Source organism: Pan troglodytes, chromosome 1, assembly GCF_028858775.2.
Source record: "Pan troglodytes isolate AG18354 chromosome 1, NHGRI_mPanTro3-v2.0_pri, whole genome shotgun sequence".
NCBI lineage: Eukaryota > Metazoa > Chordata > Mammalia > Primates > Hominidae > Pan > Pan troglodytes.
In genome coordinates, this window is record NC_072398.2 from 150,245,322 (window position 1) to 150,317,410 (window position 72,089).

The window sequence follows — 72,089 nt, forward strand, 5'->3', positions numbered from 1 at the left end:
TCTTGATATTTATTTCTATTTTTATTGTGCTGTTATCCAGGAGAGAGTGTGGTCAATATGGTTTTGATTTTGAATTGTTTTATGGTTGATTGTGTGTTCAATTTTAGAAAATGCACCACGTAGCAATGAGAATAATGTATATTCTGCTGTTTTGGGCCATAGAGTTCTGTGGATATTTGTTAGGTCCATTTGGTCAAGTATTGAGTTCAGTTCCTGAATATCTTTGTTAGTTTTCAGCTTTAATCATTTGTCTAACACTGTCACTGGGGTGTTGAAGTCTCCCACTATAATTGTATGGTTATCTAAGTCTCTTTGTTGGTCTCTAAAATCTTGTTTTATAAATCTGGGTGCTCCTATTCTCCTGGGTGCATATATATTTAGGATAGTTAAATCTTGTTGAATTGAACCCTTTACTATTATGTAATGCCTTTCTTTGTCTTTTTTGATCATTGCTGGTTTAATGTCTGTTTTACCTAAAATTAGAATAGCAACCCCTGCTTTTTTTGTTTTCTGTCTGCCTGGTAGAGTTTTCTACATTTCTTTATTTTGAGACTCTGGGTGTCATTGCATGTGAGATGGGTCACTTGAAGACAGCATAGAGTCGGCTCCTATTTCTCAAACCAGCTTTCCACTTTGTTTCTTTTAATTGGGGCATTTAGCCTGTTTACATTCACAGTTAATATTGATCCTGTCATTGTGTTGTTAACTGGTTATTATGCAGACTTGATTGTATGGTTACTTTATAGTGTCAATAGTTTATGCGCCTAATTATTATTATTATTTTTTTTTGTGGTGGCCAGTAACAATCTTTCATTTCCATATTCAACACTCCATTAAGAACCTCTCGTAAAGCAGGTCTGGTGGTAATGAATTTCCTTAGTACTTGTTTGTCTGAAAAGGATCTTATTTCTCCTTCACTTATTAAGCTTAGTTTGGGTGGATATAAAATGCTTTGTTGGTATTTTATTTATGAATACTAAATATAGGCCTGCAAACTCTTCTGTATTGTACCGTTTCTGCTGAAACGTCTGCTGTTGCCTGGTGGGGTTTCCTTTGTAGGTGACCTGCCCCTTCTCTCTAGCTGTCTTTAACATTTTTTCTTTCAGGTTAACCTTGGAGAATCTGATGACTATGTGTCTTGGGGATGGTCATCTTGTACAGTATCTTGCAGGGGTTTGCTTCATTTCCTGGGTTTGAATGTTGGCCTCTGGAAAAAGGTTGGGGAAATTTTCATAAATGATATCCTCAGATCTGTTTTACAAGTTGCTCATTTTCTCTCCCTGTCTTCCAAGGATACCAGTGAGTCTTAGATTTGGGCTCTTTATATAATCCCATATTTCTCAGAGGTTTTGTTTATTCTTTTATTTTATTTTTTGTCTGACTGATTTAGTTTGGCAAACCAGTCTTTAAGCTCTGAGATTCTTTCCTCAGCTTGGTCAATTTTGCTGTTAATACTTGTGATTGCACTATGAAATTCTTACACTGAGTTTTTCAACTATATCAGATGAGCTTGGATTTTTCTTGAAGTGGCTATTTCATCTTTCAGCTCCTATATCATTTTATTTTAGTCCTTAGATTCCTTGAATTGGGTTTCAACTTTCTTCAGACTCTCAATGACCTTCATTCCTTTTCATATTTTGAATTCTATGTTTGTCATTCCAGCCATTTCAGCCTGGTTAAGAACCATTGTTGGGGAACTAGTTCACTTGTTTGGAAAAAAGAAGATATTCTGGTTTTCTGAGTTGCCAGAGATTTTGCTGATTCTTTCTCATCTATGTGGGCTGATGTTCCTTTAACTGTGGTGTGTTTTGAGTATAGTCAGCTGATTTCATTTCTGGATGTTTTCAGCAGGCTGAGGCTTTGTGCAGGGTCTCTATTTGTGGCTGAATTATTACCCTTGGTTTCACTCGTGGGGTATATTAGCAAAGTATTTTTGGTGTTGATATTTGGGCTGTGATTCAGTAGATGCTTCTTAGGTGTAATGGCCAGTAAGTAGACTCTTGTTCAGCCATGTGGTTCTTCAGTATTTCCTCATAATTGCAGCCATGCTTCCTCTCAGTTGTCTGATGGTGTGGGCTCCTCTCCCATTGGAGTTCTTACTACAGATCTCAGCTTGGCACTCCTGGTCTACACACAACACCCCTGGGGGGAACTCAGGCTTTTTGTTTCCTCTCCACTTTGGGGGCTGCAGGGGCCGTGACCTTGGCAGTGGCAATGGCAGAGGGCCTTTCACTTGTTTCTTGGGGCTCCACCCCATAGAAACACAGAGCCACTACCAATCAGAATGATCAGCCTGTACTGGGGTGACTGCATTGTGGGCTCAAGCTGAGATGGCCTGCTTGGTGATAAGTAGGGGAGTCGGGGGCTCACAGGGAAAAAAGGCTGGCCTCTTCTACTTAGGGTGACTTCAGTGTGATGGTGTTCTGAGTAAAGCACTCAGGGTCTTTGTTCCTTACCCAGTCCGGGGGCAGTAAGGGCAGTCTCAGTGCAGTGGCAATGACAAGGGGCTTTCGGTTGCCTTTGGGAGCTCCACCCCAGAGAAATGCAGAGCTGCTACCAGGGGGAAAGTTCCACCAGGGGGTGTGGTGGTTGCTCTGCAGGCCTGAGCCAGGGGCCCTCCTTGGTGAAGAGCAGGGAGTCAAAGGCTCACAGGGAGGAGAGACTGGACTCCTTTCCATATGCAACTGTGGTGTGCTGGAGGCCTGAGTGGAACCCTCGGGCTCTTTTTTTCCTACTCCAGTTCAAGGATAGCAAGGGAAGAACTGCTGAAGTGGCGGTGGGTAGAGGGTTTGTTGGTTGCCTCTGGAAACTCCACCCCAGGGAAGCATGGAGCTACTACCAGTGGGAATACTCAGATGGGGGTGGGGCAGCTGTTCTGTGGTCCTGAGCCAGGAGCCCTACCTGGTGAAGAGTAAGGGAATGGAGTCTCACAGGGAAGAGAGACTGGCCTCCTCTCTGTATTGTTGCTGTGGTGTGTTGGAGGTGCCAGTGACACAACCAGGCCATTTGTTCCTTTCCCAGCACATGGGCAGTAAGAGTGGTTCCACTGCAACTGCAATGGGAGAGTGGCTGTAGGTTTTCTCTGGCATTTCCTTTGCAGAGAAATGCAGAGCCTCTACCAAATGAAGTGTTTAGGTAGTGGCACGATGGTTGTGCTGGGGGCCCAGGTCAAGAGGACCTGCCCAGTGAAGTTAACAGGGACAGGGATATACATGGAATACTGTCTGGCTGCCTTTCTGTAAGGTAGCTATGTTTGCTGAGGGCCCACTTCAGTTCTTAATCACTTTTCTCCCTCCCAAGACTCAGGGCAGTAGGGGACAAAGCTGCAGAGTAGCAAAAATGGCTGTCCTGCCTACCACCACTGGGAGCTCAGTCCCAGGGAAGTGCAGAGCTGCTGCCGGCCAGATAGCCCAGGTAGCAATGGGTGGCTGGGGTGTCAGGTCGGGAGGCCTTGTTTAGTGAGAAGTGGCGGGAACGTGAACCTGTGTGGAAAACAGTCTGGCTGCTTTCTCGTAAGGCAGCTGCTCTGTGCTAGGGACCCATGTTAGTCATTAATCGTTTTGCTCCCTCCCGAGCCTGAGAGCAATAGGGGTGGGAGCTGCAAAGCAGCAAAACTGGCAAGCCTGTCTCCTCCCTTTGGGAGCTCCATCCCAAGGAAGTGCAGGGCTGCTATGGTGGAGAGCTCAGGAAGGCCTGGGATGGCCAGGCTAGGGTCCCAGGCCAGTGGGCCTTGTCTGGTGAGGTGCAGTGTAGGTGAGGCCTGCCTGTAGTCCATCTGCTCCTCAGCCCCGTGGATTCAACCTCTATCCTGGGGGTGTGTGAAAGACCCTGGCCTCATGTATTGCCGGAGCTGCAGCCATTGGTGCCAGGATGCCCAGGGGTCCAAGGACCCCCAGATTCAGTGTGTGCCTGACAGTAGCTCTGCCCAGACTTTTTGTAGCTCTCTTCGTCAGTCTGGAAGCAACCAGGATACTACAGGGGATCTCCTGAGGCCAGGGTTGCAAAGGTTCTTGGCAGAGTGCCAGAGTATGGGTTCCTGGGGGCTTTCAGTCACTCATCATTTCCCTGCAGTGGGAAGACCCCTGACCCACACCAGTCCCGGGTAGGTGGTTGTTCTGTCTCATTCTACTCTGTTTTCCATGGTTCACGTTGCTACCTTGATGAATCCCAATGTGTCAAGTTGGAAGATCCAGTTGAAGAGCTGATGTTTACTCACGACTCTTTCTCCTCTCCACGACAGCGGCACATACTAGTGGCTTCTAGTCAGACATCTTGGTCCCCTCTTTCTCTTTTGTTCATTAATGAAGTTGGTGAGTATTTAGAGGGCATCCTCACCAAGTTTGTAACTGACACATGTATTAAAATGATGTCAAATCCAAGATCCGAAAATAAATCACAGCAGGTTGTATATATAGTTTTTACAAATCACAACTTTTTATTATTAGGTTTAAGTAACACAAAATTATATATTGAATTAGATGTCATATGAATGCCAAATTATCACAAAAGACTCTAAATACTTGCTCTCAATGTCTTTATTTATCTTATTGTGGTCAAGTTACACATGGTCCATGGACCAACTTTGTTTTAGGAGATAGCATTCCTATTTATAGTTTGTATCATAATATAGCACACTTTTGGTCTTAGTTGGCTATTAGTTCTTGATTACTTTATATGGTACCAAGTCCTTTTGCTTTTTTCAGTCCGTGTTTTTTAAGGGGAAATTTAACAGTAGTGAATCAAATACTCTGCAAATGGACCCTAAAGCCAATCATACAAGTAAAGGATTAAAAAAAATCACAGTAACTTGTGTAAAAAATAGGTAAGGGTTTAGTTTATTAAAAGGTCAATATAAATCAGTGTGAATCAGTAGGAATAAATAATCAAATAGAAGTGGGAAGTAGATGAATATTTCATTTTGTTTTTTTTTTTCAGTAATATTCACTGTAGTATCATGCTTGGTTCTGTATACTTTAAGAAGAAAGAAAGGTGCAGAGCAGAGGAGAAACTTGGCCATTGCAGAACTGAACAGGGTTTAAAAATTTTGTAGCATAAAACTCATGGATGGGCCTAGGGGAAAATAGAAACCAGATCAGAATGACATGATTAGTATTTTCTTTTTTTAAAAGTATTTTAGAACAATGACTCTTGGAGCCATGGGCAACAGCCTTGCAAGCAGTCTGCAGTCTGAGACAGATGATGGAGCAAGTTACAGTGGAGAAGGAGAAGTAGAGACAAATCTGAGAGTAATAAAAAAGGAAAATCTGCAGGACTTGACTAATTATATGCCAAGTGAGAGTTATACTTAATTTTCCCCTTTCCCCAGGAAGAAAAATAGGAAAAAGTTGTTAATAGGCAACTCCAAGAAGAGTAAACACACATAGCTATTAATTAAATTCAGTCATTATGTTTAAGCTTAATTTTAATAATAATAAGTGCAAATTAAAACAAGATACCAATTTTTCCAGCTGTGAGAGTTCAGCAAGTACTGGAATCTGGTCAAATCTCAACTTGCAGATGACAATATAAAGGTAAGAAACAGGAAATGCCTGGGCTGATCAGTAAACATGACCTCTTTAATTACCTATAAAAGATAGATAACAACACCACTATACCTACTGCCAAACATTTGTTAAGTTCACGCTGAGTTTGAGATTAACTGCAGTGCAGAGTCTAGACAAGCTGCATCAGCTAGAGACAAATTGGACTAAAAATATAAATGCCATTGAAGAGAAGAGATCTCTGGCTCATCTGGAGCATCTGGGGGGAATTTCCAACTTATTATTTTCTAATGGTCTTCAGACAGTTTGAGACCTGGTCACATGATGTATTACTCCCAGGGACAGACAACTTTTAGTGGTAGAGTATTCCTGGCCTCAGTCTCGGAAAACCTTTATAAATGCTGACTCCTTGACTCCATTTCCTAAAAATGATAATAATCCATGCTAGACAGCTGTGGGGATATAAGCATTCATGTACACTGATGAAGGAAGTAAACATTCAAACCAACTTTCTGCAAAGCAGTGGTTTAATATATGGAAGATACTTAACAATAATGTTCATTCCCTTAGTCACAGTAATTCCTCTTCTGGAAATCTATCTTGTGGTAATAAGCAGGAATGCAGTGATAAATGTTCAAAGATGCTCATTGGAGTTTTATTTATAATTATAGCTAAATATATAAAATATTATAAATAACCTACCATAGAGGAATGGTTAAAATCTCAATACAATTCTATGCAGCTAAAGTATAATATTATAAAAAGCAGGTTGGAAAACAATATATGTACATAAATGTGTGTGTGTAAATTTTTCAAGACCAATATAATACATTAAAATATTAACAACGTTTATCTCTGTTATAACTTTTTATGTTTTGTATTCACTACACTGAGAATGCATTGCTTATATAATCAAGAAAAAATATTTTAAAATTCCTTTACATCAAGCTTTATTATCTTAGTCTGTAATTCTCTATTTAACAAAATATTGTTAATCCATTTCAATTCTAAAACTTGTTTTTAAATAGAGAAGACAGAAACCAAAGGATGTGGTAAGTTTAGCCTTGAATTTGTTGTTGGTTAATACTTCAGAATCTGTCCAAAATAAGTCCTCTCTTGTAGCAGCTGCAGTGGTGGCTTGTAAGAAAGAAAAAAAAAATGATCCTGACTTGTATCATTTGCTGATTTTTCATGTTGTAAATGGTCTCACTGTGGTGGAAATGAAACCCCCAACATTTTAACACTCATCTTTCCAAATTATCTGATGTTTAACAATTGGCCCTCCCAGGCAGTGCAAGCCAGCTCCAGCGGTTTCCTCAGTCACATTTGATGTTCTGTCAGGTCTGTTGAGCTAAATGAGGATTATTTTGGTTGCTTTCTTTCTATATCAAAAGCTTTTTTCCTGGTAGACTTAACTTTCCTCATACTATTGTACAATTTTGTGTCATTTATGTCATTTTAAAAATTTGTCTTTGGTTACGTGTCCTCTCCTTCAATATCTATTTACCTACAATTTAAAGTACATTCTGTCTATTTCAGTATTAATTAGTTATATTTAAAATGACTTATTTTTAATTTTGTCTTATTTCAAACTCTTGAGTGCCCACTTTCTCCAGGTTATTTATTTGTCATCAAACAGTTCTTTCCTTTTGGTCAGTTACACACCAGAGAAAAATCTACTTGACCTGTCAATTATTCACCTCCCTTTTAAAAGTTCTTTACTGCATATTACTTATCCCTCCTAATCATTGGTGTCTATTAACTTCTTCATGATTATTTAAAAGACGGTAGTTCATTAATTATGCTCAACATTCTTCAGTGTTCATGGATTCAAGTACAGTAAGTCTGCTCACTTATAAATGATTTTCGAAATTTCTCATACCTGCTCAGCAAGGAAAAGGGCTGGGACTTTTTTTTGTTTTTGTTTTTGTTTTTTTGCATTCTTCATTGCCTCTTGACTGTTTACATTTCTTTTCTCCATTTTTTTTCTGTTGAAGTCTGATAAAGGGAAAGAATCAATATCTCAAGTGTGTTACAGCATCATTAATCTTATTTCTCTACTTATTATAGAATTTATTTTCTCTTTGTTTTTTGCTTTTTGTTCTATATATTCGTGAAAATCATTCAATTTTAATTAACTTCAACTTTAATTATCTCATTTATCTTATCGATTTTTGGTTATGTTTTAACTGTGGAGATTAAGTTAAAAAGTATTGGTTTTGATTTTCTCTTTATTTTAAAATATAATATTTTTGCTATTAGTTTTAAAGGCAATATCTCTAGCTATTTTGAAGTTGTTTTAAAAGTGATTATTTTAAAAAAGAATAATCAAAAGGAAATCAGCCCACAATATCTGTGCCAAAAGTTATATGCAAAATGTTTGTTTATTTTTTATCTGTGTAAAGAAGCAGAGGATAAAAAGGGGATGCGAAGAGTTGGGCTTGCTTAGAATTTCAGGTTACTTCTCATCTTTAGAACAAGTTTATTTAATGCTTCTTTTCTCTGAAAGGATATATAAACACTCTGAACTTATTTTTAGAAAGATTGTCAATCCCTTATTACAATCACATTTTAACTCCTCAGGTTTATTTAAATAAGCTCTATATCTAATGAATAATAGTGATATTTCCCTTGGGGAAGTCTTCCAAAGTCTTCTACATCATTGAGAGATAATTATCCATGGGTATCTCCTGTTTCTGCATATCTGGCGAGTAGAGGCATTTATGGTCCTTTATTCTGAACTATCTTTTCAAGAATGTTTGTACAAATTAAATCCTTAGATGACAGAGACAGTATCTTCCTATGGTGCAAAAGGAGGTTAGGAATTCTTACTGCTCATTATAAAACATCTGGGTTCCCTATGCTTAGTATTCTTCTCCTGTAATAAGATCTACTGTATGTGCAGGTAAACATCTGTCCATCTTTACACCCTCCCCGTGAGAACTGGGGCTCCGGGAACCAACACAAAAATGCTGTTAACCTTATTACTGCTATTGATGTAATAAATTGCATGTTTTATCTCTGCCCTAGGAATCTTGTTTTTTTGACCAGTATCCATGAAACTATGGCAGCTCAACTTTGTAACATGCAATTTGGGTTAAAATCTGAGACCTTTTGCCATGTTTGACACAAATAATAGACCCCCATTGGCTATGAAATAAAATGATTTCTTGTAACAAAATTTCCAAACTTCCTAAATCACCTCATTACCTTCTTATCACTCCACTCCTGCTCTGTGATTAACCCAGATTTTATTTCATCCATAAAGAGTGAGATACTAAAAACTAACTGCAGTCAGTTGCTGCTATACAAGAGCAGGTGATCAGGTAAGTGTTGGATTGAGAACTACAAAACTAAATGATTTAAGAGGAAACTAAAGTCTCAGCTGTGTGCTAGTAAATAAAAATAGTACATGGAAACCCATGGTAATTTATAAATCAGAGATAGGGCAACTTCTTTGACTTAAGATGCAGAAATGTTTACCAGGTTAAGAAACATTGCTATAATCAACGCTGCAATTGGGAAGGACAGCTGGTGATCAGGACTGAGATAATATGGAACCTTTGTGTGAATTAGAACTCTACCTACCTAGGCAGATGCAGCTTACCAGTTTGAATTGCTGAAGGTGCCTTTGTGCAGGCACACAGTGCTGCTCCAGGGCTCAGAGTGTGATAACTGTGTAAGCAAATCTTGGTGATTTCAGCCTTCACTCAGTTTCTCAGCTGAGAAACTGAGCATCATAGGGAAGATCACAGAAACCACACAGTCTCAAGCAGGAGCCATGTAATTTTCACTTTCTGTGTCCCTGTGACTTATTAATAGCTATAATTTATTTAGCATACGCTATGTGCCAAGCACTATTTAATTTTATCCTCAAAACAACTGTATAAAAGAAGTATTGCTATTAACTTTATTTTACAAATGAAGAAAATGAGATTTTCAGTGACCACTAAAACTATAAGTAGCAAAGGCACCGCCCAAACTCAGGTCTGTCTGACTCCAAAGTTCTTGTGAATAACCATCACACTCTACTGCCTTTAGTATCTTCACCATCCAACCTGAAATAAAAAGCTTTTTTTGATTGCAGCTTTTTTATGAACTTTTTTTCTCCCCTTTCTCTTGCTCTCGAGTCTCTCTTTAATTAATACACATAAAGTAGTCTTTATTGCTTTTTATTATCAATATGATGATGGTAGAATCCAACCGGCAGAGTTTAATTGTACTGCTAATCCCTTTGTTTTGTGCTGTTTGCTTCGTTATGCCTTTTTTTTCTGCTAGAATAAAAAATGTTTGGCTGTGACTAAAATTTAACATGTTTAAAATTTTTTATACTTCCATTTGATATAACCACGTAGTATTTTGAAAATGACAAAATTCTTTACATAAATACTAATATTCTTAATTTTATGCTATTCTTTGTCATTCTTTTTCTGTGCTTAGCATTTCTGACTTTTAATAATAAAACCAAATTGTCTCAATTAATTCTTTTGATATTCTATTCTCATGTCTGGAAAAAACATATCTTTTTGAATTCTCTGCTTCCCAGAATTCAGTAAAATCTCATTAAGTTTTGGTCTCTTGAATAAAGAATTAATAGTAACTTGAAATTAAATAGGCTCAAATGATCTATATTTTAAAGTTAGGGCATGTGTCATGGGTGCAACTTGATTCTCCTAAATCCGCTGAGTGTTTTCTTATCCTCTCTATTTACATCCACTTGCTTCTGTGAAAAAGAATGAGGACGTCTTTTGAGGGAGTTTGTCCAATGTAGCTCTTTCTGCAACTAAAGGAAATTCTGCTACTACTGAGGAACAAACCAAGCACAGACAGACATAAGGAATGAAACGCTACTACAGGGGTCCCAACGGACATGTCCTTTTATGTTTATCAATAATCAGTCTTGCCTTCTTTCCTTTGTAGAAAGAATCAGCTTTTCTTTTGACATTATATTTTTACAACTTCAAAAGAAAAACTCTGTGTGTCTTTCTCCATCTCTCTCGCTCCCTCTCTGTGTATATGTGTGTGTGTGTGTGTGTGTGTGTGTATGTATGTATGTATAAAATGATTATTAGGATATTATGATTAATAAAGTTACTTTCACTTAAAAATGTATTTGAAAAGACTTTAGAGTAATGAGCTGCTAACATTTTTATCTCTAGTGGCTAGATTCATATTCCAAATAATACATTTTTTATTCCTCTAATTAGTTTTTGGATCATCGTTAATAATGGACTATGGGAAAATTCAGAAATGAAATGCTAAGGGAACGTTTTTAATCAAACAACAAAAGTCAAACATTATTTTTTGATCTCATAACATTAGATTTAATAGTAAAATAAGCCATAATTTTTATTATTTACATTTACGTTTTTGTTATTGAATGTCTAAGTTTCACTCACAGTGATTACTTTCTGTACTCTTTTATCAATATCTGAGTATTGTCTCATTAGATGCAATTGGGATGAAATTTATAAAAATGGGGCATTACTGGAATACTTAAAAATATGATGTTCTAATAATAGTAGTATAATTAAGCCATCACACTCCAGATATTTACTGCTGCATCAAATTCTGTTAGCTTGATATATTAATAACATTACTCTGCTTTGTGAGAAGGATATATATAAAATAAGCCTCAAAAGATTTTCACGTGAAAAGAATTTGATTCGCATTTATTAACTTTATGAGGCATAATAACCTCTAATGGTACAAGAAACCAAAAATATGCAGTATTGCCATGGAGTTAAAGAATCTTCTAGTTGTGACAGCAACCAACTTAACGAGCCGATTCTAGCAATAATTGAGTTTCTGTGCTTTTCTTTTAATTTCACTACCTGATGATACCTGAGAGCAGTAGACTTTATTTCAGAATCCCATTAGGTACCATTATGAGATCCTATTTCCTGGGGTTTTTAAATCTAATTGTCAGTCAATGTGTTACAGTAAGCCTAGCTTTCATTTGATTCTCATAGCTCTACACAGTGGGAAAAAAACAAAAGAAGTATGTTCCATCATCCTGTCAAGGAGGTTTCTTAACAAATTACCTTTCCCCTCAAAAGAAAACACAGAGAGACTTTTTTGTTGCTTTAACAATTCTCATAGTTCGTATCTTCCTTTCTAAGCTATTAAAGGGAACAAAAACTGAAAACCCATAGACTAGCACAGACATTCTGACAGCTGATGTCCTTAAGATTTATGAAGAAATTTAAGTATTCAATAACTGTATGAGTCTAAGCTGTGCTTCTTAAAAATATTTTAGATCTATTCGTAAACCTAAGCTTCATCTAAAAAAAAATCCAACATATTTTATTTGACCTGGAAGAACATTTGATTTAAAGTTTGAAAATAATTATTTCCTTTTCATTTAGATATTTTGTGATGAAAGATGTCTTCTATATCTTTTTTGGGGGATAGTTTATCACTATTTTCTAGTTCTAGCACATTGCTGGATTTTGAAATTCACACATTTCGAGTGCAGTCCAATTAATGTTGGATTTCCACAAGTCTCACCGTTGCTACAAATCCAGAGTAAGCGTCTCAAAGCTAGGGAAAGATTAAGTTATATATTAAATTAGCTGGATATTTTTGTAAACCCTGAGTAGATATATTTATGCTACAATTATTTCACGTAAAAATAATTTTTATGAAGATAAAAATTCGTCTGTGGGCTGGTATAATTCATAGATTTCTTACTGCGTTTTCATTGCATGTGGAAGCATTCCTTCAATGGTTTTAAACAAAAGCCCTTCAAAGATTGCAGAAAGAACAAACTACTGCTTAAACATTATGACAGCAATTGCTTATTTATCACATTCCCCATAGGACTAAGAAATAAGGAATGAAGGCATGCCTGTCTTCCTTCAGAATCTTAAAGATCTTGGTCATTTGCTTTTAGCTTGATGGGGAGAATTGTTTTATAAGAGGCCTCAAATTGATCTGTCAAAACATACTGAAGAGGCCCGGGGTCCTGGTGGAGGAGTCAGCACAGCATGTGTGTTTGTTTGTCATGTATGCAGCTGTCCTGCTGTGATTTTTCCAGGTTTTGTTGAATGCATTAAGTTAAATAAGTATGAGCTCAGCACTCAGTTCCCTCAGACAGTCTGTCATAGACTATCCTGATCTATAGTTATAGTTCCCTTCAGCAGCAGTAGGAACAGCAGCACACAAAAGCAAGATATGATGTGCACTCTGGGCAGGAGCTAGCCTTAACACAGGACTTTCAGTTCCACCCTTGCTGCATTTCCCATTTATCCACACAGATTTCTTAAGCCATTAAAGAGTTCAGACCAGTGAATTTTTTCCCAATGAATATACAAATAGAAGCAAAAAAACCCCCAAACTTATAGCACCAACAGAGCAACAGCCCTTTGGAAATGCAAAATCCGGAGTGAAAGCAGTAACAGAGAAACTCCTAAAATAAACCTTCAGGCTTCCAATAATTCTTAGATGTTAGGAATAAGGGTTAGTCATTGAGAAAAATGCTAATTTTTGAACAATCACTTGTATCAATCACTGTGTTTTCTATTTTTTTCATTAACTATTTGCAATAGTCTAATGAAGTGGACATACCTTCTCCATGATACAAATAAAAAGGCTGTCATTGCCAGAGATTTTCAAGGTTATCTAGTCGGCAAATAGCTCACGTGGTTTAAACTCAGATCTTCATGATTCCAAAGTCTGTGCTCACTATACCCAATGGTGTATTAAAACTCATAGTCCTAAATCCATGAAAAATATAAGTACTATAAACCATAGGGAAAGAAAAATAAAAATTTACATTTTATTATTATGCTTTTCTTCAGGTTTTAATACATCTCTGCTTGCAGCACTTTTCATTGACTTCTTTGACTCCAAAGGCATTGATAAATGCTTAACCACAAGCATTTTATTTTGTATACTGTGCTGAACTCACTGTACTTGGGCTGATGTCTTTGAAATATAAATAAAGTATAAATAGACTTGAAATATGCTGTGAGTCCCTGCTATACAAACAAAGATTCAGAACATCAGCATATCACATTATAAGAAAAACCAGACATGAATATCAGATCAGACTCTGTCCTTTAAAAGGCAGAAGGCAAATGGATGTTTAGCCACCACTTTTCTTACATTATTAGGCCGGATATTAGAATTCATGACAAAATGATACGTTGATATTAACACTTGTTGGTTTACATCTACAAATTTAATTCTGTTGGGATGGTAGATAGTATATACATAACTTTTTCTAAAGGTCATTTTTGTCATTTGGCAGTGATTTATTAATGGATTGACCAAATAATTTACTGTCCAAGCTGGGACATTTTAAGAATTAAGAAGGCTGTTAATAGTATTCTGGAACAAAAGCCATAAATGAGAATGTCCCAGGAAAACCGTGGCATACGGTCATTCTGTTTATGAAATGCCTATTTTGTGTTTAGGTTTATTTTAGGGATTGTAGAAGGACATAAAGAAATTAAAGGATGACCTCAAAAGTTGACCGTGTTGTTAGAGAAACAAAATTTACCAATGGTATATCTAAAAGATTATCTAAAAGAGAATATGACTAACTGCTAAACATACAGTACTTTCTAAAAGTACTGTTTTAATTTCAATAGAGGAAAGTTCCCTGTGGAAAGAATTCATGCAGGAAAAAAAAGTGAATTTTGCTGAGTATAGGAATCTGGATTAATATACAGAGACAAGCTAAAATTTAAGTAGCATTAATTGAATACTCTTAACCTCTTTTTTTATTTCCACAGCCTGATTAATAATTCCACTAGACCACAAAAGGGTTATGAATAGATATGAAAGGTGACAGTAATAGCAGAAAAGTGGATTATTGTCCATGGTTGAAAATACGTTGGACTTAAGTGAGAAAACAAATTAATATCTTCTAACACTATATCATAACTCTAAATAAGTTTTTCGAAATGTTTCTTTTTGTATTCAGTGAATTCACCCCCAAAAAGGAATATAAAAACCTGGTGCCACGACTTGTTACATAAAAAAATCACCCCAAAACTCAGTCTTTGAAACCAGAATGTGTTTTCATTGCCACAAATTCTGTGGAGTGACAGTGGTTCAGCCGATGTCGATAGGGCTTGCCTGGACAGTTCTGCTTCAGGTTGTGTATTGGTTACACTTGGATCCAGGCTGTGGTTCAATTCAGGTCTCATCTATGTTTGCTTGTTCTGTGACTCAGAGGCACAGTAGCTACCTTGGGCATGTTATTTTCAAGGCAAGGCACTGGAATAGAGTGAGCAAAACCACACACATGTATTTAAAGCTTCTACTTGTGTCATGTCCACTAAAAATTCATTGGTTTAAACCAGTTACATAGTCTGGCCTAACAACATGGGATGGGGAAATATACACCATCTACAGAGGAGTGTAAATACTTATTAAGCAAAAATTTAAATGATCACAGGAATTATCTATAGAATGGGATAAAATTATCCCTCACTCTATGTAGATTATCTTTAAATAGAGTTTCCATCTTGCCATTTCTGATTCTGTTGTTGATTCTCCAGAACTATTTATTTTAGATACCTAATCATTATGTAAAGGCCAGAAGAGTATCAGTCGGAGGCTCCATATGTAAACAGGTTTTACATTTGAAGAAAGAATAAAAACTAATATTTACTATCTCCATCATATTGGAGAGTATGGGGAAACATATTTCTGTTTAAATAAAAAATTATTTATTCAAAAAATAATTTCTTTGAGCATCTACTCAATGCCAGATACTGTTACTAGTACCATAATCATAAGAACATAAACATAAAAGTTGCCCTGGAGCAGACCACAGTCTGTATCAGGAGGCAATATATGAGCGAGCACAACCTCGTGATGTAAGTTTAACTTCGCTATAGTGATACTGATAATGTTATGTATAACTGCAAACCTACAGAGGGAGTACCATGGACATGACACTTTCTGGAACTAAAGTGAACCAGTTAAGTAATAGTGGTACAGTTTGTAATAAAGCAGGCTCCAGGACAACAGCTACAGATCCTCATTCTTCTCTTCAGTCACAGTACTAGAACCTTAAAAGAACTGATTAATTGTTTAATAATACCATTCAATCTGGAGAGTGATTTATTAAATATGTTCTTATTCTGTTTTAATGCTTTGCCTGGTGTCCAGTGGTTATTTAGGATAGAAATGATAGGTTTTATATTGACATTTTTACATAAGGGGGTTGAACGATTCAGGACACTGGTTGTCAAAGTTCAGTGTAATTTAAAAAAATCAACCAGGGTAGCTTGTTAAATAAAATGTTAAAGGCAAGTTCAAGGCTTACATTCCCAATATTCTAGTATGGTATTATGGAGTGAGGCCCAGTACATTGCATTGTTAATAATCAATCCCTCCCTTCTCATTCCCCAGGTCATTCTGAGGGAGAAAGAACTTGTTTCAAATGTGGATACTTTATTCCAAGGCATTAGTGTTAATATTGGCAATGAAATTTGCAAAATTCTGCCTTATTATTATCCAATATGATGATTTAGAATCACATGTTCAGTGTTGTAAATGAAGGTTCAGTTTCACAGGGGCCAGGAGGACCCGTTAAAGGTTAAATGAAAAGTGAAAAACGACTGATTGACATTGCCTAGAGCAGAGAGTTTCCTTAATTGAATGGCATATGGGCAACTTCTGCTCACATTTAAATATATTTAAGAGTAATTAAAAGAAATCCAATTAAAATATATAGACACAAATTAAGAAAATTTGACAAAATACATTTTAAATAGAAAATATTTAAGAGAATAAAAATAGTACAAATTGTAATAAAAGACAAATTTATTAAGAATGAGAGACAGGAAAAGAGCTAAAAGTATAAGTAAACACCACAAGATAAAACTTATACTGGTGAAAGTTTTAGGAAAAAAATTAGGTAAATGATATATGCAAAGCTAAGTATAAGGGAAAAAGATAAATGGAAAAATAAGTTACTGAGAAAAGACAAAGCAGGCTAAGAAGTTTTAAGATACGGTGGAACAGTTAAGGCAATAAAATATGTTATTAAAAAAACACAGAATGACTGAGAGATTAAAAAAAACATAATGGCAAAAGTAACCAAGATAATAAAATGGAAAAAAAAAAATATTGAGTGCAAAGAAGAAAAAAGCTAAAGGAGAAAAATGTAAAAGCTAAAGAAGGCAATAATAGTAAATCTAAGACCCACTGTCTGCATGAAGCAGCAATAAGGTGTTATATACCAGCTGCAGAAGCTTGCACATTTACAGTCAGTATTTGGGCCATTGTTTCAGAACCTAGAAACCTGTCTTCAGGGCCAGGGATCAGACAGCAAAACTCTATTTTTTGTCTTTGCCCTCCCACTCCTGGCATTCAGCTTCCTACATTATCTGTAGAGAAAGGTCAAAAACCAAACACTTTTTGGGCCACATTTTTTAACCCCCTGCAGCAACTCCATACATTCCCTTCCGCTATTAAGCAGCGTGGTCCTTTGAGAAAGTTGTTTTGCTTTGTGTGCAAAACACCCCAGTTTGTTGAGAGAAAGAGGGAATAGTACTTTCCTCTGCCAACCGGATAGCTTACTTATACCCCACCTACTGTATAAAGCTTATATGTGTCTGAAAAATAAAAGGGTCTTATTGGTTTTCAGAAAAGAGTTAAAAAGCTTTAGGTAACAATCTTAAACATTGATAATAATGTTTTATTATTAATATTAAAAGAGCACTGAAGTGTCTCAGATAATCTCTAACAATATGGGTATAGAGGTTGTCTTGTACTTTGCCACTCAGAGTTATTTAGCTTACTTGACTATTCCTGGCACTTAATAAATATTAGTTTTTTCTTTCTTCCTTCATTTATTCATTGACTTGACAGATATTCACTGAGCACCAACCATGTGTCAGGAAATGTACTAGGTACTGATATATATGAGGGTAAACAGGATAAACCAGGGGATTATTTTAATGAAGCTAATGTCTTGAAAGATGACTTAGATAACAAAAAACAACAAACAGCCACAATATCAGATAGGGATATGTCTTATGGAGAGATTTAATTGTGTTGTTATGCTAGTGAGCAGCTGCTCTGCTGTAAGGTACAGAGTAGATGCCTGTGAGAATACGATTTTGAGGCTGAGCTGTGAATCTCAAAACTATGCCATCCTCTTATAACTAAAGGAGAAAAATCCTAAAAGGGGAATGAGCTCACCGTGCTCTAGGAACTGAAGGACAGCCAATGCGGCAGGAGCAGAATAGAAAAGGAGAGGTGGTATAAAGTGACATTGGCAATGTATGCAGAGGCCAAATCAGAAAGGTCTTCCTGAACCTGATGAAAAGGTTGTATTTTATTCTAAATGCAACAGGAAGTTGTTGGGGGATTTTAAACGGGATTGCCATGACCCGATTCACATGATTATGGCAATGTTGCTCTTGCTGTTGCATGGGAATGGGCCAGATAGGACAAGAATGGAATCAGGAGATTAGTTCACTTTGAGACCTGTGGCAGCAGTTTACTCAAAGAGATCATGTGGGGTGGAAAAAGTTGTGATGGGGAGAAGTGGTATGATCTGCATACATCTCAGATGGCAAAGTCCACAGAGCTTTCTGCTGGCTGGTATAGAAAAAGAGGAACTTAAAGTATTATTTTTTTAAGCAACCAAATGGATGGTTGCTCTTCTTGTTGAGAGTGGGGAGTATTGGGAAAGAGAGAAGACTTGGTGGGAATCAAAGTGAGGTAAATAGGAAACCTCCCTTGGGCAGGTTATGTCTAACATGCCTGAGTAGTTACATCCACCTAGTGATACGGGGTTCTGGGCAGAGAGAAACTATAGCTTAAATCATAACCATGGGAACGTGTTAATTTGTTGATTGATGAGAAACTTCAGTTACTTTCTCGTCTCCTCTGATGTCACTGTTTTCTAAATAACTTCTAGTAGAATGCATTCTTTGTAGTGATCTTTCTGAAGAGTTAGGCCAGATCTATATGTCTTCATTGTAATAATTTAACTCATTTTTTGTCAATTAAGTTTTCTCATCTGTCTAACTCCCAAGGACATATCCAACTACTCTACATGACTTGTGCTCCAGAAACCTGGTTCTTTTAATATTTTATGAATAGTCTGCACCTTGCCTAGTCTACCACATCTTTTTGACCTTCATTTTTCTGTAAAGATTTACAGTTTTCTGAAATCTTCAGTTCTTAGTAATGGGTCCCCTCCCTGAAATTTAAATACAACAGTAAATTTCGTATCACAGTTTTTCTCTTTCTAAAAAGAGGATAAAATTATTATTGGCCTCTTACGATTATTATGAAATATGATATATTAATGCAACTTCAATATATGTAGATTATTATCTTCAATATCACCGCTACTGCCAAAAACAGTCCCTGCTATCCATTTTATCAATATAAGAAAAATAAAACATAAACAATATTATAAAGAGCTTTACCTTCAGTGATGTAATCATGTTTGTGTTTACCTTGGTTTGAGATCCTTTTTGTTGAGCTCATCTTAGCAAGCGGAAATTTAATGAAAGAATATTAGGGACTCTTACATAATTGGCAGCCACCTGGGAGACAAATCTTGGGGGATGAGCAGGAATCAAAGGGGCTCTGATGGGAAGAAGACTCAGACAGCAGGGAGCTCAACAAATATCCTGAAGTTAATTGGGCCTTTCCCACGACTGCTGCTGCTGCTGCTGCTGAGCTATAATAAATACTTTGAAGGGTACTTGCTTGTCCTATTTTGGCTAGGTCAACTTCAAAAATTCTGGGAGGGAATCTTTGCCTGAGCTCCTCTGGAGTATAGAACAGAGATATCAGGCTCTCCTGGTCACCTTCAACAATACAAATAAAGAACATGTCACTTCCAGTAGAAAAGAAAGTTATTAAAGAAGAACAAATGCTGGACTAATAAAAACTTACCATATACTACCGTAACCTTTTGTAAATAGTGTCTTCTTCTCAATTAAATTATCAGTCCTTTACAAATATACATTATATATATGTTTAAAAATATGTAAAATACATATATATGTGTGTATGTGTGTGTATAATATATACTATGGGATATATAAAATACTAATAAATACAATGCTTGAATAGTGTTTGGTAGACATAGATAATGATTATCAATATTGCCAATATAAATATGAAACAGGAAGTTTATATCTATATAAAGAAAGGAAAACATTCACAATTTATTTTAGATTATATAGTAGCTTATTACCCAATTTTTAAAAATAACCCATTGCTATTGTAAACCCAATATCTTTCAATACATACTTGTTTAAATATATAGAATTAACTTTTTAATAAATGCAGTTGAATTTTTAAAGAACCAAATAACTGAAATATAATTTGAAACATTTGTTCAAAGTGCAATAGTTCATTTCACTCTAATAACTCCACCTTCTAGTTATTGCATTTTTATTTTAGTGCACTGTCAGTACTATAAAGTACTGTTCTCACAATTTCCCCGGCTAAGTAATGTACAGCAAGAGGCATACATTCTTATTAATCAACAAAAGTTTCTGTCAGTCTCAGCACTCAAATGCTAAATTGTATTCTCTTTAACAAGCCACAAAGCCCTTTTTGATATTAAAATATCTTTAATCTCATCACGGCCTGTTACACAGTCCATTCCTTTAAGCTATTAATCTCATTATGTAACCTCCCTGACCAAGTCGCTCACTTTAAAAGGACTTCCCTTTTGCCATCAATTGTAAAGGCCCAAGGAAAAGAAGATAGCTCTTTCCAGACCTCAAAAGGGAAGAAAGTGATCTATTCTTTATTACACTTTATTATGTCCTTAAAAATCTTATCATGTATTAGCTGTAATATTCATGACACTGGAGTACACTTACAATAGTCAGCTCTCATGGTTATCAAAAAGCTTCACTTTAGCATTTAATCAACTCTAAAAGCCATTCATTGCTTTGGATATTCCCAGTGCAATGAACATTATCCATAAGCTTCTTTTGTGTGTGTGTGTGTATGCATAGAGAAGCAAGATGGCATAGGGGATGAAACGTAGCTCTAGTAGGGACTTATCTGGTTTTTAAAAGGGCATTTTAATTTCCATAATAGCTGCTCCAAAGAACCAGTTGAGTGGCTGTTTAATCTACCGAGTTTAGAAAAACTTGAAAGCCGTCTAGCTTTCTGTATTTAGGGATCCTTCCAGGAAATGAGTGAGTATCTTGGTATAACCTCCAACAAAGCAGTACCCCAAAGGCTGAATTTTGTAGCTGTAGTAGAATCTTCTTCCCCTTATGATGGGTATTGAGACACAGAACGTTTGGTCAAATCCAAACGATCTTTTCTTTCAGTGGTGATAATGTCTCTTGTTCTTCCAAAATGGAGTAGCTTCTTAGAGGCATGTTCGTTGAATCTAGGTTAGGAGATTTGAATTTCTGAAAGAGAATGAGACCTTTGAATCTCTACTTTTCACTTACTCCATGAAACATTGTCTCTGAGGGCTTTGGGGAGCAGATAAGCTACTACTATTGTCTCATTATTATTGCCATATTTTATTAGCCTAAGTAGGAACTCAGTCCATAAAATTAACTCATTTATCAGCCTGGAGCTAACAACACTGAAGGAAAAAGGAGTCTTGGCTCTCTAAGCAACTCAACCCCAAATCCACAGTTGCTTTTTCTTTCTGTATTTATTATATATGACCTCTATGATGTGTTTAATACTTGATTAAACTGTATTCTTACCCCTTTTATTGTCTGTGTTGCCCTTCTATATTTGTGACCACTCATTACCTACTTTGCTAATTCTATTTGTTCTTCTGAAATCTGTCTTGTGAATGTTTACCAAGCTCACAGTCTGAAAAATGAGGAAAACCTTTATTTTCTTGCTCTATGGACTTCAATTATTGCTTTTATGTCTGAGCTCTAATCTGAGATCATATTACCATTTTGAATGTTATGCTTGAAATTCCTACAAGAATATCCTGTTAGCACTTTATATACGATATTTAAAATGCACATCCACACACAATTTTTTAGCGTATGTATGTTTGCTTCTGCTTACATTATAAAATCTTTGTGAGAATAGACAATGTCTCTACTCCAGTTATCCCATTATAATTCCTCATTAGTTTTACATTACAGTTGCCATATAAAGATGCTGTATGCTCATGATGAAGAAAATATATTTTATACTCATTATAAAATAAAGTTTTGTAGCAAGCTTTGTGTTTTTACTTATTTTATTTTGTAATGATCTATGTCAATATCTTCTAAGAACTAATGCTGAAAATGTTAAGAAAAGCGGGAGCTGGATAGTAGTTAAAACTTAAAAATGAATTTTATTCAGGAGTTATTGCAGTAGAGGAAGAGATATCTCAATATAGAATTGGGCTCAATTCCAAATACAACAGGAAAAGTGGGGATAAATAACAAAGGAGAAAGTTTGTGGTAGTGGTAGAAGTGGTGAATGGAAAATGATTAAGAGGGAACATGGGAGATGAGGGTGGAATATTTGCTGAAGGCAGGTCAGGGTGATCAGATATTGAGGGTAGGGGATGTGGAATATCATTAAATATGGAGAGGATCACATATTAGAAGTGGGGAATTCTCTCTAAACTGACTTGGCAGAATTCTTACTGAAATTGGGCAATGAAGGCCAGATAAGGATGCACAGTAAAGCCCAAGATTGAAACGTAGTTGAGAAGAGGGCTTGGAGGAGTCTGACTAAGGTTTGGTCAAGGAGAGAGTATTTGTCAGCAAATATACATGGAGCTACCAAATAGGTAAAATTCATATCAATGTGCTTGATGGCATGTTAGGTCATTTGTATACATTATCTTATTTTAGTGTCACAACATTATCTTATTCAGGGTTCAGTCAGTCTGGTAATTTTCTTTATTATCTATATTAGAGCTGAAGAAATTGAGGCTCAGAATGATTAAGCCACTTGCACAAGGTCTGGCCACTAATAAGCAGCAGAGCGAAGGGTCAAACCCAGGTCTGGCTGACTCCAGAATTTTACTTCCTAGCAACTTGTCAGGGAGACAGCAAAGCTTCAGGGAGAAGAGCCCTAGTAGTGTGGCATGATAAATTCATTGCTATCAGACCTGAAGGGAACGTATCAACTGGGATAATAATATTCATGAAACCCAGACAGTATAGAGAATGGATGACAGATGAAGAGAGGGCTTCCCCAGTATGTTGGCTTTGGATGTGGCCCAAGTGCTTTGCCTTCACTAGAGGATGGGCACTTTTAAAATGGCTAAGGCTAAATTTTCTCCAGCACTATGGGATGGGGACTCAGTCTAAATTAATGTCATTTAGATAAGAAATGAAACATGCGTCATTTTTACCCATAGGTTTAGAAGGATAGAATTCTTATATTTTCCCCTTTATGTGTTATAGCAATGTATTATAAAAAAGTGTCTATATACAGTCTTTACAGAAAAATTTTGCAAAATTAACTTGTACATGTTAAAATTTGCAAATTCAAAGCTTCAATTAAAATGAAAGATTACATATTTTCTTCTCTTTGCCTTACCGTTTTGTTCTTCCGGTATAGAGACGAAAAATCAGGAGTTGTGTTCTACAAAGAGGTAGACATGCAAGCATTAACCTCATTTAAATTTCTGAATGATTTGGTGGTTGAATTTCCCAACAGTAAAGTTGCACCTAAAATTGATCAATTTCAGTGTCATCAACACATGTCCCTAAAACCGTTAGCGACTAATGAATTGTTTAAAGGACCTTAATAGCTCATTTGTCTAGTCAAAACCCCATCAACTCAACGTTTGAAAACGTATTTTTTTTTTTGTCATTAGAAAATTGAGTCCATTGTCCTTTAATTTTTAAATGACGTGTATTTCAAATCAATTAAGGCAGAAAGACCAATTATCTGGTGAATTTGTGACAAGCAAAGTGTTTTGAACAGCTGATGTAAAAAGATAGCTACAATACATAGCCAACCATGTACTGATGAATCAGGTAGAGAAACCAAAAAGGAGATACAAATATGTTAGTTCCTAAAGGACTGTTAAGTAAGATGTGTGCGGCGTCTTCCAACCGCTCCCAGTGTTTTTTTTTTTTTTTTTAATAATGAAAGCTTTTATTTAAAGGCATCATCTTTTCTATACCTCTTTGAGGGATTTGAAAATATTCATGGCTTAAAAGTTCTCAGTTGTATTTTATTATTAAATACTTTTTTTCTTTTTCATCCCAATCTTCCAATATCTTGGATTATAACGTGCAATTTATTCTCTAATTGAAACATAACACTTTAATTTATAAAATTCATTCTTAGAAAAAGAAACCAGAGATGTTTTCCTTTCTTGTTTCTGTATTATCTATAGCAATACAGCTGATCCAAATTATGGTCAGATAAATACATAACTATGCAAAATTTCAGTATGTTTATTGTAATTTTTGTAAAGGCTACAGTCATGGGATTTTAATACACTTTTAATTTTCATAGTGTCACTGAAAAAGTAGATATATTTAGCAAGTTAAAAATAAGCCCTTTGCTTTCATTCTTGTGAAAGTTACATGAATGCAAACATGTAGTGAGGAAACATTATTTGTACTTGTAAGATACTCCAGTTACATGATATATTATTGAAGTTTTTACTCTATAACAGCATTTCCTTATTTTTATTTATACTGACTTCATCTAATATATTTTATTGAAAAAACCCAAGCTTTATATTTAGAAAATATCTCACTTAGCAAAGAAATAGATGAAAAATATCCTAGATTTGATTTATACCACCAAAGTGTTTTACTCTTAATTTGATTAAGCTATTTTTTGTGGGAGAGTAATTGAAATGGCGATATGTCAGGAAATGGCTTGTTGAGTGGAAGGCTTTATCCCCCATGTAAAAAAATTAAAATATAGTTTAAACATAGGAAAATAACCTTTTTTAATGTCCACTCGTGCAAGTTTTGACAAATGCATATGCTTGTGTCACTATCACCAAGATAAAGATATAGAATATTTCCATTGCACCACAAAATTTTGCCTGAGTCACTTTGTAGTCAACCTCCTATCTAATCCTTAGCCCCTGGGCAACACTAATCTATAATCTGTCCCTACGGTTTAGCCTCTTCCAGATAGTATTATAAAGGAAATTATTTAGTATGTAGCATTTGGAGTCTTACTTCTTGCAAATTGCATAATGCACTTCAGAATCACCTATATTGTTGGGTTTATCAGTAGTTTGTTCCTTTTTACAGCTCAGTAGAATTTCATTTTCTAGATGTACTATGGTTTGTTCATCTATTCCTCAATTGAGAGACATTTAGCTTGTTCTAGGTTGGAATAATTCTGAATAAATCTGCTCTAAATATTTACACAAAGGTTTTTGTGGGAACTTAGGTTTTTCTTTACTTGAGTGAATACCTATGAGTATGACTGTTGAGTCACATAGTAAGGGTAAGTTTAATTTTATAAGAAAATGTCAAACTGTTTCCACAGTGGCTGTACAATTTGTCATTTCATACAAGTAATATATGAGAATTCAAATTGTTCTACCTCTTGTTAGCTCTTGGTGGTCTCAAATAGGTCTTTTGTGGTATGTAGTTGCAATGTTAATTTGCACTTCCCTAATGGCTAATGGTGTTGAGCATCTTTTCATGTCCTGATTTGCCATTCTTTTGTGGGTGAGTTCAAATTTTTATTTACTTGTTTATTTTTTAGTTGTTAGCTTTCTTATTAAATTTTAGAAGATGTTTATATATTCTAGATATGTGATTTGTTTTATATGTGCTTTGAACTTATTTTCTCCTAGTCTGTGACTTTTAATTCTTTCAATAGTGTCTTTCAAAGAGCAAATGTTCTTAATTTTTACAAAGTCCAACTTATTCATATTTTTTGTTTTGATTCATTCTTTTGGTGTTGTATCCAAGAAGATCTCACCTTAACTGGGCTCATAAATGTATTCTTCTTTGTCTTCTTCTAGATGTTTTACAGTTTTATGTATTGTGTTTAGGTCAGTGATAGATTTTGAGTTAAATTTTGTATATGATGTGAGGTAGGAATAATGAGTACTTTGTTGTATATGAATGCATACTTTTTTATCATTTTTCACTGAAGACTACCCTTTCTCCATTGAATTGCTGTTGTAACTTTGTCAAAATTTGACCATACATGTGTGGCTTCATTTTTAGGCTCTCAATTCTGTTCCATTGATCTATGGGTTTATCCTTTCTCCAATAAAATAAATGTCCTGATTTCTGTAACCTTATAACAGGTCCACATTTTTGGTAGTATGAGTCCTCCAACTTTGTTCTTATTTTTTGTTTTTCTAGGTCCTCTGTGTTTTCATATATAATTCAGAACAGCTTATCAATTTCTATGCAAAAAACCTGTTCAAATTTGGATTGGAATTGTGTCAAATCTATAGAACAGTTTAATAACTCACATATTAAATATATCAAGTCTTCTAATCCATAAATATAGTAAATCCCTCCATTAGGTCTTTTTTATTTATTTAATCAGTATTTTGCTTAATCAGCAGATAGATCAGACATATATTTTATTAGTTTTATGCATCAGTATTTCCTGTATTTTGTTCCTATTGTAAATGGTACATTTAAATTTGAATTTTCAATCGATCATTTCTTTTACACAGCACTATTCACAGTAACAAATATGGACTCAACCCGTGTCTATGAGTGAATGACTAGATGAAGAAAATGTGCTATATATAAAATATATTCCTATACTATTCAGCCATAAAAAAGAATGAAATCGTGTCTTTTGCAGCAACGTGGATGGGACTGGAAGTTATTACCTAAAGTGGAACAACTCAGAAACAGAAAATCAAATATCATATATTCTTACTTATAAGTGGTAGCTAAATAATGTGTATGCATGGACATAGAGTGTGGAATAATAGACATTGGAGACTCAGGAGGTTGGGGGGACAGGGGGTGAGGGATGAGGAGTTACTCAACGGTACAATGTACATTATTTAGATGATGGTTGCACTAAAAGCCCAGACTTCGCCACTACACAATATAACCATGTAAAAAAAAACTTCACTTGTACCCATTACATTTATGCAAATAAAAAATAAAATAAGAAATATATTTATTTTGTGTATTGACCTTATATGCTGTAGCCTTGCTAAACCCACTACTAGCTCTAATGTACATTTCATTCATTTCTTTTGTTTTTGTAGATTCCCTAGAAATTTCTACATAGGCAGTCTTCCATTCTAATTTATATGCATTCTAGTTATTTTTATTGCTTTCTTGAACTCATACAGCCTCTGATGTGATGTTGAATAAGAATGGTACAGCAAATATTCTTGCTTTGTTTTTGATCTTGGGTCACTGAGCATTAAGTATGATGTCAGCTTGTACATTGTTTTATAGATCACCTTTATTGATTTGGAGATGTTTGCTTTTTCTCCTAGTTTACTTAGACTTTTTATTATGTATGTGTGCTGAAATTTATCTAGTGCTTTTTCCTAATTGCCTATGTTGAAATGATTACATGATTTTTTTCATCTTTTGTTTGTTCATATGGTGAATTATCCTGATTACTAAGTTAAATGAATCTTGCATTCCTGGGGTAAACCTTATGCAGTCATAATGTTTTATTCTTTTTAAAGATTGTTGTATTCAATTTGCTAATATTTTCTTTATGATTTTTTTTTCCTCATGTACATGAGAGATACGTGACTTCTGTTTGTCTTTAACATTTTTATCTTTAACATCTTTGTCTTTAATGCCTTTGGTTTAGGTATTGGAGTAATGCTGGCCCTATAAAATGAGTTGAGAAGTATTAACTCCTCTTTATATTCTGAGAGAATTTGGGTACAGTTGGAATTGTATCCTTAAATATTTGCTACAATTCACTTGGATCAGAAAATTTTATTTTTGTAGTGTTTCCAATTGTAAATACAATGTTTTTAATAGATACAAAAATAGTTAGATTGTCTATTTCTTCTAAACTGAGATTTAGCAGTTTGCATTTTTCAAGAAATTTGTCTGTTTTATATAAACTGTCAATTTTGTGGGTGTAAAGTTGCTGTAGAATTCCATTATCCATTTTGCTTTTCGTAGGGTCTGTGTGATGAAGTGATGTCCCCTTTTTCTTTTCTGAAATTTGGAATTTGTGTCTCCTCCCCTGTCCCCTTTCTCCCACCCACATACCTCCTTTTAATTTTGTTCAGTCTAGCTAGAATTTCATCAATCTTATTGATCTTCACAAAGAACCAACTTTTCACTTGGTTAATTTTATTTTTTTGTTCCTAAATTCTCTAATTTCTGATTATTGTAATTTTTTACCCTCTGTTTGCTTTGGATTGAATTGCTCTTTTTTTCTTGTTTCTAAACCTCAGCTATTTTATTTGTTATCTGCCTTCTTTTTGCATACAGTCCTGTGCCACATAATGATGTTTGCGGTCAACAGCAGATTGGATATAATACATCAGTGGTCCCAAAGATTATAATAAAACTAAAAAATTCCTATTGATTAGTGATGTCATATCTGTTTTAACATCACAGCACAATTCCTCATGTGTTTGTGGTGATGCTGGTGTAAGCAGACCTACTGGGCTGCTAGTCCTGTAACAGTATAGCATATACGTAGTACATAATACTTGATAAACTACTATGTTACCAGTTTATGTATTTACTATACTATACTATACTATATACTATACTATACTTTTAATCATTATTTTGGAGTGTACTGCTTCTGCACATAAAAAATTTAATCATAAAGCAGTCACAAGCAGGCATTTCAGGAAGTATTTTAGAAGGCATTGTTGTCATAGAAGATGACAACTCCATGTATGTTATTGCCCCTGAGGACTTTCTAGTGAGATAAGAAGTGGAGGTAGAAAGTGAAATTGATGACCCTGAACCCGTGTAGGCCTAGGCTAATGTATATGTTTATGTCTTAGTTTAGGACAAAAATGTTTAAAAAGTAAAAAAAAAAAATTTCAAAAACAGAAAAAGCGTATGAAATGAAGATATAAAAAAGCAATGTGTTTGTACAATGTGTATTCTAAGTGTTATTGCAAAAGAATCAAAAATTTAAAAATTAAAAGTTTATAAAATAAAGTTGCAATAAGCTAAAGCTAATTACTGAAGAAATTAGACATTTATAATAAATTTATTATAGCCTAAGCGTACAGTGTTTTAAAAGTCCATAGTAGTGTACAGTTATGTCCTTGGCCTCCACATTCACTCACTACTTAGTCACTTGACTCACCCAGAGCAATTTCCAATCCTGATAGCTCCATTCATGAAAAATGCCCTATATAAGTGTACCATTTTTTATCTTTTATTCCATATTTTGACTGTATCATTTTATGTGCTTAGATGTGTTTAGATATGCAAATAATACCATCGTGTTATAATTATCTACAGTATTCAGTACAGTACATGGTGTATAGGTTTGTAACCTAGGAATAGGCTATACCAGGTAGCCACCAAGCTTAAGTAAATTCTATGATGTTTGCACAATGACAAAATCACCTAATGATGTTGATATGGTTTGGCTGTGTCCCCACCCAAACCTTATCTTCAACTGTAGCTCCCATAATCCCCATGTGTCATGGGAGGGTCCCAGTGGGAGGTAATCGAATAATGGGGGTGGGTTTTTCCTGTGCTGTTCTCGTGATTGTGAATAAGTCTCAGAAAATCTGATGGTTTTATAAAGGGCAGTTCCCCTGCACATGCTCTCTTGCCTGCCACCATGTAAGTCATGCTTTTGCTCCTCCTTCTCCTTCCACCATGATTGTGAGGCCTCCCCAGACATGTGGAACTGTGAGTCCAGTAAATCTCTTTCCTTTATAAATTACTGAGTCTCAAATATGTCTTCATTAGCAGTGTGAGTACAGGCTAATACAGGTGCGTTTCTCAGAATATATCCCCCTCATTAATCAACACTTGGTTGTGTCAACATAAACGTTTTTTGTTAACATTGCTTTCGTAGCACCCCGGATTTTATTTTATTTCATTTTGTTTTTTATAGAGAAAGGGCCTCGCTTTATTGTCCAGGCTGAATTGCAGTGACATAACCACAGCTCACTCTATCCTCAAACTCTTGTGCTCAAGGGATCCTCCTGCCTCAGCCTCCCAAGTAGATAGGACTACAGGTGCATGCCACCATGACTAATTTTTTTTTATTTAATTTTTTTGTAGAGACAGGTCTTACTATGTTGCCCAGGCTGGTCTTAAACTCCTGACCTCAAGCTTCCTTCCACCTCAGCTTCCCAAAGCACTGGAATTACAGGCATGAGCTACTGCTCCCAGACCCAAATTTTTATATATAGTATATTAATTATCATTTGATTAAATATTTTATGATTTAACTTTCTAATTTTTTCATTGTGGTAAAATCTACATATAAAACTTACCATCTTCAGCATTTGAAAATTTGCAGTTCAGTGGTAATAAATACATTTATATTCTTTTCTTCCTTTCATCTCTCCCTTCCTCCTCCCCTTCCTAGACTCCGGTAATCACCAACCTACTGTCTATTTTCATGAAATCCACTTTTTTCAGCTTTCACATAGGAGTGAGAATATACGATATTTGTCTTTCTGTGTCTGGCTTCCCCTTTCCCCACATCTTCGCCAGCATCTGTTATTGCCTATCTTTTTGATACAAACTATTTTAACTAGTGTGATATGGTATCTCATTGTGATTTTAATGTGCATTTATCTGATGATTAGTGATGTCAAGCATTTCTTCATAAACTTGTTTCTAAGCCATTTGCATGTTTCTTTGGAGAAAGTGTTTTACCACAGTATCTTCCCAATTTCTCTATTCTATTTTTTGTGCTATTTTATTATGCATGTAGCTCCTAGGTATGCCATAAATGCATGGTACATTGCTGTAATTTTCATTCTAAGCAGTCATTTACTGGAGCAATTACAAGAAGAAAATATTATATATTTATCTTTATTATTCTATTTTTAGTATTCTTCATTTCTTTGTGTAGATACAGGGTTTTGCCTGATATTACATTTTTTATGTCTGAAGAACTTCCATTAAAATTTCTTGTATTTATATTTGCAGATAAAGAACTCTGCTTTTCCATGTATGGAATAAAATGTTTTATTCTGTTTCATTTTTGAAAGTTATGTTCACAGGTCTAGAATTTTGAGTTGACAATTTTTAACTTATTTTTACGATATCAAGATGTTACTCTTCTGCATTTTCACTTTCATAGTTTCCGACAAAAATTCAGATGTGAATCTTACCTTTGTTCCCTTGTATGTAATGTGTTGTGTTTGTGGCTGCCTTCGAGATTTTGTCTTACATTTGTAGCTATTTGATAAGATATATACTGCTTTTGTTTTTCTGTTTGTTTTTGTTTGTCCTACATGGTGTCCTCCAAGCTTATTGAAACTGTGCTTTTATTTTTTATTAATTTCACAAACTTATTGTACATTCTCATTTTTGAATATTTCTTTTGCCCCATTCTTTCACTCTTCTCCTTCAATTGATCCATTTGCATGCATGTTAGACTCATATTGCCCCACAGTCCTTGACTGCTCTGTTTTGTCCTAGATATTTTGTTTGTTTGGTTTTTATTTTTGTTTTCCAATCTAACTTTTCTTTTGCTATTTGTGAAATTTCTATTGATGTATCTCCAATTCAGTGCTTCTTTTCTTGTTTGTGTCACCTACTGAGAAGACCATCAGAGACATCCTTCACTTCTGTTACTGTATTGCATCTGTAGCATTTCCATTATATCCTTTCTTGTAGTTGACCATCTGATAATGTATGCTGCTTACCATTTCCTCTGCAAGCTTCAATATATTAACTATATCTATTTTAAATTCCACGCCTGGTAGTTCCCGAAGCTTTCTCATCTCTAAATCTGGTTCTGTTGATTGCTTTGTCTCATTTGGAACATGCCTTGTTTTTCTTGCTGCTTTATGTCTTTTAAAATTTGAATAAAAGTCAGACATCTTATTAGACTAGCAGAAACTGAGACAAATAACATTTATTCCTAGAAATGCACATGTCTTTTTTCTAAGTCTTTAGTGTCTCAGACTGAGTAAAGTTAATTAGAAATTGAGCTAGGTTTTCTAGGCTTGGTTTGTTGTTGGTATGACTGCCTTTAGTGCACTACAGGTGACAACTGCCTCCTGAATTTCCTTGTGTTTAGGTAGACAACTTATCTTCCAGGAAATTTTACATTGCTTATTCTACCTTTAGCTTTGGGTCTTCCCATTGCACCTATACTTCAGTGGCAGTCTCTTCTCCTTTGATATTTTTTCCAGATTAAACGGCTATTACTCATTGCATGACGCTTGTTAGGCTGGTAGTAGTGAATGGTGGAGAAAATCTCAGCTGTTCTGGTTCAGCCTGTGTTAGGCAGGTGTTACATACCTGGTTCTCAGAAATGGGGACTTTTCAGTGATCCTGTCCCTCATCAAGCTGTAGGAAACTCTTAAGACGTGGGCTCAAAATGTATTTCTGCTCTTATCTCAGGAGTAGAGGGTGTTTTTCAGGTTCTCTTCCTTTAGCCTTAATGGGTTTTTATCTATGGTCCAAGGATGATCGTTTTTGTTGCCGTTCCTCTGGAAGCTTTAGTCTTTTTTTCCATGAGGAATCTGAAAGGAGGAACCAGATGGTGATTTGTGTTTTTTCCACATTGGCTATTATTCTCTTCCCCCAGACTTGCATTACAAATAATGCTTTCTCCAGACACTTGTCCTGCAACCAGTCTTTCTTATGACACAATAAAGTCCCTGGAAAAGAGCTTCCAAGAAGGTGTCAATTCCTCTTGTGTCTGAAGCATCCCAAGTTTCTATACTCATATGTGAACTATCACACACAGTTTTGTAATTACAAGTAATAAAATATGAGTTAGAAATGTGGGTGAATCTGTGTTTAAAAAAACATGTTAAGACAATTAGGATTGTGTTATTTCATTTGGTGTGTATATATTTATGTGTGTATATGTAAAGAAGTATATGTGTTTAAAATGTAATATGAAGTATAGAAAATATTGATACATTTATAAAGTAAGAACATAGTGGTATGTCTTTATTATTAAAGAGAGGCAACTCAATGATTCCCTGTCATCTAACCTAACAAAGCTCCTAGTTTACATATCAGAACAATAATTTCCTTATAAATACAAAAAGTGAGATTTCAGTACAGTAAGCATTGAACACTTGTAGTCCATGAACAAGAGCTGCTGAGAATTAAATAAAAATCACTATGAAAATCCTAATCTGAGTATTCATAATGCAGCATATATAGGTGATCCTGCATTTACAATGGGATTGCATGTTGGAAAACCCATCATAAGCTGAAAATATTGTAAATCAAAAATGCATTTAATACATGTAAACTGCTGTACATCATAGTTTAACTTAGCCTGCCTTAAACATTACCATAATGGTTACATTAGCCTATAGTTAGTCAAAATTATTTAACACAAAGCCGATTTTATAATAAAATGTTGAATATCTCATGTGCTACATGTAACTAACACAGAAAAAGACCAAATTCAAAGTATTTAGGTGATTTTGTACCATCATAAAGCTAAAAAAATCATTAAACTGTCATAAGTTGGGGACCATCTGTACTGATATGTTTATATTGCCTCTCTCTTTTGAATACAACGGTTTTTCCTTTCAAAGAAGGTTCACTTGGTTGTTATGAGAAATTTAGCATAAATTTCCATTAAAGAAGTATGCATAGTGTTTTCCAAGATGGGGCTTTGCTTTAAATATTTAAGAAGATTTTTAAAGGCTATAGAATTAGAAAAATTAATGCATTTTATCATTAAAATAAAAGATTATGTTCTTACTATGCTGAAAATACTGGTGACTGGATTGATTTGGGGTACACATGTTGGGCCTGCTTTTCTTGCTATGGGTGGTTCAAATTAGAAAATTTTAAACCTGAACCTTCTGGTTTTTATTCCAGAAATGGAAATATCAGAAATTAAATAACTGTAGCCCTTCCCTCATGTTATATAATACAAGATGTGTATAATGGGGCACAGCTTGGATTAGAATTTTGTTTATCAATAAAAACAAAGCCTTCTTATTCAAAGAGAAACAACAAAATAGCATAAAAGAGAGATATGGTATACAATAAAAATTATGAATGTTGGTGAGAAAAATAAAACCTCTCCCACCATACTCTTTTTAAAACCTTTTCATTGAAGTTTAATAACCATGTAGAAAGCATCACATGTCATGAGTGTACATGTTGAAAAATTTTCACAGATAAACACCCTGGTGTGATCAGCTCTGAGATAAATAAAAAAAATAACAAATTCCTCAGATCATCCAACACCACAGAAGCCCCAATTCTTTTCCTTTCAGTCACCATTTCTATGAGAGTAACGCCTTACTCTGACTTCTAACAGCATAGACACACAATTAGGATTGTGTTATTTTATTTGGTGTGTATATGTTTGCATGCTTTTGTATTTTATATGTATGACTTTTACCTGCATGCCTTCCTTTCTTTCTGACTTCTTCTGCTCCACATTATGTTTGTTAGATTTACCCATGTTTTTCTATGTAGTTGAAAATCATCCATTTTCATTTTTGTAGGATGGCATTTCATTGTGTGGATATAATACACTTTATCTGATGTTAGGCATTTGGGTGATTGCTATTTATAAGGAATTATCATTAAGTGCTGCAATGAACATTCCAATACATATCTTTGGAAGGCAAATGCATATTGTGTAGGTATACACCTGGAATTGGTATTGCTCTTATCAGGTATATGTAGTTTTAACTTTGGTTGATTCTGTCATGCAGACTTAAGAAGTGGTTTCACCAATTTGTGCCCCCACCAGTAGTTTATAAGTCTCAAGAACTCCACCTCCTTTCTAACACTATACCTTTTCCATCATTTTTACTTTAACTATTCTTTTGGGTATTTTATGGTATCACATTGTTATTTGATTTAAATTTTCTTAATAGATAATGAAGGTAAACATATTTCCGTGTATTTATTGGTAATTTGTATATCTTTTTTTTCTGAAATGTTTGTCCAAATTTCCCCATATCTATTGGATACTATGTTTTTCTTATTGACATATTGAAGAATTTGCGGTATTCAGAAATTTGTCCTTAGTCAGTTATATTTAGTGAATATCTTCTTCCAGTCTATGAAATTCTTTGTTATTAAAGATGACTTCAAAAAGAAAGATGGCTTCAGATAAGCAGTTCTTAATTTAACATCATTTAATTTATTTTTTCTTTTATGATTGAGATGTTTTGTGTCCAATTTGAGAAATTTTTTCCAATTCACCTTATAAAATTTTCTTCTATTCATCTCCCTAAAAGCTTTATTGATTTACCTTTCACATTTTGATCTGCTATCAATCTTTAATTTATTTTTCATAATGTACGAGGTAGGAATCCATATACGTTTTGTTTTGCCTTATAATGGACTCAGCACCATTTATTGAAAAGATTATTCATTCCTCAGAGAACCACAGTGTCACCTTTGTCATAAATCAGGTGAACATTTATATGTGGGTCTATTTCTTAACTTTTTATTCTATTCTCATGGTAAACTAGTCTATTGTTGTGTCAGTATCCCACTGATCAAATTACTACAACTTTATTTTAGATATTGATATGTGAAGTGAGTTTTTTAACTTTGTTTGCTTTCTTCAGGATTGCTTTGAGTATTTTTATCACCTTTTGTTTTCATATGGATGTTAGGATCTGTCCATTTACAAACACACACACATGCACACACACTCCTTTGCTGGTATTTTAATTGAAAATGCACTTAATCTATAAATCAATTTAGGAGGAATTGACATCTTTATAATTTTGAATTTCCAAACCATGGACATTTATTTTAAATCTTTTTTAAAAATATCTCTCCTACTCTTTTCTACTTTTTAAACTAGAGTTATTGCATACCTTCTGTTATACATATTTAAACATTTGATATATTTTGCTGTCACTGTAATTAATGTATTTTTAACTCCAATTTTATCTGTTCTGCTAATATACATAAATATAATTTAATTACGTTTGGCTCTATATACAGTCTCCTTGCTAAAATCTTTATTGATTCTAAAATTTAACTTTGTATTCTTCTTCATGTATTCAGATAATGCAAGTTTTATTTCTTTTTTCTAAACCTTATGCTGTCCCTGTCTTTTTCGCCCTTGCTTTATTGTCCTGGCTAGTTATAGAACAAATAAAATGTTGAATAGGAGTGATGATAATATACATCCTTGTTTCATTTCAAATGCCAGGGAGGAAAGCTTACAATAATTGAGTGTGATGATTGAATTTATATTTTCTGTAATTTCAATTTCTTTTGCTTAGTATTTTTACTCCACTAGGATATATTTAAATATTCAGTGGATCCATTAGACAAAGTTGGAGAGAGTGAAGCAAAAGCAATTCTGGAGAAAATGGACAAAGGAATTATAATGGTTTCTTTCACTGGTCCTTATTCTGCCTGTTTAGAGAATAAAAATATTTAAAGAAAACAGGAAAGAAGAAAAACAATTTAAATAGGAGGGTTCTGGAAAGCTGACATCCTCTCGTAACTGTGGTGTTAGCATGTGTAAAAGAAAATAACGAAGAAAACCTGATTATATGACTTCCCCATATCTAAAATGCTTTTGAAATGGCTTCTATAATTGTTACGAAAAATTACAGTGGAGCAGTTTAACGCACAGTAAAGAGACGGTGTATTTTAAATAGTTGGTGTCTGTTACAGAGTGAGATCATTCTCTAAATCCCCTATTTATTTATAATATCACTTCTATTCATCTCCCTAAAAGCTTTATTAAGGCATGTATTAATGTCTTGAGACTTTAAAACATATTTTCATGGCTTAGAATAATTAGACAGCAACTTAGATACTGTATATTTATTAGAAAAACACAACATTTTTTGGTTATTGTGGTATAACCCATGGGTTATATTATGATATAATACAAAGGTGTATGTACATTCATTAATACAAAAATATGTATTGAAATATGTTATGTACAAAATACTGTGATGGTCTATGGGAATACAAAGATAAAGAAAACATACCAGCTTACTATTCACATGGAGCTTATTTGATAGCACAGACATCATAATGTAATTTAATTTCAAGATTTTGTCAAAGCACTGTCGCAAATAATTCAAGCAATTGTGTACTAGTAAATATTTAACATCTGCATCTCTGGAGACAAAATTCCTAATTTGTAGCATTTTCCAGTTCCCATAGTGTAAATTCTCTCCCAATAGCCAATTTTGTGCTACCAGTGCTTTAACAACTTGCCGATAAGATATCCAAAAATTTAAAAATTGGCTCTCTCAAATCAATTTGAGTTAACTTCAGCACATTACTAGATTTATCAAGTAACATAAAGTCACAAGTGAGAACCAAGCATTAATTGAGAGTAATGCCTAAGTTTCATACACAGGATTTTGACCATGACAGTGTTGCAAATTGTGTTTTAGAAATGTCATCTAGTGGAATGAGAGGTGGTATGGCAAATTTCACATAAAATGCTACATTAGATTTTAAGTAATTAATACCTCCTTGCCCAAACACAATCTTTCTTTAGAGACTAGATAATATTGAGGATATTTGGGATAGAGTTTTAGCCTAAATTTCACATGTATGTCATGTTAATTTATGTCCGTTATTAATAAAACTCCTTTGGGTGGCACCTGACCTAGATGAAAAAGAAGCAAAGGACACTGAAAAGGAATAGCCATAGAAAGTTAGAAAACCAACTTGGTATCCAAGTTAAAATATTTAAGGAGTGTGTGACCGACTATGTTAACTGTTGCTGATGGGACAAGTTGACTGAAATTAACCATTACATTCAACAAGGTGGGTCATTAGTGCCCTTTACAAGAACAAGTTCAGAGTGAAGACCTGACTTAGGAGGGTTTAAAAGACAAGAAGAGTTGAATTTCTAAAAGTAAGATTACAGTCATGTGGAGATTTCCTATAAAAAGGAGAAAAGAAATGTGACAGTAGCTAGAAAGAGAAGGGTGATAAAGAACTTTTATGATGGGAAAAATAACAGTATGCCAATGGGTTGATGACAATAATACAATAGCAAAGAAACATTGATGATGTGGAAGAAATGAAGGAGAAGAGCTAGAGAGATACACTTGAGCAGATGAAAGGCATCTAGTTCAGGAGTTGTGGATTATAGAGAAACATGGAAATTAATCTATGGGCAACAGGAATGGAGGCCTGTGATGTGGGTACAGATACTGCTAAACATGTTAATATGGTCTTGGGACTCTGTGAACATTGTTTTCCAAAAGCTTTGGTTTTCTCAGTGAAATCAAGGGTCATCAGCTGTGTAAGGAAAAAGGGGAGAATGTAGAGTATGACGAGGAAGAAAACATCAAATACTACTCATCAATAATAATGGAAAACGTTGTGGACTATGTTCTTATAATATACTGGGTCACAGCCAATGGGAGGCACCAGCAGGAGATCAGTGGCGGAAGAGAGAGGGCTGAAGTTTTAGTCCACCAACTGACTTCTGCCAGGCTGCAGGTTGGCAGGGATTATGTTTCTAGTGGGTAGTTTCTTCCTAAAACCATGACGCTCTCCAAAATGTAGTAATTGTTCCTTTCTCTCGCCACTTTAAGCCTAAACATGATAAGTTACCACTGCCTGGTAGCCCTGGGGTGCTTCATAGTCCCTGTTGGTTTACTTGCTAAAAATAGTGTCCACATTAATCTTTCCTTAATTACCCCATTAGGGTGTGCTATCTGTTTTTTGACTAAAAGACTGATTGATTCCAGGAGTAGCCCTCCCAGGAAGAACCATAAAATTAAGATTCCAGGATTCGGTTGTTTACATGTTTTAGAAGCACGTGTATAACTTTATAGCCTCATCCAGGGTGGGGATGGTAATGAACAAATGTTGCCATCTTAGTTCCAAAAAATGACCACCAGCAAAGACACATGAGAAAGTGCTGACAGAAGACATGCTTTTGTGACCAAGTGTCTATATGGTAACAATAGTGCTTACAAAGTTTGAAACAGGGATAGCTCCTCTGAGGGTCCTAGAGAGTAATGAGGAAACAAAATGCTGATTGTCGCGGATGCCAATTGCAATGTTCAGATGAAAATTTATTTATTTATTTATTTATTTATATTTATATTTATGTATTTGTTTATTTATTTGAGATGGAGTCTCGCATCTCCCAGGCTGGAGTTCAGCGGCGCGATCTGGGCTTACTGCAAGCTCCGTCTCCCGGGTTCACGCCATTCTCCTGCCTCAGCCTCCCGAGTAGCTGGGACTACAGGCACCCGCCACCACACCCAGCTAATGTTTTGTATTTTTAGTAGAGAAGGGGTTTCACCGTGTTAGCCAGGATGGACTCGATCTCCTGACCTCGTGATCTGCCTGCCTCAGCGTCCCAAAGTGCTGGGATTACAGGCGTGAGCCACTGAGCCCGACCGGAAATTTGTTTTTAAAAGGCAATTATAACAGTTTCTTATGTCCTATAGACATAGAGTCAAGCACAGGGCCTGATTGTAATCACGGTAGAATTACAGAACAAAACTAATGCAATGTACAATTCTACTAGATCTTTATTCTAAGAAAAGGTCCTGGTTGGGAAAGAATGGAAGAATGGGGCGTGGCATGAGCACATTAGAGAAGAAACATAAAGCTGAGGAATTTGAATTCCCGTATACACCTAAAACTTTGCTAATGGATGCAGCTTCTTTATATATAAACTGGAACAGTTGCCTCTCAATGGAATTTCAGTTCTCAGGACTCACTCCACCAGCCTATGTGTCCTGTAGGTCTGTAAGAAGACTTCGATGCCAGCAGAGGCAGAGTTCAAATGGAGAAGTACAAATATTAACCTGAAATGAAATAGCCTATCTGCTGAAAGAAATGTAGTATCTTGCCGATCAGTATCAGTAAGAGTCCAGAGAGCATGAATGAGAGGGATTCTAAGATTGTTAGGTCCAGGAGCATGGAATATAAGACCAACATGGGTTTAATTTATTGAAATGAATCCACTTACTCAGCATCCAGGATTTGTGTTGGTTTGAACACACTGAAAGTAAACAGTAATAGTTTGCTTGGTTGGAGAATTGAAGGCAGACCTATAGTCAATGAAATTGAGATGCTGGAATTTACAGAGCATACTGAATAGGAAAGTTGCCTGAAGGCTTAGAAAATGTTGGAATGAATGTCTTATGTGCAATCTGCTTAACCAGTTCCTAACTTAAACTCTAGGGAAGCCTGAGGGATACATGTTTCTCTAAGCCTTGTTAGAAAGTGTGGTGACTGTCTTTTTGCAAGCTTTTTGCAGATAAATTCTGCCATGGAATTGAGCTCCCCAATTTCCATGAGAGCAGTGGAACCTTTAGATCCTAGAGTAATAAAGGTACTTACCTGTGAGGACAAAGATAAGCACAATTATCATAATACACTTTAGAGAGACGTCACAATCAGAGTACTCTCCCAAGCAGAAATACAGTTAATTGACTACAGGATCTGTAGAAATTAAATAGGTGAGGGGACTATTAAGAGGCTGTTTAAAATACGTAAGTGGGAAAATTCTAGGTCCGGTTAGCAGAAAGCACAGTTCAAGTTGATGTAGGGTATTTATGGTCTCTTACTCAAGTTCTAGATAAAATCCATTTCACAGAATTCAAGCTATTTGTTTATGGAGAAAGCCAGCTCTCTTTAAGAAACATTCTTCAATGCAGCCACAAGTGAATTTTTTAAAAATAATTTCTCTCAGAGAGACTAGCAGCATTTATGAGAGTAAGTGTATAGCAGAGAAAGAGTAAAACTCAGCCCTTGGATTTTTTATACGCTGGCTTTAGACTGATACTAATGCTCAGAGACTTGAGATAAACTGGAGATTGCGGCTTATCAAGATCAGAAGACAAATGGAATCTTGCCCCAAGCCAAACTCATGGTGATTATTTTCTCAGTCACAGATTAAACAGTGAAAATAGTTATATTTAATAAATAACAAAATATATTATTTCCATGACTAGTAGAATGTGGACTACTATGGTAGAAATAACCTAGTAGAATCTACTGGAACATCCCACCTCCCCCTTACATACTGAAGGCAATATTATAATCCTAAGGAAATGTTAGAGATTAGCTTCACCATCAAAGATTTGAAAAACAGGAACAATGATTCTTAGTACATTCCCATTTAACCCTCCCATTTGGCCAGCACAAAAGCCAGATAGATGCATCTTGAAGCGTGATTGAATATTTGTATATTTAAAGAGCAAAGCCAAAAATAGCTAAATATAATTATTGTATCTGATTGAAGCAAGTCAGTATGGCAACTGGCCCTACCATGCAGCTTTTTCTTTCTTTTTCATTTTAATTTTTACAGGTACATAGTAGGTATATGTATTTATGGGGTACATTAGATACTTCGATACAGACATAAAATGTATAATAATCACATCAGGAAAAATGGGATATTTATCACTTAAGCATTCATCATTTCTTTGTTTTACAAACATTCCAATCATAGTCCTTCAGCTATTTTTAGATATGCAATAAATTATTGTTGACTGTAGTTGCTCTGTTGTGCTATTAAATACTAGATCTTATTCATTCCATCTAATATATTTTTGTATCCATTAACCATTTCCACTCCCCCATCAGACCCCCCATTACCTTTCCCAGGCTCAATCCACTCTCTCTCCATGAGTTCATGGAGATGAAAAATCATTCCACTCTCCGTCTCCATAAATTCAATTGTTTTAATTTTTAGATCTCACCAACAGGTGAGAACATGCAAAGTTTGTCTTTCTGTGCCTGGCTTATTTCCTTTAACATAATTTCTTCCAGTTACATCCATGATATTGCAGTTGACAGTGTCTCATTCTTTTTTATGTCCAAATACTACTTCATTGTGTATATGTATCACGTTTCCTTTATCCAATCATCTGTTTATGAACACTTAGGTTGCTTCCAAATCTTGCCTATTGTGAACAGTGCTGCATCAAACATGGGAGTACAGATATCTCTTCAAAATACTGACTTCATTTCCTTTAGACACAGGAACATTCATGAAATTTCTGGATCATATGGTTGTTCTGTCTTTAGTTTTCTGAGGAACCTCCATACTCTTCTTCATAGTGGAAATAGCAATTCACATTCCCCCTAACAATGTAAGCGGATTCCTTTTTTTATCCACATCCATGCTAGCATTCATTATTGCCTGTCTTTTGGATAAAAGCCATTTTTACTGGGGTGAGATAATATCTCATTGTAGTTTTTATTTGCATTTCTCTGATGATGAGTGATGTTACGTACATTTTCACAAACCTATTTGCCATTTGTATGTCTTCTTTTGAGAAATGTCTATCCAGATGTTTTGCCCATTTTTAAATTGGGTTACTAGCTTTTTCCTATTGAGTGGTTTGAGCTCCTTAAATATATACTGGTTATAAATCCCTTGTCAGATGAATAATTTGCAAATATTTTTCTCCCATTTTGTGAGTTTTCTTTTCACTTTGTTATTATTTCCTTTGCTGTGCAGAAGTTTTTATTTCGATGTGATTCCTATTTGTCCATTTTTTTGGTTTTGGTTGCCTATGCTTTTGGGGTATTACTCAAGAAATATTTGCCAAAACCAATGTTATAGTCTCTTTCTTCTGCATATAAATATCTAGTTTTCTCAGTATAATTTATTGAAGAGAGTGTTTTTTCCTCCAATATATATTCTTGGCACCTTTGTTGAAAATGAGATCATTGTATGATATGGTTTGGCTGTGTTCCCACCCAAATCTCATCTTGAATTGTAGCTCCCATAATTCCCATGTGTCATGAGAGGGACCCAGTGGGAGGTAATTGAATTGTGGGGGCGAGTTTTTCCCATGTTGTTCTCATGATAGTGAATAAGTCTCACAAGATCTGATGGTTTTATAAAGGGGAGTTTCCCTGCATACACTCTCTTGCCTGATGCTATGTAAGACTTTCCTTGTTCTTCCTTCACCTTCGGCCATGATTGTGAGGCCTCCCAGCCATGTGGAACTATAAGTCCATTAAACCTCTTCCCTTTATAAATTAGTCAGTCTCAGATATGTCTTTATTAGCAGTGTGAGAACAGACTAATATACTCTAGATGTATGAAATTATTTCAAGATACTTCGATCTATTCCATTGTTCCATATGTATGATTTTATGCCAGTACCTTGCTGTTTTGATTACTATAGCTCTATAGGTATAGTATAGTACCTAAAGTTAGGTAATGTTATTCCTTCAGTTTTGTTCTTTTTGTTCAGGATGGCTTTGAGTATTCTGGGGTTTTTGTGATTCCATATAAATTTTAGGATTCTTTTTCCATTTCAGTGAAGAATGTCATTGGTGTTTTGAAGGGGATTACATTGGACCTGAAGATTGCTTTGGGTAGTATGGCCATTTTAACAATATTAATTTGTCCAGTCCATGAACATGGAATACCTTCCCATTTTTTGGTGTCCACTTCAATTTTTTATATCAGTGTTTTATAGTTTCTATTTCAGAGATTTTTCACTTCTTTGATTAAGTTTATTCCTAGGTATTTTATTTTATTTGTAGCTATTGTAAATGACATTACTCTCTTGATTTCTTTTTCAGGTAGTTTGCTGTTGGCAAATAAATGGAAATGCTACTGATTTTTGTTGTTGATTTTGTACCCTGCAACTTTTCTGAATTTATCAGTTCTAACAGTTTTCTTGTGGAGTCTTTAGGTTTTTCCAAATATAAGATAATATTATCTGCAAACAAGGGTAATTTGACTTGTGTTTAATTTGCATGTCTTTTATTTCTTTTTTTTTTTTGACTGATTGTTCTAGCTAGAACTTCCAGTACTATGTTAAATAACAGTGACAAATGCAAGCATTCTTACTTTCAAAAAAAATGCAGATACTCACTTTCAGAGTGAGCATTATTTTCCAAGTAAGATTTTGTTTCTGATCTTAGATGAAAGGCTTTCACTTTTTCCCTATTCACAGTTTAAAAGCTATGAGTGTTTTATTGTGTTACATATTTCTTCTATACCAATTTTTTAGGGTTTTTACCATGAATGCATATTGAATTTTATCAAATGTTTTTTCAGCATCAATTGAATGATCATATGGTTTTTGCCTCTAATTCTGTTGATATGATGTATCACACATTGACTGATTTGCATAGGTCAAACCATCCTTGCATCCCTGCAGTGAATCCCGCTTGGTGGAAATGTTTTTAATGAGTTGCTGAGTTCGGTTTGCTATTATTTTCTTGAGGATTTTTGTATCAATATTTATCAGAGATAGTTTTCTTTTTTGTTGTATCTTTGTCCAGTTTGGGGATCAGGGTAATATTGGCCTCATAAAATGGGTTTGGAAGTATTCCTCTCTCCTCTATTTTTAGAAATTATTTGAGTAGGATTGGTATTAATTCTTCTTTAAATATTAGGTAGAATACAGTAGTGAAGGCAGAGATTCCCAGGCTTTTGTTTGCTGGGAGACTTTATTATGGTTTTGATCTTGTTACTTGTTATTAGTCTGTTCATTTTTAAATTGCTTCATGGTTCAATCTTGGTAGGTTGTATGTATCTAGGAATTCATTTCTTCTAGATTTTCCAATTTATTGGCACATAGTTGCTAATAGTAGCCTCTAATGATCCTTTAAATTTCTGCAGTAACAGTTGTAATGCCTCCTTTTTCATCTTTTATTTTATTTATTTGAGTTCTCTTTCTTACTTAGTTAACCTGGCTAAAGAGTTGTTGGTTTTGTTTATCTTTTCAGAAACCACCTTTTCATTTTATTGATCTTTATATTTTTAAAATTTCAATTTCATTTATTTCTGCTCTACCCTTTATTATTTATTTAACTAATTTTGGATTTGGTTTGCTCTTGCTTTTCTAGTTCCTTAACATGTATTACTGGGTTATTTATTTGAAGGTTTTTTCTGTTTTTTTGATGTAAGTGCTTACTGCTATAAACTTTACTCTTAATACTGTTTTCACTGTATTCCATGGGTTTTGGTATGTTGTGTTTTTATTATTGTTTGTTTCAAGAAAATTTTCAATTTTCCTAGTTTCTTCATTTACCTACTGGTCATTCATGAGCACATTGATTAATTTTCATATAGTTTCCAAATTTTCTCTTGTTATCGATCTCTAGTTTTATTCCATTATGCTCAGAGAAGATACTTGATATAATTTCATATAAATGGAAGCCAAAAAAGAACAGCAGTAGCTATGCTTATGTCAGACAAAGTCGATTTTAAGACAAAAAGTAGAAAAAGATATAAAGAGTGTCATTTCTGGAAAAAAAATCTCGTTTAATGGACACTACTGAATGGATGTCCCATAAGCGTCCCAATCTTAAGATGCTTAAAACTGGCCAGGTGTCAAGGCTCACACCTGTATTTCTAGCACTTTGGGAGGCCAAGGCAGGTAAATCAGTTGAGCCCAGGAGTTCAAGATCAGCCTGGGCAACATAGCAAAACTCCATCTCTACTAAAAATGCAAAAGTTAGCAGGGTGTGGTGGCACACACCTGTAGTTTCAGCTACTCGGGAGGCAGAGGTGGGAGGATTGCTTAAGGCTGGGAGGTCAAGGCTGCAGTGAGCTGAGATCATATCACTGCACTCCAGCCTGGGTGACAGAGTGACACCCTATCTTAATAATAATAATAATAGTGTCAAGTCAGCAAGAGGATACAACAATTTTAAATACATATATATCCAACACTGGAGCATCCAGATGTATAAAACAAATATTAGAGCTATTGAAATATATAGACCCTAATACAATAACTGGAGATGTCAACACCCCACTTTCAGTATTAGACAGATCACCCAGACAGAAAATCAACAAAGAAACACCCAGACAGAAAATCAACAAAGAAACTTTAGACTTAATGTGAACTATAGAACAAATGAACCTATTAAATATTTACAGAGCATTTCATGCAATGGCTGAAAAATACACCTTCTTCTTCTCATCACATGGATCATTCTCAAGGGCAGACCGTATGTTAGACCACAAAACAAGACTTAAAAAATTCAAGAAAATTAAAATTATATCTATTTATGTTATTATATGTTGTTTATGTCTTAGAAAGTTTTATAGTTATTCTGATAGATTCATATTTTAATTTTTCTACGCAAGTTATGAATAGTTTACACACCACAATTACTGTGTTATAATATTCTGTATTTTTCTGTGTACTTACTATTACCAGTGAGTTTTGTACCTTCAAATGATTTTTTTTATTGCTTCTTAAGTTCTTTTTATTTCAGATTTAAGAATTCCCTTTAGCATTTCTTGTAGGACAGTTATGGTGGTGACAATATTCCTCAGCTTTTGTTTGCCTGGGAAAGTATTTATCCTTCATGTTTGAAGGATATTTGTGCTGGATGTAATATTTTAGGGTGAAAGTATTTTTCTTTTTTTTTATTTTATTATTATTATACTTTAAGTTTTAGGGTACATGTGCACAATGTGCAGGTTAGTTACGTATGTATACATGTGCCATGCGGGTGTGCTGCACTCATTAACTTGTCATTTAGCATTAGGTATATCTCCTAATGCTGTCCCTCCACCCTCCCCCCACCCCACAATAGTCCCCAGAGTGTGATGTTCCCCTTCCTGTGTCCATGTGTTCTCATTGTTCAATTCCCACCTATGAGTGAGAATATGCGGTGTTTGGTTTTTTGTTCTTGTGATAGTTTACTGAGAATGATGATTTCCAATTTCATCCATGTCCCTACAAAGGACATGAACTCATCATTTTTTATGGCTGCATAGTATTCCATGGTGTATATGTGCCACATTTTCTTAATCCAGTCTATCATTGTTGGACATTTGGGTTGGTTGCAAGTCTTTGCTATTGTGAATAATGCCGCAATAAACATACGTGTGCATGTTTCTTTATAGCAGCATGATTTATAGTCCTTTGGGTACATACCCAGTCATGGGATGGCTGGGTCAAATGGTATTTCTAGTTCTAGATCCCTGAGGAATCGCCACACTGACCTCCACAATGGTTGAACTAGTTTACAGTCCCACCAACAGTGTAAAAGTGTTCCTATTTCTCCACATCCTCTCCAGCACCTGTTGTTTCCTGACTTTTTAATGATTGCCATTCTAACTGGTGTGAAATGGTATCTCATTGTGGTTTTGATTTGCATTTCTCTGATGGCCAGTGATGGTGGGCATTTTTTCATGTGTTTTTTGGCTGCATAAATGTCTTCTTTTGAGAAGTGTCTGTTCATGTCCTTCGCCCACTTTTTGATGGGATTGTTTTTTTCTTGTAAATTTGTTTGAGTTAATTGTAGATTCTGGATATTAGCCCTTTGTCAGATGAGTAGTTTGCAAAAATTTTCTCCCATTTTGTAGGTTGCCTATTCACTCTGATGGTAGTTTCTTTTGCTGTACAGAAGCTCTTTAGTTTAATTAGATCCCATTTGTCAATTTTGGCTTTGGTTGCCATTACTTTTGGTGTTTTAGACATGAAGTCCTTTCCCATGCCTGTGTCCTGAATGGTAATGCCTAGGTTTTCTTCTAGGGTTTTTATGGTTTTAGGTCTAACATTGAAGTCTTTAATCCATCTTGAATGAATTTTTGTAGAAGGTGTAAGGAAGGGATCCAGTTTCAGCTTTCTACATATGGCTAGCCAGTTTTCCTAGCACCATTTATTAAAGAGGGAATCCTTTCCCCATTGCTTGTTTTTCTCAGGTTTGTCAAAGATCAGATAGTTGTAGATGTGTGGCGTTATTTCTCAGGGCTCTGTTCTGTTCCATTGATCTATATCTCTGTTTTGGTACCAGTACCATACTGTTTTGGTTACTGTAGCCTTGTAGTATAGTTTGAAGTCAGGTAGCGTGATGCCTCCAGCTTTGTTCTTTTGGCTTAGGATTGACTTGGTGATGTGGGCTCTTTTTTGGTTCCATATGAACTTTAAAGTAATTTTTTCCAATTCTGTGAAGAAAGTCATTGGTAGCTTGATGGGGATGGCATTGAATCTATAAATTACCTTGGGCAGTATGGCCATTTTCACAATATTGATTCTTCCTACCCGTGAGCATGGAATGTTCTTCCATTTGTTTGTATCCTCTTTTATTTCATTGAGCAGTGGTTTGTAGTTCTCCTTGAAGAGGTCCTTCATGTCCCTTGTAAGTTGGATTCCTAAGTATTTGATTCTCTTTGAAGCAATTGTGAATGGGAGTTCACTCATGATTTGGCTCTCTGTTTGTCTGTTATTGGTGTATAAGAATGCTTGCAATTTTTGTATATTGATTTATATCCTGAGACTTTGCTGAAGTTGCTTATCAGCTTAAGGAGATTTTGGGCTGAGACAATGGGGTTTTCTAGATATACAATCATGTCATCTGCAAACAGGGACAATTTGACTTCCTCTTTTCCTAATTGAATACCCTTTATTTCCTTCTCCTGCCTAATTGCCCTGGCCAGAACTTCCAACACTATGTTGAATAGGAGTGGTGAGAGAGAGCATCCCTGTGTTGTGCCAGTTTTCAAGGGGAATGCTTCCAGTTTTTGCCCATTCAGTATGAAATTGGCTGTGGGTTTGTCATACATAGCTCTTATTATTTTGAGATATGTCCCATCAATACCTAATTATTGAGAGTTTTTAGCATGAAGCGTTGTTGAATTTTGTCAAACGACTTTTCTGCATCTATTGAGATAATCATGTGGTTTTTGTCTTTGGTTCTGTTTATATGCTGGATTACATTTATTGATTTGCATATATTGATCCAGCCTTGCATCCCAGGGATGAAGCTCACTTGATCATGGTGGATAAGCTTTTTGATGTGCTGCTGGATTCGGTTTGCCAGTATTTTCTTGAGGATTTTTGCATCAATGTTCATCAAGGATATTGGTCTAAAATTCTCTTTTTTGGTTGTGTCTCTGCCCGGCTTTGGTATCAGGATGATGCTGGCCTCATAAAACGAGTTAGGGAGGATTCCCTCTTTTTCTATTGATTGAAATAGTTTCAGAAGGACTGATACCAGCTCCTCCTTGTACCTCTGGTAGAATTCGGCTGTGAATCCATCTAGTCCTGGACTCTTTTTGGTTGGTAAGCTATTGATTATTGCCACAATTTCAGCTCCTGTTATTGGTCTATTCAGAGATTCAGCTTCTTCCTGGTTTAGTCCTGGAAGGGTGTATGTGTCGAGGAATTTATCCATTTCTTCTAGATTTTCTAGTTTATTTGCATAGAGGTGTTTGTAGTATTCTCTGATGGTAGTTTGTATTTCTGTGGGATCGGTGATGATATCCCCTTTATCATTTTTTTATTGCGTCTATTTGATTCTTCTCTCTTTTCTTCTTTATTAGTCTTGCTAGTGGTCTATCAATTTTGTTGTTCCTTTCAAAAAACCAGCTCCTGGATTCATTATTTTTTGAAGGGTTTTTTGTGTCTATTTCCTTCAGTTCTGCTCTGATTTTAGTTATTTCTTGTCTTCTGCCAGCTTTTGAATGTGTTTGCTCTTGCTTTTCTAGTTCTTTTAATTCTGATGTTAGGGTGTCAATTTTGGATCTTTCTTGCTTTCTCTTGTGGGCATTTAGTGCTATAAATTTCCCTCTACACACTGCTTTGAATGTGTCCCAGAGATTCTGGTATGTTGTGTCTTTGTTCTCATTGGTTTCAAAGAACATCTTTATTTCTGCCTTCATTTCGTTACATACCCAGTAGTCATTCAGGAGCAGGTTGTTCAGTTTCCATGTAGTTGAGCAGTTTTGAGTGAGTTTCTTAATCCTGAGTTCTAGTTTGATTGCACTGTGGTCTGAGAGACAGTTTGTTATAATTTCTGATCTTTTACATTTGCTGAGGAGAGCTTTTTTTTCTTTGAGCACTTGATATCATCGCATTCTCTCCTGACCTGCAAGGTTTCCACTGAGAAGTCTGCTGCCAGATGTATTGGAGCTTCAGTGTATGTTTGTGTTTTTTTGTTGGTTTGTTTGTTTTGTTTTGTTTTGTTTTTTTCTGTTGCTGTTCTTAAGATCCTTTCATTATCCTTGACCCTTAGGAGTTTGATTATTGATGCTTTGAGGATGTCTTCTATGGGTTTAATCTGCTTGGTGTTCTAGAACCTTCTTATACTTGGATACTGGTATCTTGCTCTAAGTGTGGGAATTTCTCTGTTATCCCTTTGAATAAACTTTCTACCTCTTTCTCATTCTCTACTTCCTCTTTAAGGCCAATAACTCTTAGAATTGAGGGTATTTTCTAGATCTGTAAGTATGCTTCATTGTTTTTTGTTCTTTTTGCTTTTGTCTCTTCTGACTGTATTTTCAAGTAGGCTTCTTCAGGCTCACTAATTCTTTTTTCTTGTTGATCAGTTCTGCTATTAAGAGACTCCGATGCATTCTTAGTTTGTCAATTGAATTTTTTACCTCCAAAATTTGTCCCTGATTCTTTTAAGTTATTTGAATCTCTTTGTTATATTTCTCTGACAGGATTCTGAATTCCCTCTCTGTGTTATCTTGGATTTTATTGAAGTTGCTTAAAACAGCTATTTTGAAATTTCTGTGTGAAAGTTCAGTTATATCTGTCACTCTGTAATGGTCACTCTTGCCTTATTTAGTTCATTCGGTTGAGGTAATGTTTTCCTGGATGGTCTTGATACTCTTGGATGTTAGTCAGTGTCTGGGTATCAAAGAGTTAGGTATTCTAATCTTCACAATCTGGGCTTGTTTGTACCTGTCCAACGAAATTGAATATTGTGACCTAAGTATTTGGTCACAGCAGCCATATGTGCATTAGGAGGCACTTCAATCTCAGTAACACTATGACTCTAGCAGACTCATAGAGGCATTGCCTTGGTGGTTTTGGGTAAGATCAGGGAAAATTCCTTGGATTACCAGGCAGGGACTCTTGTTCTCACACTTTACTTTTCCCCAAGCAAACAGCATGTCTCTGTGCTGAGCTGCCTGGAGTTAGAGAAGGGGTGATGCAAGCACTCCTGCGGCCACCACCACTGGAACTGTGCTGGGTCACACCTGAATCCAGCACAGTACTTGGTCTTGCCCGAGGTCTATGGTGACTATTTTCTGGCTACTGCTGATGCTTTTTCAAGACCCAAGTGTTCTTTAGTCAGCAGATGATGAATTCTGCAAGAATTGAGTCTTTCTCTTTAGGGCAGTGGGTTCCCTTCTAGCCCACGGTGAGTCTATAAATGTTAACCAGGAGCTAAGCATTCCTTTGTATGCCCTAGCTCATGTTTCACTGGGTCATGTGCATGCCAAGTCCACTGGCCCTGAGCCCAGCACAGCACCTGGGTTTGCCAAGAAATTGCAGGCCTTGTGGACTACTCTGTCTTTCAAGTTTCTTTAGGACCCCAGAGCACTTTAGCCCTTGGTAACAAGGCTTTGCAGAACTCAGGTCCCAATTTTGGTATGGAAGATTCTCCTCTGGCAGAGTGTCGTTTAAATGCTCCTACCAAATGGATGTCAGTGGAATTCTGTCCTGTTTTGCTTTTCACTATGACAGAGCACCACTGAGTTCCAATGCAAAGTCCCACAATCACTTTGCTCTTCCTACCTTATCCACTGAGATCCTCTCTCAATACACATGGCTGCAGCTAGTGGATGGAGGAGGGGTGGCATAGGCAATTTAAGACTGCCTTTTCTACCTTCTTCGATACCTCTTTCTTTGATACAAGATTAAAACCAGCTACTGTGATTGCTCAACCTAATTTTTGGTTCTATGAAAGTATTTTTGTGTGGATAGTTGTTCAATTTGGTGTTCCTTTGTGTGCATGGGGGGAAATTCCTGGAGAGTTCTATTCGGCTATCTTTCTCTGCAGCTTTTGATAGAGCATTTTTCTCTTTAATTTCTATTAGTAAACATAATTAGAAGCTATTTTATTTTTTATAGCAAGGGCAAAAGTACATTTTTACTATCTTGCATGAGGATTTTTTTTCTGATTTCCTGCCTAATGTCATAATAGACAAGCAAAATCTTGATATTTTTGTGATTATATGAAATATCACATTTGGCTTTATTATTTTGATGATATTATGCTAACGGGATATGCCAGGCAGGACACAGAATAAAGTTCTAATTGACTTAAACACATGATGATAGACGCTGGGAAATTAACTCCAAACACCACCTGCCAAATCAGTGAGATTTCTGGGAACACAGTGCTCTTGGCCATGTTAAAAGAGCCCCTGAAAAATAAGAGATAAGTTGTGGAGCCATTTCCAGCCCACAAAACAAGTGACACATACTTGAAGAAACTCTGAGTGTTGGAGATAATACACATCACATCTAAGTATGCAGCTTCAAATATTTTGCTATGTAATCTAAAAGACAGTTTTAAATTGGACACAAAGAAATAAAAGGTCTGTACTACTCTAAACCTGCCATACAAGTTAGCCCTCCACTTGGACCTCATACTCAGCAAACCAAATAAAATAGAACATATCTGTAGCAGATTAAAATACTGAATGGATCTTCTGACAAATTCCCATGGGGGATTTTCTTATGGCAACAACGATTCTCCATTTCAAAAGTAGACTTTAGATTTCTTCTACCTGTTTGAGTCTGAACACTTGAACATGGGGCATCACGTTACTATGTGACTTGAACTTCCCATTAAAAAGGATGCTATTTAATGTAAAGAATCAAAAAAGTGAATGTGCATGACAGCATTTCATGTTGTGTCAAGCATGTCTGTAAAGTATTGTTTTATAACCAGATGGCTCAGACTTCCCTGGAATGTGTTCTTTATTCCTACATCTTTATTTAGGGGTAAAGGAAAAGAAGGGGAGGGAAGGGAAGCGAAGGAAGAAGCCAGTGGTGAATGAATAATTTTTTCTATGTTGAAAACCTAATCGCCAATCTGATGGCATTAGGAGGTGGGACCTTCGAGAGGTGCTATGTTTTGAATAGTTCTCCTCCAAAATTCAGGTGTTGCCAATGTGATGGTAAGAGGTAGGGCTTTTAAGAGGTGATTAGGCCATACTAATTAATGAGGGCTTCTCCCTCATTAATGGGATTAAGGAAAAGGCTTCATTCAATGTTTGACTAGCTTGCTGCTCACCCCTCTATCATCCATCATGTGAAGATGCAACAAGAAGGCCCTCACCAGGCACCAGATGCTGGCATATTGATCATCAACTTTCTGGCCTCCAGAACTGTGAGAAATAAATTTCTATTCTTTGTAAATTACCCAGTTTCAGGTATTCTGTTAGAGCAGCACAAAATGATCTAAGACAGGAGGTGATTAGATAATGAGGGCAGAGCCCTCATGAATGGCATTAGTGCCCTTGTAAAAGAGGCCTCAGGCAGCTGTCTTGACTCTTCCACTATGTGAGAACACAGCTAGAAGGTGCCATATAGGAGGAACAGGCCCTCACTTGACAACAAATCTGTTAGTGCAGATTGGAGCTCTTAGCCTCTGGACTGTATAAAATAATTTTCTATTGTTTAAAAGCTATACAGTCCATAGTATTTTATTACAGCATATCAAACAGACTAAGACAGATTGCCTAAAAAGAACAGGACTAGAAGAATTGTAACAAGGAGGTTGAAATCATGAAAATGTGAATGGACCTTTCTGAACCAACAGAATGTGAAGATATTCCCATGAAAATAGTCTCATGAAATGTCTATTGCAGGGGAACTTTTCAGTAATTTGTTTGATGTCACAGCCCTTCCTCTGGATGCCAGCCAGTTTTCTCCTTTCATTCCCTAGCCCCTTGCTTGCTCAATAGGCACATTTACAAATTGGTAAAGATGGTGGCTATGCATTTAGTTCAACCATATAGACTTCTTACAATGGCTGCTTGGAATACCACCACTGCTTATTGCCCAATCTGCCAACAGCACAGACCAATATTGAGCCTCTGAAATAGAACTGGTTTCCTGGCTGACCACGCAGCCATCAGATGGAAGTGTTAATCTTTCCATAATGAAGGAGAGAGCAATTTGTCCTCATAAAAAATATATACTTTCACGTTAAATATGCTTTACCTTCAGTAGCATGTAGCTAGATAGAACATTGGAATGGCCTGCTGAAGCCTCAGTTAAGGTACCACTTGAGAGATAATGCCCTGAAATACTATGGAGCTTTCCTACATATGCATGAAACCAAGGACCAAGGTATGGTGTCTCCTTCCTCATAATTCATGAATTTAGGAATTAATGAGCAGAGGTAAAGCAGTCTCTATCTCACTATTATATACAATAACTATATTAAGGGGCACTATGACTTGTGTCCCCCCAAAATTTATATTTTGAAGCCCTAACCCCTAATGTGACTGTATTTGGAGATTGGGTTTTAGGAGGTAATTAATGTTAAGTGAGTGCATAGGGTGGGGCTCTAATTTGATATGATCGGTGGTTTTGTAGGAAGACGAAGAGAAAGATATCGCTCTCTGTTTACACCACACACACACACACACACACACACACACACACACTGAGGAAAGGCCATGTGAGCACAAAGCAAGAAGTCAGCTTTCTGCAAGCCAGAAAGAGAGTCCTCACCAGAACCCAACAATGCTGGTATCCTGATCTTAGACATCCAGCTTTCATAACTGTGAGAAAATAAATTTCTGTTGTTGAAGCCACCCAGGCTTGGTATTTATTTTTATGACAGCCCAAGCAAACTAAGACAAGGAGTTTTTGCTTCCATCTCATAATCTTAAACTATATGCACTTAGAGGTTTTAGTGTTCGTGGTAGAACACAGTACTTGTTTGATTAAATTGGAAGCTGAGACTTCTCCATAATCATTTTTGATGCTGCAAGCTGCTAAACAGGGAGAGAAAGAGTTCATTATATTGTTAGCCTGGTTGAGCTCAATTACATAGTGAAAATGAGTTGCTTCTATAGAATGTAAGCAAGAAAAACACAGAATTGAAGGGGGTTACTGGGTTTACTGAAGTTTTAGTACTTCATTGTGTAACAATTAGGTCAATGGAAAAAAAAATAAAAATAAAGGCAAGATCACAAAGCACTTAGATTTTGTGAGAATTAAAAATTGCATAATCCCACCAGTAAATAAATCCATCCATTTGGGATACTGGTAGAGAGTAAAAGGGACATAGAATTGGAGGACAAAGACAGGTATGATCCCTACTGAGGCTTGCCTATGGTCAGCCACAGAGACAAGAACTAAAAAAAATAAATATATGTTATCTATTTTCTCCTCATTTTTTCTTGATATCTTTAAAAAAAAAAGGAACAAAAACATTAGCTAACATTTTAGGTTTGAGGTACGAGTGTGACTGAATTGATACCATGATATGCCAACCTGATAGGAAAGCTGAGGGTATTTTGTTCATTCCTTCTTTGGGGAACATGGGCAAGAAAGACAAGAGTAGGAGCTGAAGGACAAAGAGGTAGACTGTCATTTGTCTTCCATTTTCACCATTTCCATTCAATAGTTAACAGAACCCTATTGCTATTAACATTTGTTTTGCATCCCTCCTCACTGCCTGTTGACCCTAGGAGCCTTGCCTGTGCGGACAGGGCTCCCATAACCTTTGGTACTAATTGGAAATAACCAATGGAAAGCCTTGACAGCGTAGCAGTCAGAGGCAGGAAAGTGGGGTCAGGAGTTTCATTTGGCATTCCACCACCTCCTATTTCCACTTTTGAAAGTGTCTAGCATTCCATAGACATGCTATGTATTCTCTGTGCCTATTTATATAATATTTGAAATTTTCTTTCTTCTTTTGCCTTGGAAAATCATCCATCAGAGTAAGTTCACATGTAGCCTTTTCAAAGAAAGCTTCCCTGACTGTTCAAGTCATTCTTGCTACTCTTCTTTTGTACTTTCATTTTATTTTTGTATATATCAAGGTCATTGTTCTAAATATAATATATCGTAACCACCAGCCTATGAAGTTCTCTCTTCCCCAAGACTGATGATCTTGTTTTATTTATATTTGTATTATAAGCTATACACACAATACCTGGCATTTAGTAGGTTCTCAAGAATACTTGTTAAAGTGTCAATAAGAGAACAGAAGGAAAAGGGCACAGCATGACATTGGGAGATATTGGAAGGTGATTTACCAAGGCAGGCCTCAGGATATTGGGATGGTGCTAGTAAGTGCAAGGACAGCTGTACAATAAAAGATTTTGAAAACTTCTTGAGTTATATGTTTTGTTTATAAATAGTTTTAAGTTATAATGCAAAGCTTTTGATGCAATGGATGATTTTTTATATTCATCAGTTGAAGGTAAACAGAAAAAAAAATGAGACAATGTCTATAAGCAATGGTATCCTAGAAATGCCCATACAGATCCAACACACATTTTGCTGCTGTGACTATTCCTAGCTACTTCTAAGCCTGGAGCAAAACTGTTTTCCAAGGCATACTCCCAGTTGTAAATGCCCTAGCTAAATGCTGAAGGCAGTTTAAAATTGAACAATTAAGGGCTCAAGAGAAATTCTCATAAATACTTTAAAGACATTGACTGAGCTGTCCTTAATTCTATTAAACCCCTGATCTGATCTGTTCCCATTCTAAGCTATGACTGTAACTCTAGTAATTCACTATATACATTTTGGACAGCAGATATAATGAGCTATCTTGATTCAAAATTATGTTATGAGTCAAATTTGCATATATAAATTTATCCTGAAAAATTAAGAGAAGGACATTGTTTCTAGGGGAGTTCTTTTTTTCTTCTTAAAAATGCTCTATGATGATCTAATTTAAGAAGTACTCATAAAGTAGTAGAATATTGAAAAAAATTGAAAATAGAACATATTTCTAAAATAAATGTATATCTTAAATCTTAGCATGTATAATACATTTAAAAAGGATTTATTGGCTGGGCATGGTGGCTCACGCTTGTAATCCCAGCACTTTGGGAGGCCGAGGCAGGCAGATCATGAGGTCAGGAGATCAAGACTATCTTGGCTAACACGGTTAAACCCCATCTCTACTAAAAATACAAAATTAGCCAGGCGTGGTGGCGGGTGCCTGTAGTCCCAGCTACTCGGGAGGCTGAGGCAGTAGAATGGCGTGAACCTGGGAGGCGGAGCTTGCAGTGAGCCAAGATGGCGCCATTGCACTCCCACCTGGGCGACAGAGCAAGACTCCGTCTCAAAAAAAAAAAAAAAAGTATTTCTTGAGTGTCTGAATCCTGGATTAAGTTTAATAAAACCGAAAATTAATGTAACTGTTACTATTATCCATATTAACTAAAACCAGAAGCTTCTCTCTTACTCTGCCTTCTCCAGGTATCTAGAGCAGCATATGGTAATGTGCTGTATGTATACAGGTGAATATGGTGTAGGAGTCACTGCCTATAATCAGCTATGAAACTATAAGTCATATGTATATGCCTCAAGTAATTTTAAGTACTTCCTTTCTGGATATTGTAGTCCTGGTGTCTCTTTCAGCTAATGTGGTAAATTGGATTTGTTCTAAGGTTACCATGTTCTGAAGATTTTTTCCTATACTCTGCTTGGAAGTAAGCATACTGTTGCAAGAAATATAGTGAGACATGTTGATTGAAAGCTTATCAATTTTTCACCTACTCCAATAGATAATGAGTTGTTCATTGTCTTCCGTTTTGGCAACCTCTGCAACCACATAAGGAAATTACACCTGCAGATACTTCATAATGCATACATAACATTTCTTTTAAACAAATAAAAACAACAGTGAAACTTCAGCAAATAAGCATATTTTTACACTGGAAGAGTTGATGAGCTACTGTCAAAACCAAACTTAGGAGTACTCCAGCCTCACAGCTATTGGTGATGTACAATGAAGAAACAAGATGTGTAATATATGGATAATTGAAATGCCAGTTTATCTGCTGCTTTTTGGGTTTGGATGTTGGTTGCTATTTATTCCTCCAGATTTTTCTTTTCTTTCTTTTTTTTTTTTTTTATTCCGGAGAATTTCTGTTGCTACTTTACATTACACAATTGAAAACTAGGGTAGCTGTTTTTTTTTTTCTTTAATTTGAAATACAATGAAAACACGAACACTGATTTTATGTTAGACCAGTTTGAGATATGTGATTTATATATGGGTCACTACAAAAAGATATACATTTTATTTCTCTTTGTAATTTCTGCACATTTTCACTGAATTCTTGAATATCATGACATCAGGAAAATATGTTTTATTTCTGTGTAAAGAAATTTGTTATTACTCCTTTGTAACTTTTTCTCCATCAAAATGAGAATTTCAAAATTGTCATACCAGCAGGTCTGATGAGATGGAACAAATGAACTGACAAGTGAAATCGAAGTTTAAATGCATCTTACATTTGTCTCATTAACCTTTTCCTCTCTGTAGTCTAATTTATTCTTACAGAGAGGGTACAAGTTTTAAAATAACCTTGTAGTTCAATTTCAATGTCAAAAGCATTCGTAAATTGCCTTGTAAATAGTTACCTAAAGTTTTACATTTACTCCTTGTTAGGGAGTAAGAAGACTACAGGATAAATAAAGCAAAACAATGTATTTGCTAACTCTATATAGGATATTCAATTTTTGAATAGATAAATGTCACTTCACAAACCTTTCATAAATGAGGAACAGTGTGGACCTTCCCTTAAATTTTCTGATCAAACTGTTATAACCATTAAGTCTAAATTTATTTTATGTACTATTTTAAAATTGTTGTCAATTAAATCATAACATTTCTTATAACATATATAACATATATAATTATAACATTTAATTTTTATACCATATATATAACATATAACAAAATAATATAACATATTTTGAAATCAAAATCATCAAGTCTTATGTTGACATTTTAATCATGTGTCCAAACTATGCATACCGATAAAGGAAAATGTCAGCAAAATGACACCTAGAGACACCTGACATCTATCCCCCAACAAGAAAGGACCAAGGTAATGAATAAACAGGAAAGATTTATCTGCAGTATCAAAGGGGGATTGTTAGAATGTATTTGGGGAGTGGAGAGGCACCTCTGGTGACTGGAAGTTCAGGAGGACACAGTGGAGGTATGCAGCCTCTGCAGTACCATCTTCCCCACATGGATTGAATTTGCCTGGCATCACGAGTTACTTCTTGTTGGGAGAAAAAAGTGTGCCCTCCTTGGGGGGGGCAGGAGCCACTGCACCTTCCCAGCACTGGGGCACCATCTTCATTATGCCAAGCCCACATTGGTAGTTGAATGCCACAACCTCAGCACTGCAGAGCTTGGGCCCAGGATCAGCTGTGACTTTGAGTTGTGCATAGTAGGGAAACCAACTACTATTCCCCTTACTTCCAGCCAGAGGAACAGTCTGGTAGTCCTGCCCATTGTGAAACTGCCCTTAGCAACCAAACCACTTCATACTCTTCTCTATGTGGTGGAGGCCCTCAAGTATCTGAGCAGCTGACATGGTCCTCAGCTGGTTGAGTGGCAACGTACTTTTACCCAGGGCCTAAGAAACAGCCCCATGGTACCCATCCCACTACGGATAAGCCCCTGGCCTGCCCAGTGGCCCTGTACCTGCTTTAGGGCTTGAGAAACAGCTGTGCAGGCCCCCTTGGCTGACCACCCCAGGCCAACCAAGCATCTGTGCACCCACAACCTTGGAGTGAGAAACAGCTCCACAAGCTGCCTCTGGAAGGCAAGCCCACAGCCAGTCAAGCAGCTGTGTGTCTGCTGGGCCCAAGAAACAGCCCTAGAGCTGCCCCTGGCATGTCAGCCTCCAGGCCAACTGAGTAGTACTGCACCCACCTCCTGCTCCTGAGAAACATCCATATGGGCCACCCCAGCAGACACACTCCCAGGCCAGGTGAGCAGCTATGTGCCCATGTCCTGGGTCTGAGAAACATCCCCATGGGCTGTCCCTGGCAGGTATGCCCCAGACCATTCAAGCAACCATGTGTGTGTGATCTTAGCCAGAGGAACAGACCTATAGCCCTAATACCGGCCCCAAGTCGGTCGACCTGGGGCAGGTACATGCCTCTGACCTAAAAAACAGCCTGATGAACCTACCCACAGCAAAGCCACACCATGGCCACTATAGCCTATGTCTTTGAGATACTTGCAAACATCACTAGCATAGATGATAGCTGAAGAAATGACATAGAGACGATACTACTTCATCCACTTATAACCAAAGCCAATGCACCCCAGCAAACTGGCACTCCAAGAGCCATTCTTAGAAATGTATTTCCCTATGAACCCTACTTCATAAAACTAGAAGAGATGACTGTTACACCAGATGTTTAGAAATCAGTGTAAGGACACATCAAACCTGAAAAAGCAAGGAAATGTGACAACTCCAAAGGAACACAATTATTATCCAGCAACAGACATCAATAATGAGAAAATACACAAAATGCCAGAAAAAGAATTTAATATAATAATCTTAATGAAATTCAGTTAGATAGAAGAGAATACAGATAGATAATTGAATGAAATCAGTAATATAATTCATGATTTGAATGAAAAATTCAACAAAGAAATAGATATTACAAAAAAAGAACCAAACAGAAATCCTAACAGCTGAATAATTCAATGAATGAAATGAAAAAAAAAAAATAGTTTCATAACATAGACCAAGCAGAAAAAAGAATTCCTGAACTTCAGGAAAGATCATTTGAAATAACACAAGCTGACAAACAAATTAAAAAGTAAAAAAGAATAAGAGAATAATAAAAATTAATAAAGAAAACCTAAAGAATTTGTGGGATATTATTAAATAAATAAATGTTCACATTATGAGCATTCCAGAAGAAGAGAAGGGAGAAAATTGTAGAAAAATATTTAATTAAATTGCTGTGAACTTCCCAGGTTAGGAGACAGATGGACAAAACACATCTCAAAAATAATGGAATTAAACAAAAAATTAGTAACAAAAGAAACGTTTGAAACTATACAAATGCATGGAAGTTAAACAACATGCTCCTGAATGACCAACTGGTAAAAAAAGAAATTGAAGTTCAAAAATTTCCTTGAAACAAGTAGAAACACAAAATACCAAAACCTATGGGATATTGCATAAGCAGTATTAAGAGGGAATTTTATAGCAATATGTGCCTACATCAAAAATCTAGAAAGATTTCAAATGAGCAACATAACAATGCATCTTAACGAACTAGAAAAGCAAGGAAAAGCCAATCCCAAAATTAATAGAATGAAATCATAAAGATCAGAGCAGAAAGAAATGTAATTGAGACTAAAACATATATTAAAGATTAACGAAACAAGAAGATGAATAAAAAATAGACAAAATCAACAAACTGTCACTAAGAATAAGAGAGAAGATTCCAATAAATAAAATGGGAAACAGAAAAGGAGTCATCATAATGGATACCCCAGGATTACAAAGGATCATTCGAGACTGCTATGAACAGCTATAAGGAAACAAATTTGACAACTTAGAGGAAATGCGTAAATTCCTGAAAACATATCACTTACCAAGAATGAACAAAAAGAAATAGAAAACATCAACAGAATAATAACAAGTAATGAGATTGAATCAGCAATATAAGTTTCTCAACAATTAAATGTCCAGAAGCAGATGGCTTCACCACTGAATTCTACTGAACCTTAAAAGAAAAATTAATGTCATTTTTTCTGAAACTATTCCAAAACATTGAAGGTGAAGGTATTTTTATAACTTATTTTATAAGGCCAGTATTATCCTGATAGCGAATCCAGACAAAGAAAACACACACAAGGAAACTGTAGGCCAATATCCCTGATTAACATAGATGCAAAAATCCTTAATAAGATACTAACATACTGAATCCAACAGCACATCAAAAGTTAGTACACTGTGATCAAGTGGGATTTATGTCAGAAACACAAGTATGACTTAACCCACACAAATCAATAAACATAATACATCACATCACAGAATGAAGAACAAAAACCATATGATCTTCTCAATAGATACAGAAGAAAGCATTTGATAAAATTTAATATCCCTTTATGATACAAACTGTCAATAAATTAGGTATAGAGGGAAAGTACCTTGACACAATAAAGGTTATGTGTGACAAAGTCACAGCTAATATACTGAACTGGGAAAAGCTTTTAGTTCTGAGAACTGAAAGAAGACAAGGATGCCCACTCTCACCACTCTTATTCAACACAGTACTGGAAGTCCTAGCTAGAGAAATTAAGCAAAACAAGAAAATGAAGGGAATTTAAATGGGAAAGCAAAAAGCTCAAATTGTCCCTATTTGCTGATGACATGATCTTACATATAGAAAAACCTAAAGTCTCCACCAATAAACCATCAAAACTGATAGAAAAAATGCAGTAAAGCTGCAGGATACAAAATTAACATACAAAAATCAATAGTGTTCCTCTACCCAAACCACAAACTACCTGAAAAAGAAATTAAGAAGTCAGTCGCACTTACAATAGCTACAAAATAATACCTAGAAATAAATTTAACCAAGGAGGTGAAAAACTGCTACAAAATAAACTTAAAAAATCTTATGAAAGTAATTGAAGATACAAATAAATGAAAAAAATCCCATGCTCATTAATCAAAAGAATTAATATTGTTAAAACAACCACACTAGCCAAGCAATCTATAGATTCAATGCAATCCTTATCAAAATAACAATGATATTCTTTATAGAAAAATAAAAAAATTCTAAAATTTGTATGTTACCACAAAAGACCCTGAATAGTCAAAACAATCTTAAACAAAAAAACAAACCTGGGGTCATAACACTATCAGACTTTGACATATACTACAAAACTCTAGTAATAGAAACATCATGGTGCTGGCATAAAAATGGTCATGCACACCAATGGAACAGAATAGAGAATTCAGAAATAAATTCATACATCTACAGCCAACTGATTTTTGACAAAGGCACCAAGAACATATTGGGGGAAAGGAGAGACTCTTCAATAAATGATCTGGGAAAAAACTGGACATCTCACCTTACAGAAAAATTAACTCAAAATGAATTAAAGGTAAGACTCAAGACTATTAAGCTACCAGAAGGAAATACAGGGAAAACATTTTCAGACATTGGTATGGGAAAAGATTATATGAATAAGACCTCAAAAGCATAGGCAACAAAAGCAAAAATAAACAAATGGGATTACATCAAACCTAAAAGCTTCTGCACAGCAAGTGAAATAATCAAAAGAGTGAAAAGAAAGCCAACAGAATGGAAGAAAATATATGCAAACAATTCATCCAACAGGTGATTAATATGCAGAATATACAAGAAATTTGACCATCTCAACAGAAAATAAGGAAGGAAAGAGGAAGGAGGAAGAATGGAAGGGAGGGAGGGAGGAAGGGAGAGAAGGAAAGGAAAGGAAATGAGAGGGAAAGGGAAAGGAGAAACTATTTATTTTAAAAATGGGCAGGCCAGGGGTGGTGACTAACACCTGTAATCCCAACACTTTGGGAGGCCGAGGCTGGCAAATCACTTGAGGTCAGGGGTTCCAGACCAGCCTGGCCAACATGGTGAAACCCCATTTCTACTAAAAATACAAAAATTAGCCGGGTACGGTGGCACACCCCTGTAATCCCAGCTACTGAGACACAAGAATCACTTGAACCTGGGAGGAGGAGGTTGCAGTGAGCTGAGATCATGCCATTGCACTCCAGCCTTGGCAACAGAGTGAGACTCTGTCTCGGGGTAAAAACAAAAACAAAAACGAAAAAAAAACAAAAAACAAAACAAAACAAAAAAACGACAAATATCAAAAGAATATATACAAGTGTCCAAGAAATGAGTGAAAAAAATGCCCATTACTAATTATCAGGGAAATGCAAATCAAAACCACAATGAAGTATTATGTTACCCCAGTTAGAATGCCTGTTAACAATATAAAACATAACAAATGCTGGTGAAGATGCAGAGAAAAGAGAACTCTTTCACCCTGTTGGTGGGAATATAAACTAGCACAGTTACTATGGAGAGGAGTATGGGGGTTTCTCAAAAAAACTACATATAGAACTACCATATGATCCAGCACTCCCATTACAGGGCATTTATCCAAAGGAAAGGAGATCAGTATATCAAAGAGACATTTGCACTCTCATGTGCATTGAAGCACTATTCACAATAGCCAAGATATGGAATCAACCTAGGTGTCCAACAACAGATGAATAAAGAAAGAAACTGTGTCATAAATACAAAATTGAATACTATTCAGCCATAAAAAAGATTAAATCATATCATTCATGGCAACATGGATGGAACTGGAGGGCATTATGTTGAATGAAATAAGCCAGAAAGAGAAAACTAAACAATGCATGTTCTCACTCATAGGTGGAAGCTAAAAAAAGTTGATCTCATGGAAGTCAAAAGTAGAATGGAGGATATGAGAGGCCAGGGAGGATAGGGGAAAAGGGGAGACGGGGAGAGATTTGTTAAGGGATACAAAATTACAGTTAGATAAGAAAAATAAATTACATTCTTCTATAGCAATATAGAATGACTGTAGTTGATAATATAGTTTCAAATAGGTAGAAGGAGGATATTGAATGTTTCCAACACAAAGAAATAATATGTATTTGAATGATAGATATGGTAACAACCCTGATCTGATCACTATACATTGTATGTATCACAACATCACTATATACCCCATAAATATGTACAATTATTATGATCGATTATAAAACCTTAAAAAGCCAAGGCACTTCACACTTTAAAATTCAGTGAATTGGCCGGACTCGGTGGCTCACGCCTGTAATCCTAGCACTTTGGGAGGCCAAGGTGGGCAGATCATGAGGTCAGGAGATTAAGACCATCCTGGCTAACACAGTGAAACCCCATCTCTACTAAAAATACAAATAATTAGCTGAGGGTGATGGCACACACCTGTAGTCCCAGCTACTCGGGAGGCTGAGGCAGGAGAATCACTTGAACCTGGGAGGCGGAGGTTGCAGTGACCCAAGATGGTGCCACTGCACTCCTGTCTGGCCGACAGAGTGAGACTGCATCTCTAAGAAAGAAAAAGAACATACAATAAAAAATAAAATTCAGTGAATTATAGTTATTTCCAAGTGGAAGCTGTATATCAAACATAGGCACAAGACAAAAATTAAAATATTTCTAAAATTTCTTCACATTCAAAATCTGACACTCCTGATTTACTTTTTAACTTGGAGGTTCAAAATTTTTGTTTGTCTACATAATATCATTCTTTGTGTTTCTCTTAAGTACAGCTCTAGTGTTATTGCCAGAATTTTCTTTCAAGTTACTAATCCCCGTTCTGTAAGCTTTGAGGCACATGCACAAAAAAATGACAGCTACAACATCATGGCGTTCACCTGCTTTACAGTCCTTGTAATATACCTCCTAATTTCAAACATACTGAAATATGAAAAAAAAAAGTGACTTAGAATCAATTATGTTATGATACTAGCACAAGAGTATCTTATCTGTCCTGAAAAATAACCACTGTAGCAAGGTCAACGACATTATTCCAACCATCCTGCAATTACATTATATCCTGGAAAATTAAGAGAGTTAAAAGTGATTCAAAGTAGAAGATGAAAAAGCATATGACTGAAGGTAACTAGCATCTGATGACAGAAGTTTGGGAAAATAAAGTGAAATATTCAGCTTTCTTTTAAAAAATGTTGGTTGGACTTTTAAAAACACCATAGGCTATTCTATGATTCTATGCCACTGAATTTGTAATTCTATAGATGTCACTCCAAAGTGTTCTACTTCTGTTTATCAAAATGTTAAATTGATCATGCTGCAGCTAATTCATTACAATTGCTTAATTACATCATAACTTATAAATAGCAATGTTTAAAATAACAATAAATTGTATGAACTTCTCTTTGAGAAATCTTTATAATAGTCTGAAGCAATGTTATGAACTTTTTAACTTTTATTTTTTAATCCTAAAACTGAGTACAACATTATTGCCAATAATCCAAAAAATTTTAGTTGGATTTTGTTTGTCTTACATCAAGAATATCTATACTGTCATAAATATAAGACCTGGCATGATCATTTATCTTAATAAGGTGGTTTGCGACGATTTGAAAAAAATATTTCCACCAAATTGCCCGAGAGCATCATATTTAATGTTTAATACTTCCAGCACAATTATGAGCAAATATTCACTTTGTTCAATTTTTAAACATCAAATTTAATTGTATTTGAATACACCCATTGTACTATGACATTATGTCTTCATTTGTATTATTTCAAAAATGTTTATTTACAAATACATTGTGTATCACCATGAATTGAATTAAGACAGTCACTGCATCATTTTTTCATTTTGATAGAGAAATGCAAATATAAAATATTCTCTGTGATATGTTTAGATAACACAAAATGTGGTCAAGCTTCAGATTTTATTCAGGAAACAGCTCTTAAACTCAGAAAATCAACAAAGCAACAAGAAATTGGAGGAAAAGAAAAAGAACAATGTGAACACAAAAAGAAGGAGGAGTTGTTAGACTGATTGAGATTTGAGAAATACCAAAAAAACCCAAAGCTTTAAAATTGGTTTCAAAATGTCAAATGTCTGCCTGATATGTTACAACTAAAAATCTTTGCTAGGAATTTTCCTGATAAGTTTCAGACTTGAACTTAAATATGGACTGAAGTTAGCTACTCCATCCAAATGCTTAGCTTTCTTAAGGAAAGAAGATTGAAGACTCTCAGATAAATGGAAAATAATGAAAGCATTTTAAAATTCCTTTAACTGTATTTCCTTTTTAGAGTAGATTTAATAATGAAATGACAATATTTCTATACATAAAGTCTAATATTTAGTAGTCTGTTTTATTTGTGAATAAAAAATTGTGTTCTAGGAAGAAAAAGACACAATCTGCAATATTCCAAAAAAATTAAATGACAGATAATTAATATCACAGTAACAGAATTTTAAGCTTTTAAATGATGCTGAATTATATTTAGACAATATACTAAACACAGAGTTTACATTTAAAATTTCCAAAGGGGCAAAATGTCATTCTGCCAGCTGTTTAAAGTTATTCAGAAAAAGAGATAGCATTTACACTTTCAGCAATTCATCCAAATTAAAAACATTTTATGGAAAGTCAAAACACTGGACCTTATGCTGTGGCTTGAGCTATTTTTCAGTGCCTTTAGTAAAAATACAAAAGAAGTTTGGTTACCCTTCTCAGTACAATGAGAGATTGGAATCCTCATTTTATACACTCAATATTTTTGCTCATAGCATCTCATTTGATCCTTACCAAGTGGTCATACGTACACGAACCCTTACATATATACATACATATATGCATGAAGAATTTATTTTAGAGGTAGAATTAAGGTTGATAATGAGTCGATCTTAAAATAGGAAGATTATTCTGGATTATCCAGTCAGGTCCAACATAATCACATCGGACATTAAAAGTGAAACACGAAAGCAGAAGAGTGGATCAGAGAGATGGGAGAAAAGAAAGAGCAATTGGACATATGAGAGGTACTTACCTACTGGCTCCACTGAAGGAACTGGACCATGAGCCAAAGATTGCAGGTGGCCTTTAGAAGCCAATAAAAGCCCTCTGACAGCCAGAAAGAAAACAGGATCCCAGTTCTATTAGGGAAAAAAAAAAATACTGAATTCTGCTAACCACCTGCATGAACAAGGAGAGGAATCCTCCCACAGAACCTCCAGAAAGGAACTCAGTCCTGTCTACACTTTGAATTAATATTAACAAAAGAATTAACACATTAGTATTTCATATGCAATTAAATATGTAGGTACGTATAGATTATATATAATTATATTTAATGCCTCCTCATAGAAATGTATTTTGGAAATTAAGAATTGAATTAAGTATTAAGGAAGATTTCACATGTTATCATGGACATGAATACAAGCTATTTTGTTTAGCCTCTGGTTGCCTTGTCCATGAAATGAAATGAATTGCATTTTGAACTGGTAGAGAAGTGATAGTGGCACATTTTTCTCTGTAAGTGTCAATTTCTTCTAAATACAGACATATAGTTTGTGACAAATTCAGGAAATACCAACTTTTATTTCTTCCCTTTTTAAATGGACCCTTCTGTCACATTACTATGTAAGTTTACATTGTTTTCAACTTGGCTGCTTGCTATACTGCACCCATCACTGAGTGAACATAAAATGGACAATGTAAGAGACAAGTTCCTAAGCTGCAAGAAACATTATCTCTTCATTTCTGTTGTATCTTCCTGTATTCTCTAGGATCGCTATGCTCATTGCTGTGCTTAAATATTTTCATATACCATTACTCTTTATTATCATCTTTATTGATATAAAGATGATATACCTCTTTATATTTATTGATATAAATAAATTTATCAATCAATTTATTGATATGAAGATGATATATTGATGTAAAGATGATATACCTCTTTATTATCATCTTTACATCTACCACAGATCTAAGTTTTAATCAGATGTTGAGGTTGCAGTACTATAGTTTGGGCTGAATTGCTTTATTCTTCTGTAACAAGTCTTAATTTGGTGGGTTAAAATATTTCAAATCTTTCTCTCTGGGCAGAATAATAAATATTTCATTTCATTACTTCTCCAGTAATCTACCTTTACAACAAAGCACTAAAGCTCAGTTTTGACAAGATATCAACACAACATTATCATTTCCATTTTCATACATTTTCTGTTCAACATCATTCGTGAATTCTTATCTCCTCATTCACTGATATAAACTTGGGACTTGCAATATAATTCTATGTCTGAAATGTCAAACAACAACAAAAAAAGAGAATCCCCAAAAGAAATGTGATCACAGCCACTTCTTTGGGTCCTGTTCTCTAGACTCCAGCTCATCCCTGTAAACCTAAGCTAGACGTAACTCTCCTCTTTCTTACTGCTGTTATAGGGCAGCTCAAGGGCACTGCCCATTGAAACAACACCCTGTGAAACTTGCATGGGGTATGAGTTAGCTCCCCATCTGGGAGTAACAGTAATCCACAGTCTAACTGCTCCATCTAATTTACCTTTCACCTTAGTCCTCACTTTTGTATTCCACTACTTCAAAGAGTTCATTTCAAATGCTAAGACAGCTACACAAATAAGAGCTGAGGACATTGGAGATGGATAAAATGCCACAGTAAGTATTAAGAACAAATAATCCTCTTTTGGGGGGCACCTTTATTTTCTATGTTGCTTAGTTAACAGTAAATTTCATTGCAACATGGAAACTTTAAATTTTGTAAATGTTTTAAAAATTTTTAGATGTTTCTATCTTGAAACAAATAAAATTCTATATTAACCAATAATTTGAAGCCTTATATAAGGAATATTTTTTCTAGATCACAAACTCTTCTTTAATCAGAAAGTAGCAAAAGCTAAGTAAACAATATGATGTCTGAAGTAACTAACAAAACACCAACACATATCACAAGACCAGTTTTTAGATTGTGTAACTATTATATATCCATTCAGATCTCAGGCTGCTTTGGATAAATGGGTATTTTACTGATGTTGCTTCAGTCAGACCATATTTGGTAGATGCCCTTTAACAGGTGCCATATTTTAAGTTGCTGTAATTGTTTATTACTCCATATCCTAAGAGAGTTTTGTGAATCATGCAGTGACTATAAGGCCATATATATTAAATTATTCACTTACTTAACAAATACATACTGATTACACAGTAGGACTATGTAGATATTAAGGCCATGTGACAAGTAAACCATAGATACTGCCATCAAGGAGCTTTGGGCATTGTTGTCAAACCGGAAATTGCTAGCCCTGCAATGGTGAGATTTATAAAAGGCAAATAGCTGAATTCAATATTTGAAATGTTTTACAGCAAAATAAGGTGGTGGTTGCGTATACTGGTAAGTCAAAAATAGCTATTGAAGATGAAGTAAAATTACTACATAAAAGAAACCTGGAAAAATTACCAATATTTTAAAAATATTAAGTTAAATCCATATTTAAGGATTTTAAATGCATAATATTTAGTGTCCCATTTTTTTTGATTTTCTGAAAACTAAAATAGAAATAACTATTCTAAGAAAAGCATATCTGCAGTGAAATGAGTATAACTCTAGATATTGGTTGAACATCTTATTTATAGAACAAATAGAAGAAATGAAATTTGTTAAATCAAAGCAAAAATATATAAACGAATAGGATTTTATGATTTTTAAATTTAATAACTTTATTACCACATAGTTGAAAGTCAATAAAATGTGTGTGTGTATATATATATATATATATATATATATATATATATAGTACAATTTGATGTTATGACATAGGTATATACCCATGAAATCATTTCTATAATCAAGGTAAGATCCCAGTTTTCTTGTGTCTATCTAATCCTTTTATCTAACTCCTTTCCTCTCCATCCCATCCCCAAGCAACCACTGATATTATTTCTGCCAATATGTGTTTGTCTGCATTTTCTAAAATGTAATGAAATTGGAATCATTCAGTATGTACTCATTTTTGATAGCTTCTTTCACTCAGCATAATTATTTTGAGACTCATCCATGTCCTCATACACATCATCTGTTTATTTCTTTCTGTTGCAAAGAAGTGCTTTATTGTATAGAAACACGATTTGTATGGGAATAACATGGGAATAACTCATTCTGATGAAAATTTGGGTTGTTTCCATTTTTTGACTATTACAAATAGAGCTATGAACATTCACTGTGTTGACGTACATTTTCATTTCCCTGGGATAATTACTCAGATGTGGAATGGCTGGATATCTGATCGTGTAGGTTTGCAGCAAGAAACTGCAAAACCATTTTCCGAAGCAATTGTACTATTTTCCAGTTGCACCAGCTTTAAGAGAATCGTGGTTCTTCTACATCCTTACCAACACTTGGCATGGCCAGTCTTTAATTTTAGCTATTCTAATGACTGTGTAGTAATTTCTAATTGTGCTTCTAATTTGCATTTCCCTAATGATTAACAAGGTTGAGCATCATCTCATGGGCTTTTCATCTGTATATCTTTGGTGAAGGGTCTATTCAAACATTTTAATCATTTATATTGGGTTGTTTGTTTTCTTGTTGAACGTAGAGAGTTTTGGATATATTCTAGAAATGAGTTCTTTATCAGATACATAATTTGCAAATGTTTTCTTTCAGTCCATGGCTTGTCTTTTCATTCTCTTTACTAGTGACTTTTGAAATAGTGATTTTTTTTTATGAACACTAATTTATCTTTTTTTCTGGAATGTACTTTTGATAGCATATCTAAGAAATATGTGCATAATTCAAATAAATTTTTTTCTCTTTTTTTTCTGAAAGTGTTAGGGTTTTAGGTTTTACATTTAGATCTGTGATCCATTTTGAATTGAGTTTTGTATATGATATTACAAAGCAGTGATCAAAGTTCAATTTTCTCCTTTTTACATATAGACGTCCAATATTTGCAGGAATATGTTTTGAAATGATTATCCTTTCTCTACTGAATTTCTTTTGCACTTGTGTCCAAAAAGGATTTCCATATACATGTGGGTCTATTTCTGGACACTGTTTTACACCATTGTTCTATTTATCTGTCTAAAGCCAGTACTACACTTATTTTAGCTTTATAATGAGTCTTAAAATCAGAGTGTATTAGTTCCCCTATTTTGTTCATACCTCTTTCAAAGTTGTTTGGATTTTTCTCGTTCATTTGAATTCCCATATGAACTTTAGCATGAGATGATGTCAAGTTTGACATAAACAACAACAACAACAACAAAAAGAACAACCTGCTGGGTTTTTCACTGGTATCACACATAATTAAATTAGGGGAAATTAACATCTTAACAATAAAGAGTCTTTTTAACCCATAAAAACAGTATATAACTTCATTTGTTTAGGCCTTCCTTAATTTCTCAATACTGTTCTGAAAGTTTCATTGTTCAGATCTTGCACATATTTTGTCCAATTTATGTTTAAGTATTTTATATTAGGGCAAATGACATTTAAACATTTTTTGATTATTTATTCCTAAGATATAAAAATAGAATTAATTTTTATATTGATTTTGAACCCTGAAGCCTTGATAAACTCATTTATTAATTCTGTTAGCTTTTCTGTAGTCTTTTAAATTTTCTCTATGGATGATCATGTTATCCTTGAATAAAGAAATTTTAATTTCTTTTCTATACTGGATGTATTTTGTTTCTTTATTTCTTGCCATAATGCACAGGGTGAAAAAAAAAGAACTCATTTCTAGAATGTATAAAGAACCCTCAATACTCAACAATATGAAAACAAACACAGTCCCTTCCTATTAAGTATGATGTAACTGCAGGTTTTTCATAGATGCCTTTTTTCAGGTTTAGGAAGTTCCCTTATATTCCTAGTTTTTTAAGTTTGTATAATGCATATAATTAGATTTTGTCAGATGCTTTCTCTGCTTCTATTGAGATGATCATCTGATGTAAAATTTTAGTTTGTTGGTATGGTGATTTCTGAATGCTGAATGAATCTTTCATTCCTGGGATAAATCCCACTTTGTTATGATGAATTATCCCTTTAATATATTGCGTTTGCTTTGCTAATATGTTGTTTATAATTCTTGGATTCTCTGTTCATGCAATGCATTGTTACAATGTGTTTGTCAGGTTTTGCTATTAGGATAATGCTGGCCTCACAGAAAAAACTGGAAAGTATTATATACATTCAGTTTTCTGGAAGAGTTTTTAGATAACTGATAAAATTTGTTTATTCTGTATTTTGTAGCATTTTCCAATTAAACCACTGGGGCCTAGAGTTTTCTTTATGGAAAGATTATAACTGCATATTCAGTTTCTTTCATAGGTGGAGGGTTATTTAGACTACCTATT